Source organism: Pinus tabuliformis, chromosome 1_2 (assembly GCF_031772625.1).
Source record: "Pinus tabuliformis cultivar Carrire ecotype Pingquan chromosome 1_2, CPIR1, whole genome shotgun sequence".
Taxonomy (NCBI): Eukaryota; Viridiplantae; Streptophyta; class Pinopsida; order Pinales; family Pinaceae; genus Pinus; species Pinus tabuliformis.
In genome coordinates this window covers 423,722,293-423,794,381 of record NC_142298.1, presented here as the reverse complement: position 1 = coordinate 423,794,381, position 72,089 = coordinate 423,722,293, and positions in this window count along the sequence as shown.

The following is a 72,089-nucleotide window of genomic DNA, read 5'->3' as shown; positions in this document are numbered from 1 at the left end:
GAAGAGAGAGATGGAGACAGGGAGGGAGGTACAAAGAGATTGATAGATATGGAGTGAGAGAGCGTGTGAGTTTGGGGGGGTGAGATAGAGAGACAAGGAAGGAAAGATGGAGGGAGATATAGATATAGATGGAGGGGAGAGAGAGGGAAGAAGATTTCTTGCACTAGATGCATTAATTTCACTGTAGATGATGATTTCAGTGTAGATGTTGATTTCTAATGATATTTGATTACGTGCACTAAATGCATTGATTTCAATGTAGATAATTTCTAATCATATTTTATTGTTTGCATTAAATACATTGATTTCAGTGTAGATTGTGATTTCTAATCCTATTTGATTGCTTACACTAAATGAATTGATTTCAGTGTAGATGGTGATTTCTAATCCTATTTGATTGCTTTCACTAGTTGCATTGATTTCAGTGTAGAAAAGATGACAAAACTAACAAGGGTAACAATAAGAATAAACAATGTTAGATCTAAGCAATGTTAGATCTAAGACTTTTGTGATCCATAATGTAGACATAAGTCTTCCATATTAATCACAAAAATAGGATTAGGTCGACATTTTGAACCAACTAATGTGGTTCATCCTTAGGACAAGGTGAGAAATCAATCAATCTAAAGGAATAAATAACATGGATGCATCATTGCCCAGGGTAAGCCCTTGAAATATAGCCGTTGGTGAATTAGTTAAAAATATTATTAATAAATAGTGTTATGTAGATATTTAAAAATATAGTTGTTATGGAAAATATATTATTATTAATTTATTAATTAAAAATATAGCTGTCATGGAAAATATATTATTATTAATATATTAATTTATATGATATTATTAGTTATTGGTTTGACTTGTTTTCATATAGTTGAAAACTAGCTGTTGGGAAAAATCAATTCAAAATAAGTTAAAATAATAATAATTTGTTATTCTTAAAAAGAGGTCCTAGTAATATATTCAACTTATATTCATTTAATTAAAATCCTTTAAGTAGAAATCAAGTAAAGAGAGATTTTTAGGTTAATAATTAAAGAAGGTTGATGATATTAGGGGTATTTTAAATATAAAAATAAAAATAATAACAATAATAAATAAATAAAAAGTTTTAGATTCCAAAGGTTCAAAGCGAGAAAGCTAAAAAAGGGGGGGTTTAAAAATTATTATTAAAAGCAAATGGAAAAAGGAGCAAAGGGGAAAGATGATGGAGCTAGGCTAAACATGAAGCAAAATGGAAAGGAGAAAGAATCAGGAAGAGAGAGCTGGAATCCAGCTCTTGCTCAATTTCCAACCATCGTCTCTATTCAGATTTTTGGCATGCCTCTCGATCTCAATCGCTTCCCTAAGTTTCCTATGGTGGAAATGATCGACCCTAGCAATGACCCTAGAATGTTTGATGCAGACATGGTGTTTAGATTTCTCTGCATGTTCGACTAGGGCTGAAGTGGGGGATCGATTGTGTCTAATAGTTCACTGATTCTTCATTTAATAGACCTACATGTTTCTCCAATGTAGGGAATACCGCAGGAGTAGGGAACAAGGTAGACCCCTTTCGTGTCCTTAGGGTCAATAGGGTCTTTTACTGACCTAAGAGAATTTTTAATGGTGTTGAGAGGCTTGAATGACGAGGAGATATTACTCTTTCTAAGGATATGGGCAATCCTATCTATGGTTCATTTTTAATGGTGTTAAGAGGCTTGAATGACGAGGAGATATTACTCTTTCTAAGGATATGGGCAATCCTATCTATGGTTCCTTGGATATACAGTAGATGAACCTTGGAGATAGGATTAGAATGAGTAGGTTTGACTCTTGGTGCTTTGCATGCCTTTTGAATTGACTAAAGAATAAAAAATATTACATTGTTACTTTGCATTCAAATTTTTTATTTCATCATTTTTTATCATTAAAGTTATTAACAATATTTATCTCAACAAACTAAGGTAACTAAGCAAATTTAAAATTAAAATGACTAGATAAATCTTAGACATATTTAGAATATTTAAAATGATTATATTAACATTGGATTTATTTACATATTATTGATAAAATTAATCATAGATTTTCCTTGGCTGCACACAACTGAAACCAGCCTAGATCCATCTTAACTCTAGATCTATCAAGGGCCGAGAGGGATCAAATCTCTTGAGGTACAATCTTTTCCTCTATTTTTCACTCAAAAAAGAGGTTTGCACGATTGTAACCAGCCTAGATTCATCTTAACTCCGAATCTATCAAGCGCAGAGAGGGATCAAATCTCTGAAGGTACAAACCTTTTCTCAAATTTTGCATTCAAAAAAGAGCTTTTCCCCTCCAGAGATTTGATCCCTCTCGACCCTTGATAGATCCAGAGTTAAGATAAATCTACACTGATATCTTCTCATTTAAGATTTCGCACACTTGTAAATCGCAAAACAAACCTAAAGTTCTCCATTAATTAGTTTTGTTAACATCCACACACTAAAACATACTAGATTTTAGTAAATTTTAAGTCGAGTGAATGAATAAATGTAATGCGTTGTATTTGTAGAAATTTTACGAAACAACCTACGTCAAAATAGGCACAAATCACGCAATTTGAATACGTTGGTTTTTATAACCTAGTTTACAGTTATGGTTGTTATAACCTCCTTTACAGTTGTGTTGGACCATATTCGTTAATGCAGCCTTCCACATTGACCAAATTTCTTTTAAAATACTTACCCATTACATACATACATGGGTTTTGTTTGGCCATATGTACAACACCTTCATTCATGTAATATATTTTCTCTTTTATATATATATATTTTATGATTATTATATATATATTTTAATTATTATGGTGGGCTTTCATAATACAAATGTAATGGTGAGTTTGTTTTACAACACGGAAATTATAACACTTTATATAAAACACATTTTATATAATTTATAATATATATATATATATAATAGAATATATTTAATATATACATGTTTTTTCATAAATAGATAATATGATGTATTAATTTTAATATGTAACTTATTTATAATATTTATAATAAATTATTATTATTATTATTATTATTTTTACAATGTTGATTCATTTTTTTTAAGTTTTAAATCAAGACGAGGAGACAAACAACCAATGAGATACAATGTGAAATGTGAAGTGATGTGGCAACTAAAGGTGTCACATCACTTTCTTGTGACCATCAAAAGAGTGTCATCATGAACACGAAAAAGAGCAAAGAAGTGCAAGCAATGTGACAACATGCCGTAAAATGAACGATTGAAAGCCAAGTTGTTCACAAAAAGAATCGCCAACCACCAAAATGCCAAGAAAGAAAGGAGTTCTCTAACATGTCAAATGAAGAGTACCCATATTTCATGCAAAAAAATTATGGGGGGGTTGTGGCCACAACAAATTCATATAGACTTAAGAGGGTTCACCACTGTGTGTGCAACATGCAATGTATTCTCCTTTGGTTGATCAACTACAATTGGAGGGAAGCTAAAATGCACATTCCACTTTTGCTATCTAGGCTACAAGAAATGCTTAGAAAAACAAGGAAAATAAAATAGACTTAATCTAAGTTGTAAATGACAAAAGGTAGCCCCACTATATTTGGAGAAAAGTAGATGACAAAAGGTAACCCCACTATATTTGCATGAAAGTAAATGACAAGAAATAAACCTCGCTAACTGCAAGAAAGTAAATGAAAGGAAGTAAACCTATGCTAATCGCAAGAAAGGAAAGCAAGTCATCAAGAGTTCTAGAGAAAAATAAAGCCTATTCTATGATGCAAGACAAATCAACTTACAACTGAAAGAAGACATTCAAACAATAAACCCTAATTATAGAAAGAGAGCAATTTTTGCTACAACTACTAGGGTAAAGTTTCTAAGGGGTCTCTAAACTTCTAAACTCCATATCAAATGTCTAATGTGCATTGTAATGTGCTAAGGAATGATAAAAAGGATTTGGGTGAAAATTTGGAGGTGTTCTGGTGCAATCTGTATACTGTGCAGGATGCCCCTATTTTGCTACAATAAACAGTTGAGATAGTTTTCTGCATGCTATATGCAGTGTGAGGGGTGAAGAAGGTGAAGGATGGTTGTATAAGGTAAATAAATATTTTCCAAGCTCAGGTACCACTAATGGATTAGTTCATACAACAAATAGACAAATCTAGAGTTTCTTGTAGCTCATCTAGACATAAATCAATTTTTTGACAGATTGCAGAAAAGGGTGATAGTGAGTGAAAAAGTAATGATCTAAGTGAGCCAAGTGCACCAGAATCAACACTAACTATACATAATAAGTACTATTGTCTAACTGAAAAGAAAAAAAAAAAAAAAAATAATGCATGATTGATTGGTAAAATCAAAGTGCATGAATGATTGATAAACTACTAACTACAAAAGGTAAAACAACAAAAAGGATGACTCGATTTAATTTTAAATGAAGAGAATTATTACATGAAAGAAACTATTTATAAATTCATCAGAGAAAGATACATTAACAAAATTAGAGAGAAGCTTATTCATTAACCCTACAAAGACAAATTTGATATGAGATTTGTAGAAATGCATGAATAAATTAAGTGCATGGAATGTAAAGATACAAGAAGAGGGCTTGAGCACCTAGGTTGGGCCCTAAAACAAGGAGATTCAACCCCCTTAGAGGAAAATAAGATTGGAAACCAAAGAGTGCTTTTTATTATGGAAAAACTAAAAATAGCAGGAAAAACCCCTTCTCTACTGTTGAATATCTTCTTCAAAGTTTTGAATTCCTAATGGGCTACTAAGGCCCCTTATTTATATAAAAACTACTTGAGGGGTAGCCTCCTTGAAGAGAGGACTACTTCTGTTCAAAATCCTTAGAAAATAGGATTTGGTTCCTTGATGAATTCGCAACTACAGGGAGGTGATAATGTCCTTGAGCTAGTTGAGTTATGATTATCCTTTAGCAGGGGACAAGCCCTATATTTTTATCTTTCTAGACTCTTGTTTGATTTGCATGAGATATCCCCAGTATCCTACACAATGAATGCCTAGGCACACAAGATATGGAAATAATCTCTTAACCTTACTAAGAACTTGATGTTATGATATGATTTTGGGTCTGTAATTGTAGATATTTATGTGTTTTGGCAAAGGGGAAGGCTCCTACAACTGAGTGCACAGAGACCTTAGTAAGTTTACAGCTGAGTGTGTGTGCCCTTGCAGCTATGTGCGCAGGGTCTGGAAATGTTGTAAAGGAAGATCTGAATTAATAGAAAGATATTTGAAGCAAATATGTGTCTATTTTTATGCATTGTGTATTTTCTATACTTACGTGCAACTGAATGATATTTATCTGTATTTTATCTTAATTACTTTGCAAAGATCTGGTTCAACTGTTAGATATTATTTTATGCATGATTAGATAGTTACGCGAAGCTTATAACTTTCTTTAACTGAAAATAATCTAAGTTTCATGAATAAGGGTTTGCGAAGGTCAGATCTGATCTAAAACTGTAGAAAGTGCCTTAAACCACATCACATAGCCTTTTGGATGCAGAAACCTGGTTCTAGCATCCCCCAATACTGCCTCGGGTGAGACTGCAGCCTGTGCTATGTAAGTTGTTTCCAAAAGGGCTGGTAGTGTAGGGTTTTGTTGGTTAGCAAAATAACTCTAAACCTTGGGTCCAAGCCCCCTCAAGCCAACAAATGGTTTCGTTGTCAGGACCAGGATCTATCTGAGGGATGTGTGATGTGGCACAAGTGAATACTGACTAAGAAGGAAATCAAAAAGTGGATAGATGAAAAGTTGCATGAGTTTGTAGGCCAGGAGAATAGGAATCCACGCTTACCAAAAGAAAAGTGGTTACAATGGTATCTTTACACATAAGTACACAAAGTTTTATTTTCATTGTTCCCTTGCGATTTATATGATTGGTTGTCCAAATTAGTAGATAGCGAACCTACTTGTAACCATGACGATCCCATTGTGTGGACTCCAGAACTCGTCCACACAAAGATCTAATTATAAGGTTGTGAGGGTTGTTGATTATTGGATTGATAGTATCTTGGGTGGTTTCAAAACTAAATTTGCAATAGATACATCTGTGTCTTATAGCGAAGCCAAACATCAATTCTTCAAGGGTCTGAGAGGTAAGTACCTGAAATTGCTAAAAACCTAGATTAAAATGATTTTGTGTGAAAAGAAGGTTATGCCTTTACCTTAATGTTTAAGAGGGGTCCAACTGGATCTACGTGAAGTGAAAAACGGTTTAGGGTAGATCAAGACAATTTTTTTGAAATTGAATAAAGTCCCTTATTAGGAGAGTCTAAAAGTGAAGAAGAGAGAAGTAGCCCTAGTACACCTAGAGGTGCAATGCAGAATATAGATCAGGGTACTTCTGGAATTCAACATCCGACCACTCCACCTCCACCTCATACACCTACACCTCCACCTCCACTATTCAGTATGGCAAATACGATAAAAATGCCTATATTCAAGGTTCAAGGATCATAGGATCCTGAAAAATTTTGGTTTGTCGCAAAAGCTATGTGGAAAGCATAGAAAATCACTGATGATGATATGAAGAAAACACAGCTAGTTACAATGCTACAAGACAGGGTGCTTACCTAGTATATCAAATACAACACAACTCAGCCAGATGTTTCATTGGCTAATACGAAGGGTGCGCTGAACACGGAATTTACGAAGTCGAAGTTGAAAGCTCAGTGTGTGACTAAGATCAAGGAGATTAAGAAAAAGGTTAATGAATTTGTGTGGGATATAGATCAGTGACTGAAGTGTTTACTAAGTCAAGCTAACCTTCAGATCTCAAATGAACAACATAGGGACTGGTATATAGCTTCACTATTACCTCACTTAATATTACCATTATCTCAACAGAAGATTGGGTCTTAGGCCAAAGCATTGGAAATCGCGATGAAACTAGAAGCTTCGTCGATCCAGGATACGAATATAGGAGTTCAACAGATCTAGGCGCAACTAGCAAGCCTGCATATGGAGTTTCAAGACTTGAAGAAGGGAAAGGAGGTTAAGACAGAGACACATTTTGAAGTTTGGTGCACAAAATGCAAGGTTGAAGGTCATCATAAGGATCAATGCCCTATATTATGGGATTATATAGCTACGGGAGGTCCTAACTTGCTAAAACTAGAGTCTTTTGCTGGATCAAGCACTAATGCAAGTACCTGGTGTAGTATTTTCCAAGTTTCAGGACAATATTCAACCAATAATTGCTCCTTATTACAGAAGTTTATACAGTCTCCAAAGAAAATTTTTTGTAACTTTTGTAAATTAGTTGGTCATGACGAGAGGAATTGTCAAAGCTATGAACTAATGATGGACAAAAATCCATTGTATAGGATGCAGGTTGAAAACTATGCGCAAAACGGCCAAAGCTCACTTATAGCTCGTGGAGGATTTCAAGGAAGGGGAAGAAGAGGAGGAGGAGCAGATGGAAGAGGTCGGGGCTAGATAATTTGTTAGAACTGTGGAGAACCGGGACACTTTGCACATGATTGTCAAAATCCAACACACTCTTCATGTCACTACTGCCGTCAATTTGATCATTTTATAGAAGATTTCCCGGTCTTAATAACAAAGATGCAGGAGAAGAAGACTCAACAACTGACACAGAATATTCAAATGATGAGATCCGATTCACGTGAATATGATCCGAGTGTCAATATAGTCACGCAAAGTGGTGTAGCCACTGGTGAAGACAGGGTTGAAGGCAAACAACTAGAATCAGAGTCATGGTTCTAAAAGTTCAGTGAGAAGAATATTGGGTTTGATTTACATAAAGAAAAAGAGACATTAATGGAGGCCAGAAAGAATTTTATGAGTATGGTTGCTTCTACATCTTAGAACTCGATGCTGCTAGCATCGCGGAAGGAGAAACCTAAAGGTTCTACTGCAGCCAAGAGCCAAATCCCTCCGTGTTGAAATCATTTCTGCAAACCTGCATGAAGTTACTATGGGATTAGAAGGCAGTGGAGGGACTGCAAGATTTGATAGATAACTGCACTAGCAAGGATAAGTCATACCCAGAAAAATGTGCAGTCAATAAGGTAAAACAAAGCAAGAAAAAAACCAGTAGAGAGATGTGGTTGACTGCGCAGATCAATGATTTTGAAATGGATCAGGTCATCGTAGACTTGGAAGTTGGGCTCCGATGCTAATGTATTGCCGAAGCAGACTTGGGAACGTATGGGAAATCCTAAGTTACAATGGTTGCCAATTCAACTGTGCATGGCGAATCAACAGAAGATAATTCCAATGGGGCACTTGCATGGAGTAACCATAGATATTGAAGGTGCAAGAGAAGTGGATAATTTCAAAGTTATTGAGATCGTCGATGATAGTAATCCATACCCAGTGTTGCTCAGGATTGATTGGGATTTTGACATGAATGTAATCATCAACTTAAATAAGCAAAGTGTGGTATTTGAGAAGAATTAACTTCGAGTAATTGTCCCATTGGATCCAGGTGAAGGTGTGCGATAAATAGAGCTAAACCATGACTATTATGAAGATGTCAACATTGAGAACATTTATACGTTAACTGCATGGAATGAAGATTGGATCAATCCCACTGTGGATGGAAGGATCAGTTGGGAGAAGGATAGCTCCTGCCAATCAGACTGAGATGAAGAGATAGAAACTTGGCAGAATCAATTGCATGAGGTCTCTATGTTGTGATGCAATCGGCTTACAAAATTGCTACGTTGTGTATCTACTAAGGTACGTAAGTTTCCTTATTATGATGGTTTGGGTGATGTCAATTTATTTCTTGAACATTTTGAAAGAGATGTACCATAGGAACATTGGTTCTAGGCCTTAGATCTAGCGTTAAGAGCTAAGCCTACAAGATAGTGGGCTACGCACCGGGAGAATTTTTCTGACTGGAAAAAATATCGTCGAATGATGAAATTAAGGTTTGGTTACTTGAACACCCGACTCACTAAAGAAAAAATAGGGAAGGATGATCCATGTGAACATCTGGCACAATGGACTAAGGCGTGGGGTGAAATACCTCAACCTGAGCAGGTGCATATTTTTATTCATACCTTGGAAGTTATCCCGAAGAACTGGTATTTAGAAATAGAGTTGCGATATAGAACCACTGACTGGGATGAGATAAAAGAAATTGTATTTCTCACATTTAGTTTTGAAGATGGGTTCGCATGAATTCATGAAGCACTTCAGGAGATTAAAGTAGCAATCTTTCGAACACCCGTTGAACCTATCACGTGGGTACAACCTGATTGGAGTACGCAGCTGCAACATGCTTTAGAATGTTACAATATTACAATAGAAGAAGCTAATGAGGATCCGAGGAATATTAATATCCCTAAATCAGAGGGACAACGCAAAGTTGGGGGACCTAGTGTGGAGATCCCTGAAATTTTGCAACCCATGCACACAAAGAAGGTGAACATTGGCTCAAAGGAAGAACCAAAATTCACGAACATTGCTGATTATTGGGATGAAGATACAATGGATAAGGTAGCTGAATTGCTACATGAATATCAAGGCTTATTTAAAACTAAGTTTTCTGACTTGAAAGGGATAGTAGGAGATTTGGGGGTAATGAAGATCAATTTAAAACTCGATGCAAAGCTGCTTAAACAACACCCATATCGGTTGAACCCAAAATACAAGGAAAAGGTACGAGAGGAACTCGATAAAATGCTCGCAGCTGGAATAATCGAGCCTGTAGAGGAATCTGAGTGGGTCAGTCCTATGGTGGTCCAAGAGAAGAAAACAAAGGGCAATATTAAGATTTGCGTAAATCTGTGGAAGCTAAACGATGCATGTGTCCATGATCCATTCCCTATGTCGTTTACAGATGAAGTTCTCGAGAATGTTGGCAGGCAGGAAGCTTACTCATTTACGGATGGATTCTCAGGATACCACCAAATTAAGATTGAACTGGAGGACAGAAGCAAGAATACTTTCACTACTGAATGGGGGTCGTTCTAGTATACAGTTATGCCCTTCAGACTCAAAAATGTACCTACAGTTTTCTATAGGGTGGTTGTTGCGGCGTTCAAGGAGTTCTTTCATAAGTTTTTGGAAGTCTACTTTGATGATTGAACAATGTTTGGGATGGTCAAGAAGCATGTATCTAGTCTGCACCTGATGTTGGATACCTGTAGAAAGTACTATATCTCTCTGAACTTGAAGAAATGCATTTTTTTGTACCTTATGAAATATTGTTAAGCCATGTTGTCTGTAAGTAGGGATTGATGGTAAACCTTGCTAAGATTGTTGTCATTATCAATATGGAGCCCCCTAGGAATGTGAGGTAGATGCGCATGACATTGGGTCATACTGGATACTATAGGAAGTTTATTAAAGCATATGCCCAGATCACTGTGCCCATGGAGAAGTTGTTAAAGAAGGATTTTACGTTTTGTTGGGATGATGATTGTTACAAGAGGTTGGATACTCTGAAGGAGAAGATGGTTACGACACCCATCCTAGTATTACCAGATTGGAAGAAGGAGTTTCATGTGCATGTGGATGCGTCTTGCATAGCATTGGGAGCCATATTAACAAAACCAGGGGTAAGAGATATCGATCACCCGATTGCCTTCACTAGCCGGAAACTCTCTAAGGCGGAAAGAAACTACTCCACCACAGAGCGAGAAGTGTTGGCCATGGTTTATGCACTCTAGAAGTTCAGGCATTATCTATTAGGTGCACACTTTAAGATGTACACAAACCATTCTACTTTGAAGTACCTGGTCAATAAGCTTGTGTTGGGGGTCGAAATTTGTAGGTGGTTTCTCATTTTCCAAGAATATGATTTTGAGTCATAGTGAAGCTTGGTAGATTGAATGTAGGACCAGACCATCTTTCTCAGATCGAAAATGGCGAAGAGCCTACAAATTTTGAGGATGGATTACCTGATGCGCAACTATTTGTTTTCAAGGTTGCAAACGAGCATTTTGAAGACATCATTGAATTTTTATCTGTTGGCATAGCTCCTAAAGGTTATACGACACAACAAAAGGGAACTAGTTGTCAGGGCTGCCTATTTTTCTATGATTGCAGAAAAACTATATAAGATGGGGTTGGATGAAGTTATATGCTGATATGTACCTAAATATGAAAGACATAGTATTCTAGAAGAAGCATATGGTGGTGTTGCTAGAGGACACTATGCAGGTAAGGCTTGGGCGCAGAAGATCCTACGCAGAGGACTATGGTGGCCAACAGTACATAAAGATTCCAAGGAACATTGTAGTGTGTGTGATGTGTGTTAAAGGATCGAGAGACCATAGCGAATGGATGAAATTCCATTAAATCCACATGTCACATTACAATAATTTGATAAATGGGCAATTGACATTATTGGACCTATTCAGCCACCAAGCAAAAAGATGGGAGTGCGTTGTTGGACTTATTTAGCCACTAGATGGGCCAAAGCACAACCTGTGAAGGATTGCAGCACAGACATTTCTACGAAGTTCATATTTGAGTTTATTCTATCAAGGTTTGGATGCCTAAAAATTTTGACGAGTGACAGAGGGTCACAGTTTCTGAATGAGATAACTTTAGCTTTAACAAAAGAGTTCTAGATGTACCATCAGAAGAGTACACCATATCACCCCTAGGCAAATGGTATTGTTGAAGCTTTGAACAAGATCTTGGAGAATGCCCTCACAAAGGTATGCAATGTTAATAGGAATGATTGGGATGTGCGCATACCAGTGGTTCTATGGGCTTATCAGACTACATGTAAGAAATTGACTGGGAAAACACCCTTTCGACTGGTTTACGACAAGAAGCGATAATACCAATGGAATACATAGTGCCCAACCTAAGAATCTCAATAGTGACTGAGATGGCAGATCGCAACATCATGGAGGAACGCCTCGCGGATTTGCTAGCATTAGAGGAAGATCGATCTTTGGCTGGCTTCCATCAACAATTATAGAAAGCTATAGAAAAGGCATGACACGATCGCCACATCAAGAAGCACACCTTCAAAAATGGTGATTTTTTAATAATGTATGAAAACAAGTTTACTAAGTTTCCGGGGAAGTTTAAGATGCACTAGCTAGGACCATATATCATTAAGGACATTTTAGGTGGTGGCGTAGTCCAGCTCACGAAGCTGAATGGGGAAGTATTTCCGGGGCATGATTAATGGGAATAGGTTGAAGGTTTATAGGGATGATCCCACCCCTGTGTAATGACTACATGGATGCAGTAAAGTCTTAGCGCTTCTAGTAGCTCAAAGAAAGTGTAGGACTATAAACTATGCTGCCAAGGAAAAAAATTGTCGAAGAAGGAAGGTTGCACGATGTGTTGGAAGTGTGTGTAGATGGAAGTTGTGACAAGGTGGCTACGCGACATGGAGGGTCATCAAGAAACCTGCCCAGAAAATGATGGTCGAAACAACTACAGTTTATTTGACATCTATCTTTCCATTAAAAGGAGCAGGGAAGTGTATTTAAGGCACAAATATGGGAGGATCTACTGCCAAAATCACATTTATGAGAAAGATTTACAGGGGAATAGACAATTTGAATTTAAATCGAGTTATAAATATTGCACCATACTCCACACTTGGCCACTTCGCTTCTTGAGAATTTGTTATGTGTTGTTGCACTTAAATAGACGAGTGTATCGTTGTATGTTTGGTTACCTGAGTTGGGCAGAAGTTGAGCAAGATTTCTTGAAGAGAGGGATAGGAAACACCATGAATGAAACACCGCCAACCCCTACTACAACACCCAAATCATCGAGGCCAAAACCTATTGCCTCCGCCGTGGGAGAGAAAAAGTAGAAGAAACCATAATAGGTTCCGATTTGACAATCACCTCAAAAAATCCGAACCGAGCTGAGAAAGAAGGATCATATGTGTTGTTGTTATGTATTTTTGAGTTTGAGGGAGTAAACACATAGGACAACATCAAAACCACTTTGGAAGCTGGGATCTAGCCCTGCCAGCTTTAGAGAGGGATCTCTCGCTAAAATTTAGCTATGTTTGGTGTAAATTTTATGCTAGTTATTGTTGTATTGATTGTTTTTTATTGGATTGTTTGGTTGATTTAATTGTTATAATTCCATTGGGATATGGAGTCTAAATATTAACTCGATCTGAATCAAAATTTGAGGAGTTTCACATGGCAAGCTAGGTTGCACTAGTTGGATATTTCATAATTTTAAATGAATTATGAAACATAAGAAATATAAGATTCAGTAGAAACTAAGGAGCAATGAAGGATTCCTTAATTTGACTTCAGCAGAAAACATATAAATTACTAATAGCCAGAATAGGGTGTTATGTATAACATATCATATTCATCATAGTTTTTGTTATGTAATTGAGCTTTTTAGAAATGACAGAGAAAGAAGACAATGATTGAGCACATAAACAAGAGAAAAACATCACCAATTCGTATACCACATGAATCCTGTGAAGAAATTCCTTGTATTATTGATGCTTCCAGCAACTGGGAAATTACAATTCACAGAGGAAATTATATTCAACAATCAACATCTATTACTTCAAACTATGAAGTATTTATACAAATTCTAAACTAAAATATCTTGAAAAAATATCAAGATTTGTTTACAAATATCTGAAACTATCGTACACAAATAGAACTAAAATATAGGACATTCAAACTAATGAATCTACTTGGCACTATCTTTGTGGATTTTTCGTGAAAAAGAAGAGCAATTCGAATTTGATAGCAACTCTTATTTGATGAGGTGGCATCCAAGTCACTAACTGTCTTTGAGCTTTTCCCTCCCAAAATTCTGAAAAATAGGGTCTTGTAATACCTTTTTATATCCCAAATAATACTAGTTGTTAGAAAAATCAAAGAGAGGTTTTGTAAATTATGATGTTGGCAACAGAAACCTCTTTCAGTTTTTGAAAATTTATTTCTTATTATCCACAATATGATCTGCAAAAAGGTGACTAAAACAGGACATTGTGTAGTCGGAAAAAATAGGCTAAAATGATGAGAGTGACTCTCCCAATCACTGATATTTGTGTGAAAAATGAGATAGGATTTTGTATCTTGGCGTATTAGAAACCAAAACCTCATCCAAGTTTCTAAGATTCATCTTTGAGTATCCACAATATTCTCTGCAAAAAGGTGATTGAAATAGGAAATTTATGGAAAATATGCCTTCAAAGAATCATTAGCATCTCCCAAACCATAACATTTGTTAAAAAACTGAGAGAGGTTGTTGTACAAGAGGATGTTAGCAACAAAAACCTCTTTCAGTATTTGAAAATACGTTCTTAGTTGTTTGTAAACCATGTTTGAAAGTACTGTGTTGTATAGGGAAAAAACATAGTTTTACTTGGCCATGAAACAAACATATGACGTGGAGGTGGGAGGTGAAATGGAGGTGGGGGATAATGTGGAGACACATGGTTGGAGGAAAGATGATTAGGTGGAAGAATAGGAGTGTAGGATGAGGAGGGACATGTCAGGAAAAGGTGAGGAGTTTGGTGATTTTCGGAGGGGGGTCAAAGCGGTAAGCGGGTTGTGAAGGGGTGGGGGGGTCCAAAATAGTGAGGTGATGACACGTAGAGTGGGTTCGACAGGGAGGAGAAAATTTTTTTGGACCCCCCCCCCGACCAATAAAGGTAGGATGGAAAGGGGGGACCGAAAAACCCTGTTGACCATTGATCTGACGCAGTGACGATCAGGTGGTTGGATGGTGCTCAAGACTTAACCACAAGCGAAAAACTCCTTTTGTCATTTGAAACCCTTATGACATGAGCGAAAACTTTTGTTATAATACATAATGCCTCTGAATTTTGGATAGAGATGTAATGAACTCAAATATTTAGTTTTTCATGTAAAATTAACCACATTTCATCTTTTTGACCCCTTGGAATAATTTGGAGGATGAAATATTATTTACAACATTTCAAACATAATAATGATCAACTATAATCAAGCAATCCTATAAAAATTATAGGACCTTAACAGTGGCTCCAGCTAGGGATGGCACTTCCTGGTAAAGTGTCAAGGACACCATAGACTAGTACCCTAATCCATTGGGCCAATCAAAAATATGCCACCTATTATGTTGTAAAAATATATGTGACTGAAAATATTCAAAATGGAACCAAAACCATTCTGCACACTGAAATATATGAAATACACACTGAACTGAAAGTTGTACTGCTATCTGAAACTGAAATTGGCAATAATGCTTGAAAAAGATGCTCAGAGTGCTGAACTTATTTGCACACTACTACCTACTCTACACTGTTGAAAATTACATTGAATCAAATAATACAAAAATGCCAATGAAGCCAGTCAAGTAGCTGCTAAAACAAGTGGGCCACTTGACTATTTGTTAGCACAATCAAAAGGACATCTTGAATTTTTGTCCATAAAATCAAAGTTGTAGAATGCAATCACAATTGCTATTGGATCTAGTCATGAAAACATGATTGAACACTTAAGCTGAAAAGAACCTCCATGTAGTTTGCTATATGATCAGTAAAGACAAGATTAATTAGTTTACCTTGTAGACCTTCATTGACCGATTGAGAATGAAAGATTTCATCAGTTGTATTCTCAAGGTTAAAAGTTGATTCCCACTGTTTAAAACTTCACAAGACAAAGGATTTGCCATATAACCTATCATCTTGATTAGCAAGAAATATGATCAATTTGTAGTGGAGTCACCATGAGTTTTATGCAAATCTGGATTTTTTGATAGTGGAGTCACACTAAAAACTTTGAATGTGGAGTCGTCAGGTGAATGATACAACCTTCTTGTGTCTAATCACTATCCACTATCAGTAATCAGATCTGGAACTTGATACACTTTCTGGGGAATCTGAAAGGTTCTTCCCCAGTATGGTCACCACTATGTTGTCATTCTATATTTTTGAGGTTGAGGGAGTAAACACATAGGACAACATCAAAACCACTTTGGAAGCTGGGATCTAGCCCTGCCAGCTTTAGAGAGGGATCTCTCTGTAAAATTTAGCTATGTTTGGTGTAAATTTTAGGCTAGTTATTACTGTACTGATTGTTTTTTATTGGATTGTTTGGTTGATTTAATTGTTATAATTCCATTGGGCTATGGAGTCTAAAGATTAACTGGATCTGCATCAAACTTTGAAGGAGTTTCACAGGGCAAGCTAGGTTGCACTAGTTGGATCTTTCATAATTTTAAATGAATTATGAAACAAAAGAAATATAAGATTTAGTAGAAACTAAGGAGCAATGAAGGATTCCTTAATTTGACTTCAGCAGAAAACATATAAATTACTAATAGCTAGAATAGGGTGTTTTATATAACATATCCTATTCATCACAGTTTTTGTTATGTAATTAAGCTTTTCAGAAATGAAAGAGAAAGAAGACAATGATTAAACACATAAACAAGAGAAAAACATCACCAATTCGTACACCACATGAATCATATGAAGAAATTCTTTGTATTATTGATGCTTCCAGCAACTGGGAAATTACAATTTGTAGAGGAAATTATATTCAACAATCAACATCTATTACTTCAAACTATGAAGTATTTATACAAATTCTAAACTAAAATATCTTGAAAAAATATCAAGATTTGTTTACAAATATCTCAAACTGTCTTACACAAATATAATTAAAATATAGGACTTTCAAACTAATGAATCTACTTGGCACTATATTTATGTATTTCCGGTGACAAATAAAATCAATTCGAATTTGATAGCAATTCTTATTTGATGAGCATCCAAGTCACTAACTCTCTTTGAGCTTTTTCCTCCCGAAATTCTGAAAAATAGGGTCCTGTAATACCTTTTTATATCCAAAACCATAATAGTTGTTAGAAAACTGAGAGAGGTTTTTGTAAATTACTATGTTGGAAACGAAAATCTCTTTCAGTTTTTGAAAATTCATTTTTTATTATCCACAATATGATCTGAAAAAATGTCGCTAAAATAGGACAAAGCGTAGTCAGAAAAAATAGGCTAAAATGATGAGAGAGAAGCTCCCAATCCCTAATAGTTGTGTAAAAAGTGAGATAGGATTTTGTATCTTGGCATATTAGAAACCAAAACCTCATCCAATTTCCTAAGATTCATCTTTGAGTATCCACAATATTCTCTGCAAAAACGTGATTGAAACAAGAAATTTATGGAAAATATGCCTTCAAAGAATCATTAGCATCTCCCAAACCATAACAAATGTTAGAAAAATGAGAGAGGTTTTTTTACAAAATCATGTTAGAAACAAAAACCTTTTTTAGTATTTGAAAATACGTTCTCAGTTTCTTGTAAACCATGTTTGAAAGTACTGTACTATATAGGGAAAAATCATAGTTTTACTTGGCCATGAAACAAACATATGATGTGGAGGCGGGAGGTGAAATGAAGGTGGGGGGTAATGTGGAAACACATGGTTGGAGGAAAGAGTATTAGGTGGAAGAATAGGAGTGTAGGATGAAGAGGGACATGGCAGGAAAAGGTGAGTAGGTTGGCGGTTTTCGGAGGGGGGTCAAAGCGGTAAGCGGGTTATGATGGGGGTGTGTGGGGGGGTGGGTGGGGGTCCGAAATGTAGGTTTTAACCCTGTATAGAAATTACTTGCATACGAATTATAAAAAACAGAAAATAAACAATGCGAGAGCATAACACATAAAACACATATACACAGAGATTTTCCCCTGGATCCCAAAACTGGGACTACCAGCTTGATTTTTCATTATTATTCCTTTCAATGTTACAATACATATTTATACATGCTGAAGCATCCAATACCATGGACAGAAAACCATCGCCTCCAAAATCATGGACCGAAAACCTTCGCGCCCAAAACCATGTGCAAAAATCATGCACAAAACCATAGGTAGGTCTGCCCAACCTAATATAGGGTCCAAAAACAAAAATTTCGGGGTGCTACCCCGAACCCCATAGAGGGGGGCTACCTGCACCCCTCAAACCCCCTGTGACCCCCCCCCCCCCCCACCCCCCTCTAACCACCCGATTAACTACATGGGATAGTCGTGGAAAGAATATAACACAACCCAACATTCTCCCACTTATTATTTTCTTTCCACAGGGGGCCACAAGGGAGCTTAGTCATTTATCCAGACCTGCAATTCCCATTGTTTCTCTACACCAAGAGAACTTCTTAGAGCTCACATATTTTCTCAATGCACTTGTAGTATTCTTCAAAGTGTCCATATTTACCAGCAACACCTTTTTGTCTTCTATCATATCCCTCACAAAGTGATACTGAACATCAATGTGCTTTTTCTTTGAATGATATGCAGGGTTCTTTGCCAAGAAAATTTCACTTTGGCCGTCGCAGTCTATCCTTATAGTTCCCTGTACTAACCCCATACTTGAACACAATCTTTGCAACCAAACTGCTTCCTTGCTTGCATGAGTGGCTGCCATGTATTCTGCCTCTGTAGTTGATAGTGCCACTACATATTGTTTCTTACTCATCCAACTCACTGCACCTCAAAATAGGCTAAACACATACCCACTTGTAGATCTTCCCTGATCCAGATCTCCAGCCCAGTCTGCATCAATAAAGCCACGAATATCCAACACTCTATCCAATCCTGGTCTTCCTTGGTAGCACAAACCATAATCACTAGTGTCGCGCAAATACATGAAAACCCACTTCACTGCTATCCAATGCTCCTTTCCTGGTTTTAACATAAACCTGCTCAATACTCCCACTGCATGTGCAATGTCTGGTCTAGTACAAACCATTGCATACATCAGGCTACTGACTGCACTTGCATATGGAACACGGGTCATCTCCTCTTCCTATTCTTGTGCCTTGGGACACTATTCAACAAATAACTTTACACCTACAGGAATAGGAACCTTCATCGGCTTACTATCCTGCATATTAAATATCTGCAATATTTTCTCAACATACTTCCTCTGGTTTAACCAGAGCTTCCTCTTTGCTCGATCTATTTTAATTTCCATGCCCAAAATATAGTTTGCAGCACCGAGATCTTTCATGTAGAATTTGGAGGACAATTGGGTCTTCAAATCCTGGATAATTTCTTTGTCATTTCCAACTAGCAACATATCATCCACATACAAGACCAAATAAATAACACGGTCACCAATTAATTTAAAATACACATAGTGATCTGCTTTGCTTCTGGTGAAGCCAAGTCCCCATATAAATGTATCAAAGTTCTGATACCACATCCTTGGTGACTGTTTTAACCCATACAAAGACTTCTTTAACTTGCATACTAGTTCTTTCTTACCCTTCACCACAAAGTCTTCAGGTTGCTTCATGTAGATCTCCTCTTCCAGATCCCCACGAAGAAATTATTTCTTCACATCCATTTGTTCTACCTCAAAATCAAAAAGCAGCAACAATAGATAAAAGTAATCTAATAGAAGCTACCTTGGCAATAGGAGAAAAAATATCACCAAAATCAATTCCCGACACCCAGGAATAACCTTTTGCTACCAACCGAGCTTTGTATTTCTCCACCTTTCCTTCTGCATTTGTCTTCTTCTTGAACACCCATTTGCTGCCAATGGGTTTCCTTCCAGTTGGCAACTCCACTAGATCCCAAGCCTCATTTTTGTGCAAAGATGCCATTTCATCAACCATGGCCTCTTTCCAGAGTTTGCCATCCTCTGAATCTACTGCTTCCTTCACAGTTCTGGGATCATCATCAGTAACAGATAAAGAAAAATTTGAATAGAAAGCAGATGGACTATATCTTTCCGGCTGCCTTTTTTCTCGAACTGATCTTCTCACACCCAGAGTTTGTGGCTCTTCATCTTCTGATTCCTCCTTTGCTGTAGAGTCTGATTCTTCCTCTTTAAGCTCAAACTCTATCTTCTCAGGTTCCTTTGGTTGGACTTCATGTTTAATAACATCTTTCACCTCTCTGAACACCACATCTCGGCTGTACACAACCTTCCTTGGTACTAGGTTCCAAAGCTTATAACCCTTTAAACCATCCTTATACCCAATAAAGATGAACTTTTCAGATTTACCATCCAACTTGGTATTTTCCCCTTTGGAACATCTACATATGCATCACATCCAAATACCTTCAGATGTGAAAAAGAGGGTTTCTTACCAGTCCATACCTCTTGTGGAGTCTTATCCTCCAACGCTGATGAAGGTGATCTATTGACCAGGTAACATGTTGTCTCCACCGCCTCTTCCCAGAATTCCTGTCCTTACCCGGCAACACTGAGCATGCTTCTTGCCATTTCCATCAACGTCTTGTTCATTCTTTTTCCAACTCCATTTTTCTCAGGTGTGTATGGAGTAGTCTTCTGTTGTGTTATACCACACTTCTTACAGAATTCTTCAAATTCCTTGTTGCAAAACTCTCCACCGTTATCTGTTCTCAAAACCTTTATCTTCTTCTTTGTCTGGTTTTCCACCAGAGCCTTAAATTCTTTAAACCTATCAAAGACTTCATATTTCTTCTTAAGGAAATATATCCATGTATTCCTTGAGAAGTCATATTTAAATGATACATAGTACACAGACTTACCCAATGATGGAACCTTCATAGGTCCAAACACATCACTGTGCACAAGTTCTAATATATGTTTCACCCTCTTACCACAAGAGGGAAAACTCACCCGATTTTGCTTCCCATATACACAATTTTCACATAAATCAAAATCTAGAGAGCTATTACTCATACCTTCTACCATACCTTTACCATGAAGTATTCGAAGGCCCTTCTCTCCAATATGTCCAAGCCTTTGATGCCATAGCATGGTCTTCTCTCCAAAGACCACTAGATTTTCTGCTCTACTTTCAAGAACCATAGCACTGTTGCACACATCAACAACAGTGCTACCTTGCAGCTTGTATAGGGTTCCAATCCGAACTCTCTGCATCAATAGCAGTGCTCCCCGAACCATCTTGCAGGTATTCTTCTCGAACAATGTTTTTACACCTACATCATCCAACTTGCTTACAAAAATCAAATTTCTGGCTAATGCAGGAATATGTAGAACACCTGTAACTGTTATAACCCTTCCACCTTGCAGCCTCAACTTTACTTTTCCGCGACCAATGATTATAGCCTTCTTGACATCCCCCAAGAAGACATCACCACCATCATATTTCTCATACTCACATAATCACTCTCTATGGGGAGTGAAGTGAAAGAATGCACCTGAATCAATCAACCATGCCTCATGATCTACATGTGTACTTGAAGAAGCCAAGTACACATCCCCACCTTCATTTGAGGTGGTTTTCGCCTCTGCAGAAGGAGCATCATCAGATCCTTTTCCTTTTTCTGTAGCTTTAGATTTAAAGTCCCTTTTGTAGTGCCCTTCCTTTCCGCATTTCCAACACACCACCTTTACAGGTTTTCCTAGAGATTTAGATCTCCCACTCGATGACTAATTTTTGTTTCTATTCTGGGACCGTCCTTATACAAACAAGGCATCACCATTCTGGCTCTCCATATTTTTCCGTCTCATTTCCTCTGTCAGCAAGGATGAGACTATTTCATCAAACTGCAAGGTAGTTGCATTGCTACCTATTACAATAACCAGACTATCCCACGAATTTGGTAGAGAAAACAACAAACTGATTCACTTATCTTCATCTGAAATTTTAATATCAACAGATAATAACTAACTTACCATAGTATTAAATGCATTCAAATGCTCTGTCACCGAGTCTCCATCTTTCATCCTCAGGTTATAGAGTTTTTTCCGCAGGAATAGTTTATTCACCGGTGACTTAGATTGGTACAAAGTCCCTAACTTGTCGCACAAAGCCTTCACCGTATCTTCCCTTGATACATTCAGAAATACTGAATCTGAGACACACAATCGTATTGTACTCTTTGCCTTCCGATCCAACTTCTTCCATTCTTCATTGAACACTCCCGTTGGTTTAGTACCTAGATCTACCGCAATCCACTGATCTTTATCCACCAACAGATCCTCCATCTTGAGTTTCCACAACTCAAAACTCTGACCATTAAATTTCTCGATCTCTATCTTTCCAGTACTTGCCATCTTCTTTCACCACCAGAATCGATCTCGCAGATCTCCCACTGAACAGGGTCTACCACAGGCCCGAGCAAAACCCCTTAGCAACAAAGGTGTCCCCTTGAAGCCAAAACAGCTCTAATACCAAATGTAGGTTTTAACCCCATACATAAATTACCTGCATACAAATTATAAAACACAGAAAATAAACAATGCGAGAGTATAACACATAAAATACATATACATAAAGATTTTCCCCTGGATCCCAAAACTGGGACTACTAGCTTGATTTTTCATTATTATTCCTTTTAATGTTACAATACATATTTATACATGCCGAAGCATCCAATATCATGGACCGAAAACCATTGCGTCCAAAACCGTGGACCGAAAACCATCGTGCCCAAAACCATGTGCGAAAATCATGCACAAAACCATAGGTAGGTCTGCCCAACCTAATATAGGGTCCAAAAACAAAAAAATTTGCGGCACTGCCCCAGACCCCATAGAGGGGAGCTACCTGCACCCCTTAAACCCCTGTGACCCCCCCTCTAACCCCTCGGTTAACTACATGGGCTAGTCGTGGAAAGAATATAACACAACCCAACACGAAATGGCGAGGTGGTGACACATAGAGTGGGTTCGGTGAGGAGGAGAACAAATTTTTGGACCCCCCTCGCCAATAAATGTAGGATGGCAAGGGGGGCCGGAAAACCCTGTTGACCATTGATCTGATGGAGTGACAATAAGGTGGCTAGATGGTGCATGAGACTTAACCACAAATGACAAAATCCTTTATCATTTTTGACCCTTGTGACATGAGCAAAAAACTTTGGTTATAATGCATAATGCCTCCGAACTTTGGATAAAGACATAATGAACTCAAATATTTAGGATTTCATGTAAAATTAACCACATTTTATCTTTTTGACCCCTTCTTGGAAATAATTTGGAGGATGAAATATTATTTACAACATTTCAAACATAATAATGATCATCTATAATCAAGCAATCCTATAAAAATTATAGGACCCTAACAGCATGGATAAAAATAAGCAACCTATGGAACCCTAGGACTTGGACGAAGAAGAGATGACTATGGGGAATGAGGAGCTAAGCACAGAGCCAATTTCTTGGCTGCCACGTATATAACCCCAAGAAAACCAACTTCCAAAGTTACTAAGGACCCTGACTCATTGAAATTCAAGGTATTCACGCCATTATTGTCGGAGGAAGTACCCATTGAGGGAGACTTGTTGGCGCAGACACTATTTCTAAATATGGAGGATTGGGATTTGGGCGATCATGAGAAATTTCCATAACTAGAACCCAGTAAATAATTGAAATCAATCTACTATGAGGAGATGGGTGTTACAAGGCTTGAACCGATGAAGTGGGCGACTAGTATTGAGCACGCAGAGTTGCTCAATATTTTGTATGTCCCACATTTTAGCTACAATATTATTAATACCATATGTGTGCACTAGTATTTGCGTTGGTTCAAGATGGGTGCCTTTAGCTGGGAGGGCCCATCCCTATTGATGATATGTTGATCCGAAGAATCAGTACACTACCATATCATGGTGCGAACCCTGCAAATGCTTTTGTGGGGAAGTCGCAGGAGAAAAATTTCACTGACTAGATGAAGAGTGACGTCGGGTTGGTGAAGAAGTTGCGGGGGTACGGCATTAGTTCTATCTCAGATGAAGCTGTGTGGTTTGCTGCACAGGTCTTGGCAGGAAAAATTATGACAAAGTGTCGTGCTGATGAAATACCGACACTAGTGGTGACCTTAGCTGCGCAGTGCAGCCAGGGGGTCCAATTCAATTGGGCAAAGTACCTCTACCAATAATTCTTGGATGATTGTCACGAATACCAGGAGGAAGGAAAATACTTTCACTACATGTGGTTGCTATTACTGATCGCATTGATATCTTGGAGGATGCTAAAGGATTCCTAGTTCCCAATGTTAGATCCAAAGTTGTGCGAGGCTACTAAATTTCCCTCACTGTGGGTGATGAAGGACCCTGACCATGTCATTGAAAACAAGATGTTCTGGGTACTGTTTGAATAATAATTGCGTATGGTGATTAACCATAAGCCATGGTTGTCATCCACTTTGTTCAAAGAATATCGTCGCATTGTAGATTTTAAGGCCGATTTCCATCATGTTTACATCCGTGCGAGGCGCGATCTGATGAAGAATTGGACGGCGTTGCCATTTTTGGTCATTGAAGACTCATGGATTTAGTCCTTAACTGGTTGATTGACTGGCTTCTTCCAACGGATGTTATCGAAGGCATCACAGGGACTAGTGTCGTAGGTGCAGCAAGCACCAGTAAAGCATTGCAAAAGGAAAAGAAGAAGGTGACCAATGATCTAGAGAAAAATATTGTGTAGGAACCAGAGGGTGAGCACGACGAAGAGCCGCATACCAAAGAAATAAACCAGGGTATTGAAGACCCCTTTATAGACTTGGAGAACGTTGGTTCTCCTTTTATTCTTAAATGTCGACAAAAGTTAGGTGCTGGAGGCACACGCAAGAAGCACAAGTCTGATAAGATTGCTGGTGCGGAGGCCATGGTCCTCACTGAGGGGGACCTTGATGAGATTAGAGATACTGTTTAGACTACGACAAAAGAAATTTGGGGCCATACTGAAGATCATTATGTAGTGAGCTCCTTGAGCTCCAGATTTAGTCAGAGGCTGCTTCTTAAGACAAAGTGTAGCAGCTAGCAGATCCTTTTAGAGAATCAAAGGCACAGGTGGATAAAGTCTGCTTTGACCTATAACTCCAAATTACTAAGCTTCAATTTAATTTGCAACCACTACACCACCGGCGATCTGCGAGAAACCCGAGTATGCCATCCGAACAGACAGGGCAAAGCTCCATGTTGTAGTCAAGGAGTGTAGCCAATTATTTGAAGAAAATCTAGAATTGTGGGGTTCGTTGTAGGAGGACCCACAGGTGAATAAGATCGAAGTCACTATTTGAGATAAATAGCTATAGTATGATGAAATAAAGGCAATGACGTACACCTTAGCCCCTGTGCAACGGTTTGCCCAATTGAAAGAAGGGACCTCCTTGCAAGGACAGATCAAGGAGCTACAGAAAAAGATGCAAATCATCACTGCATGAATGCAACCATGGGAAGAAGAAGCATGGAACCTCTCACAAACTGTGGAAGGAACTTTTAAGAGTATGAAACGGATGCAATGAACCATCAGTTTAGCAATAGATGAGCCAACAATGAAAAATTTGGTGGAAGAAGTTCGACTGGCAACTGTTCAATGCACGGAGGTGCTTCACCCAGTGAAGTCTTCATTCAATAGCCTGAAAGCAAAGATCGAGAGCGTACTAGTGGAGTGACTCGAGGACGAGTCACATAATTGTGTTAGGGGCCTGTTGGGACGAGGTCCCCTCGGTCAAATTTTGTTAAAATACTATAAGTATCTACGTTTTTAAGAGTGAAGTGCGAGTAGCATAGGTTAAATAGGAGTCAAGGGGTTTTAGTAAGTTCAAAATGCCTTATATTTTGGTATTTTTTTGATATCCACCCATGGTTCGCGAACCATGGTATTATAAGGGTAAAGGGTATATAAAGGGATGTCTTAACAAGTCTAAGGAAATCGATATAGAACTTGATGTTATGATATCATTTTTGGTCTATAATTGTAGATATTTTTGTGTTTTGGTGAAGGGGAAGGCTCTTGCAACTGAGTGCACAAAGACCTTGGTAAGTACGCAGCTGAGGGCGCAGGCCCCTACGACTGTGTGCATAGGGTCAAGAAAAGTTGTAAAGGAAGATCTGAAGAAATGGAAAGATATTTGAAGAAAATCTATGTCTATTTTTATGCACTGTGTATTTTCTGTACTTATGTGCAATTGAATGATATTTATTTGTATTTTATCTTAATTACCCCGCAAAGATCCAGTTCAACTATTAGATATCATTTTATAAATGAATAGATAGTTACATGAAGCTTATAACTCTAGTTAACTGAAAATCATCTAAGTTTCATGAATAAGCGTTCATGAAGGTCAGATTTGATCTAAAAATAAGCACCTTAAACCACATTACACAGCCTTCTGGATGCAAAAACCTGGTTCTAGCATTCCCTAATACTTCCTCGGGTGAGACTGTAGCCTGCGCTACGCGGGTTGTTGCCGAAAGGGCTAATAGTGTAGGGTTTTGTTGGTTAGCGTAGCTAACTCTGAACCTGGGTACAATCCCCCTCAAGGTAACAAATCCCCTTCTTGTATTTTTACTTTCCATGCATTAGTTCAACTATATATATTTCAACAATTTCAATTCCACATATTATTTGCTACAGGATTGAAAAATCAGTTTGTTTATGATTGTTTTCATGCATCTTGACTTAGTGAATTTAGCCATAGTGTTTTCATCCAATTTAGTGTAGCTTATTTTTATTATTTAATTATTTTTCACATATTTCTACATTATGTGTTTCATAAATTCATGTTTTTAAGAGCTATAAGAAATTTCATGTTTGCCTTTTTGTTACCTAAACTAATCCATAATAAGAACCTGAGCTTGAGAAAGACTCCTTCCTTAACTCTCCTTTGACCCTCCTTCACCTTATTCATCCCCCAAACCGCAACTAGAAAACATAAAAAAGGCTCTCAATTGTTTCCTGTAGCAAAACAGGGGCATCTTGTAGCATTCCACAGATTGCATCAAAACACCTCCAGATTTGCACCTAAAGCATGCTCATCCTTCCTTAGCATATTACAACACACATTAGGCCTTGAGGATGGGATTTGGAAGTTCAAATACCCCCTTGAATTCTTGACCTAGAAATTGTAGAAAATTTGTCTTTATTTTATGCAAATTAAGGTTTAGTGTGTGAATGCCTTCCTTTAGTTGCAATATTATTTTCAATGCATAATATAATAGACTTGACTTTATTCGAAATTTCTTGAAATGTTTTTCTTTCCTTTCCTACAATTATGCTAGGTTTATTTGTTGTCCTTTCTTTTTAGCAACTAGAATGTGTTTACTTTATGTTCTTTACCTTTCTACAAATTAGAGTAGGTTTACTTGTTTTCCTTTACTTTCTTGCAACTAGAGTAGGTTGTGACTTGTTTTTGTTTTCTTTTCCGCAATTTCTGAGTATTTACTGTAGCCTAGATAGCCGAAGTGGTATTTGCATAACCTAGTTTCATTCCAGTTGCATCAGATCAAACAAAGAATAATAAATTGCATGTTTCACACAGTTTTGACCCCTCTTAAGTTTGTACTAACCTTGGGTTGACAATTAAAGTTAAACTCCTGAGGATCTCGACTTTAGTTATCAACCTAGAGTTCATACAAACTTAAGAGGGGTCAACATTGTGTGTGTAGCAGACAATGTATTCTCCTTTGGTTGATCTAATGCAAACTGAGGGAACCTAAAATGTACAAACACCACTTCTTATATCTAGGCTATCTAAGTTGTAGGAAAGTGAACAATAGAAAGTAACCAAATTCTATTTGCATAAAATTAAATGGTAGAAGGTAACCCTACTCTATTTGCATAAAAGTAAATGAAAAGAAATAAACCTACTTTATTTCGTGGGAAAGTAAATTATAGGAAATAAGCTTATGCTAACTACGAGAAAGTAAATGTTAGGAAGTAAACTATGCTAACTGAAAGAAATTAAAGCAAGTCAATTCAACAATGTTGGAGAAAGATCAAGTCTATTCTATGATGTGTGACAAAGATATTTACAACTGAAATAATACATTAAAATAATAAACCTAGTGTCTAATGTGAATTTTAATGTGCTAAGGAATGATAATATTTGGGGGCGAATCTAGAGGTGTTCATGTGTAATTTGTGTACTGCTACAACCTTGCCCTTTTTTTGCTACAGGGAACAACCAAGAGAAATTTTATGTGTGTTATATGTATTCAAAGGGGTGAATAAGGTGAAGGAGGGTTGTATAAGGGTAAATAAATGTTTTCCAAGCTCAGGTACTACCAATGGATCAATTCATGCAACAAATAAGCAAATTTAAAGTTTCGTGTAGATCGTCTTAGAGAGAAATCAGGTTGTTGATAGATTGCAGAAATGGGTAACAGTGAGTGAAAAAATGATAATCTAAGTGAGCCTAGTGCACCATAAACAACACAACCTATACCTATTGAGCACAACTATGTAACTTAAAGTAAAATGAACGATTTAATAATAAAATCAAAGTGCATGGATGATTGATAAACCACTAACTGCAAAAAGTAAAACAATAGAAAGGATGAGGTGAATTTTAAATGAAGAGCATCACTACATGAAAGAAACTATTTATAAATTGATTAGAGAAAGATACATAAACAAATGTAGAGATAATCTTATTCATTAAACTTGCAAAGACAATACTTATTCATAGATGACATTTGAAGAAATGCATGACTAAACTAAATGCATGGAAAATAAAGATACAAGAATGGGGCTTGAGCATCTGGGTTGGACCCTAACTCAAGGATGCTCAGGTCCCTTAGAGGAAAATCATACTAGAAACCAAAGAGTTCTTCTCATTAATCAACAAGTGTTCTCATACATGAAGTGTGACAAAACTAAAAATAATAGGAAAAATCCTTTCTCTACTATTGACTATCTTCTCCAAGGTTTATAGTCCCTAATGGGATACGAAGGTCCCTTATTTATACAAAAAATGCTTTAGGAGAAACCTCCTTAAAGAGATGACTGCTTCCTTCCAAAATCCCTAGAAAGCGGGATATAGTTCCTTAACGAATTATGCCAGATGTAACCACCATTATGCCAGATATAACCATTGAGGCCATTTGTTTTGTTTTTCTGTTACAAAATAACGAAGATATGCTTCCAAACATTTATTGACAATTTCAATTTTTCCATCTATTTAGGGGTGGTAGGTTGAGATCATGTTAAGGGATATCCCAATTTGTTTGAAGAAATCCTTCCAAAAGTGTCCCTTAAATTTTGCATCTTGGTCACTAACAATGATCTTTGGAAACCCATGTAATTTTTAAATATTTATGCAAAATATTTCTACAATTTGTTTTGTTGAATCTTAATTTTTTTATGCCCATGAAGTGTGTGTATTTAGTGAGTTGGTCTACAACCACAAGGAATTTTTCCTTCCCATTTGACATGGGTATCCCTTCAATGAATTCCATCACCATTTCTTCCCATTTCTGGTTTAGAATATGTAGAGGGTGGAGCAATCTTGGTGTCAAAAAATTTTCATTTTTGTTTCTCTGAGATTTATCTCATTATGCCACATATTATGAATTTCCTTGTATATCCCTTTCAAAAAAAATGATTGGTGTGTATTATAGTAGGTTTTGAAGAATCCCACATGTCTAGTTGTTGTGATTCATAACACTCCTTAATAACTTTGGTTTTGAATTTAGAAGTGGGACTTAGATAAATTCATCCCTTATACCAAAGGATGTCATTCCTCCATTCAAGTTTTGAATTTTGGATAGGGTTATTGATTAGGCTACATATATCTGTATTCTTTGTGTATTCACTTTGAATTTCATCTAACCAGTATGGGACTATAGTTGAGATTGCAAGTGATGATGGATCTTTGTCTTTTCGAGATAGAGCATCAACAACAACATTGTATTTACCATTCTTATGGAGGACTTACAAATCAAAGGTAGCTGTTTTCCCCAACCATTTTTATTGTCTGTTAAAAGTCTTTTCTATTGCAAAAGGAAGTACAAGCTATTATGATCCATAAGTATGAATATTTTTCTTCCTAGAAGATATTGTCACCATTTGGTTAGGGTGTGCGTGATAGCAAGCATCTCTTTATCATAAGTTGATTTAAAATGTTCCCTATGATTTAAATTTCTTCTCTCGAAAGCTATGGGATCGTCATCTTGCATTAATATGGCTCTTAATCCAAATCTGGAAGCACCACATTCAATTATAAAAGGTTTGGAAAAATCAGGAGTTAATAACAGTGGTGTTGAAGACATGACTTCCTTTAGTATTTTAAAACATTTTCTTCTTGATCGTCCTGCATGAATGAATTTATCTTTAAAATATTTGTCCGAGGAGAGGTTATGTGGACATAATTTTGAATAAATTTTCGGCTAAGTATCTAGTCAGCCCTAAAAAATCCTCTTAAATTGGATATGTTAATAGGTTTAGGACATTATTTTATTTCCATGATCTTGTTGGAATATACCTTTACTCCTTCATTGGATATTACGTGTCCAAGGTACTCTACTTCTTCTTTTCCAAAGGTGCATTTGGACATTTTTGCATAAAATTGATTTTTCTTCTAGTATAGTGAGAACTTGTTCTAAGTGTTGTAGATGCTCCTTCCATGTTTTACTATAGACTAGAATATCATCAAAGAAAACTAGCACAAACTTCCTTAAGTATGGTCAAAATACCTCATTCATGGTAGCCTGGAAGGTTGTTGGAGCATTATTTAACCCAAAAGGCATTACTTTAAACTCGTAATGACCTTCATGAGTTCGAAAGGTAGTTTTTGCAATGTCTTCTAATCTTATTTTGATTTGGTAGTATCTGGATCTCAAGTCCAATTTTGAAAAATATTTGGCTCCATGAAGTTCATCTAACATTTCATCTATGAAGGGTATAGGGAACTTGTTCTTAATTGTTATCTTATTCAATCCTCTATAATCTACACATAGTCTAAATGATCCATCCTTCTTTCGAACTAGAATCACCAGAGTAGCATAAGGGCTTCTACTTTTTGTGATAATACCACATTTTAAGAGATATTGGACTATTCTTTCGATTTTAGTTTTTTGATGATGTGGATATCTATATGGATTTATGTTGACAAGGTTTGATCTCGACTTGACTTCGATTATGTGCTCAATTTCTCTTTTAGGAGGCATCTACAATGGAATATCGTGGAATACTTTCTTGTATTTCTGAATTAACTCCTAAACCTCAAGTGGTTCTTCGCTAATCAATTTCAAAGCCAACATTTCCATCTGATGACATTGCACTATATATGTGGGTGTTCCTTTTCAGATCAACTTCACCATCTGATGGGATGATACAATTTTATTTTTAGGTGGTTGAAAGCTATATAACTTATATTTTTGCCCTATTTCACAATGGAGTTGATGAGAATTAGTCCTTAACTGAGCAATAAGAATTTTGGTTCTCCAAGAGATATTGACCTCTATGTATGCTTTTGTTTGATGACTGAGTGGGATTAAACACTTCAATATAGTATTTTTTCTTTCTGCCTATCTCCTTATCCCAAGTATGCTTGTGGAACTTTTCCATAACAAAAGCTTTTATCTCCTTGTTGTTTATGGGACACGCGTTCAAGCAAATACCCTATTTACTAAACCATTTTTTATTTTGTTGCATCCAAGTTTTTTTTGCTCTTGCACAATCTATCATTAAAGACAACCTTAGTCCATCTACTCTCTTTCATTTGTTCATTTTTTTTTAAAGCAATAATTTTATAATCAAAACGTTGAGTATTATTATTTATTTTGATGATTAGTTAGGATTTGAATTGGTGATCTTTCCCTCAAACTGTCTCATTTTGATTTTCTAATTTTTAAAGTGTTTTAATAATATATCTATTCATTATCTATGAGATTGCCTTAATAGTAGTTATTTTAATAATATATTTATTCATCATTTATGAAGTGTTTTGATGATACACTTATCCATCATCAATTTAAAGCGTTTAAAGTGATATTAAATTTTATTGTTATTGAGTTAATTAAATAATTTAAATCATTTGAAAATGGTAATTTTATATCTTTTGAAATTTTATTTATTATATAATGATTGAATCATGGACATCAATACAGTTAATATTAGTCAATATCACATACAATTATATTAGTAAATATCACATATAATTATATTACTAAATATCACATACAATTATATTGAGTTGTTTAAGCAAGGTAGTTTCTTCACTAAGGTAAATGGCTCACCAAGAGCCGAATTCAATAGAGATCAATATTTCTTAGGGGTAGTGATTGATTCAAGTGGATATTAGTGGACACCAAGCTCTTGGATATTAGTGGACATCAAGTTCTTTCACTGGCTTAATGATTTTCTATCCTTAAAAAATAAAAATTTTATGGTTTTCCTTACACGCGTTCAAGAAAATACCCCATTTACTAAACCATTTGTTATTTTGTTGCATCCAAATTTTTTTTTGCTCTTGCACAATCTATTATTAAAAACAATATTAAGCCATCTACCCTCTTGCATTTGTTCATTTTTTTAAAATAATTTTATAATCAAGATGTTGAGTATTATTATTTATTTTGATGATTAATTAGGATTTGAATTGGTGATCTTTCCCTCAAATGGTCTTAATAGCAAACTTATTTTGATTTTCTATTTTTTAAAATGTTTTAACAAATATCTATTCATTATCTATGAAGTTGCCTTAATAGTAGTTATTTTAATAATATATTTATTCATCATTTATGAAGTGTTTTGATGATACACTTATCCATCATCAATTTAAAGCGTTTAAAGTGATATTAAATTTTATTGTTATTGAGTTAATTAAATAATTTAAATCATTAATTTTATATCTTTTGAAATTTTAATTATTATATAATGATTGAATCATGGACATCAATACAATGAATATTAGTCAATATCACATCTAATTATAAATTAGTAAATATCATATACAATTATATTGAGTTGTTTAAGCAAGATAGTTTCTTTAATAAGGTAAGTGGCTCACCAAGAGCTGAATTCAATAAAGATCAATATTTCTTAAGGGGTAGTGATTGATTCAAGTGAATATTAGTGGACACCAAGCTCTTGGATATTAGTGGACATCAAGCTCTTTCACTGGCTTAATGATTTTCTATCCTTAAAAAATAAAAATTCTATGGTTTTCCTTGGACCCAAACTTTTGGGGCCATTTTGAGGCTATAAATAATATTTTTTGGCAAGTCGGGGGGCTAGGGATTTCCATGACATGCGTGGACCCAAACAAAAGTTGTAATCCTTAGATAGTTCTTTCCAATGAGTTATTGTGTGGCCCAAATAGAGATTGTATGCAAAAGGTGACCCCTGGGAAGAAAGTTGTAATCCTTGGATAGTTCTTTCCTATGAGTTATTATGTGCCCCAAATGCAGATTGTATGCAAAAGGTGACCCCTGGGAAGTTGATGTATCGACTAACCACCTAAAAGCCTGCAAATTTTTGGTGATTCCTCTTCTAGAATTAGGGTTTTAGACCTATATAGCTCGTTCTTTAAAAGGACGTTCTTTTGGCCTCCTTTAATAGCTTTTTGTGAATGTGTGTAATTTCCATCTCTCTCCATAGATATCTACCATTGTTCTAACCAATTTATGTCCTACAATATTTTGTTATTTTATTTATTAATAAAAGTTGGATTTTTACTAGAAGTTGTATCCGAGGCCAAGAAACTAAGGAGGCAAACTTGAGGACATGCAGCTAGGGTTACAGAGGGGCTCTAAGTTTTCTCCCTATGGAATGTCGTAGAGGAGGGAGCTCCACTCCCTCCTACAAGGAAGCGGTTGCCAGCAGAGGCAAGTCACCACTGGGTAATGTCACAGGTTCTAGTGAAGAGGGGGAGAAAAATAATGAAAAGGAGTCAGATGGGGCTAGGTCCAAGGAAAACAGCAGCACAAAGGACAAAGAGGAAGAAGACAAAAGCCAAGGAACAAGGGACAAATATCTTAAGGGACCGTGTAGACCCAAAACGGAGATTACTCCTAGAGTAGTGTTGAATGATCCTACTCTGCAGGAGTACAGGGAACATATGGGGACTTACGCCATAATTTGCAAATTCATGGGAATTTGGCCCTCGAAAAAGGCATTACAGACATGGATCAAATACCACTGGAAACTGAAAGGTAGTATTGATCTCCATCTGGGGTCAAAGGGTTTTTTTACCGTGGTATTTACTAACATTGAAGATAAAGATAGAATATTCGAAGGAGGACCCTACTTTTTTGCAGCAGCAGGCCTCTATATGTGGCCATGGAAGATGAACTTCATTTCAGAAAGTGAGACATTCACCTCGGTACCTGTTTGGGTAAGGCTCTATTCCCTACCTCTCAATTACTGGAAAAATGTTTCGCTAGTTTCCATTGGCAATAAACTAGGTCGGTTTGTTAAAGGTTCGGAAGCCACAAGACGGGGTAAATATACTTCCTATGCTAGGATTTGCGTAGAAATGGATCTATCAGGTGCTCTTCTGGATGAAATAATCCTGGAAGTTTTTGATGAGGAATGGGTCCAAACGGTGGATTATGATCATATCCTGTTCAGATGTCATAGATGCCATGAACACGGTCACTTGATTAGAGACTGTCCTCTTAGTAAAGTAGACAACAAAGGAAAACCTAATACAGTGAAGGATACTGAAAACTTTCAGAAAGTGGTAAGTAAAGGAAAAGGTGGCAGAAAGGTATCAAAGCAACAACACAGCGAGGGGCAAAAGATCAACCTGAACAGGTTTCAAGTACTGGAAGAAAATGAAGAAATGACAAGTGTAGATCAAACAATGGAGGAAGGCCCTAAGGAAAAGGAGAAGGAGGAAAACTACAACATAACACAAGAGATTTGTAATAGGAAAGAAACTATGATTAGTGAGACTGAACCAGAAATGGATATGGAAATGACCCAAAGTGAAACAGATCTGGAGGACCATGAACTGCAGGAAATTGTAGAAAAGGAACACTTAGATCTGGAAGGATTCTTGATGTAGGGAACCACGAGAGGGATAGATTCACTACCTCAAGAGGATTGCAACAGAATACAACAGTTGTTTTTATGGAAGACTCAGGAAAGAGGGTTAGAAATAGGAATAACCACAGACAAGCTAGAAAATAAAGGAGTGAAAACAATGAAACCAACCCCAGGACTAGCTCCTAGAAATGCTGGTAAGAAGAGAGGCCGGAAAAAGCAGAAGGAACTCTTGATGGAGTGTGGAAAGCTAATGATAGATTCGGTAAGATGAAAGACCTAACTAGCTACTCATTTACAAGTCTTTAAATATGAAATTTACATCTTGGAATATCAGAGGTCTAGGAAGTAAAAGAAAACAAAGATTGCTTAGTTGTAGAATGAAACAAGATATGCCAGATATGATTGTCATCTAGGAAACGAAATGTTCCATTAAGAAAATAAGACTCATACACAACAAATGGCTCGGTAGATATGAGTTTCTAGAGGTTAAAGCTGAGAACACAGCGGGGGGTATTCTTACATGCAGAGGCATCAAGAAATTATCTATCAGTGGTCATTCAACCTGTTGGGGTTTCGGAAACATTCCTAGTCACAAATGTTTACGGTCCTCAAAAATTAGAGGATAAACTCAAATTGTTAGAAGCCCTTATTAACCTCAGGAGCAGACAGGCTGGAATGCCTTGGATCATGGGAGGAGATTTTAACATGATCAAATCTCTCTCAGAAAAAAAAGGAGGTACTAGAGTGCTCAACAAAGACTCCTTAGCGTTTCAATCATTTACAGACAATATGAATTTGGTGGAGTCAGATTCAAGCAATGGCTTTTTTACATGGAACAATAAAAGAGGAGGTGAGGCACTAGTAGCGTCTAAGTTAGACAGGTTCATGATATCAGAGGAACTGATGCTTCTAAATAGAGAAATAACAGATCGAGTGCTTCCTTTTGGAGTTTCAGATCACTGGCCGATTCAGTTGGAAATCAAGGGTATAGATTCTCCCAGGTCAGATTCGAAAATATCTGGCTTTCCCACCCGGATTTCATTAGTAACATTGAAAAATGGTGATCTTAAGACTTGCAAATCCAAGGATCTAAGATGTACCTCCTTCATAAAAGACTAAAACACATTAAGTTCAAACTTAAGGAATGGAATCAGAAGGATTTCGGTAACATTTTTGAGGAAAAACAATCAGTGGAAAGCAAAATTCTAGAACTCAACCAGGCTCTGATAAAAGATGGATTTGACAAAGCCAAAAGTGAGCAGGCTAATAAATACCATCTAGTTTGGGAAAATTTATGCAAACAAGAGGAAATATTTTGGAGACAAAAATCCAGAATTCAATGGCTCAAGGAAGGAGAGTGAAACACCATATTTTTTCACAGATCCACAATGGCTAACAGAGCTCACAACAGAATCTCCATGATTAAGGATGAGGAAGGGGAAATTTAGACCGCTCATAAATATATTGAAGCTGTGCTTGTCCAACATTTCCAGAACATCACTTGGGAAAGCACTCCAGACAGGGATCAATCCATCAGGGGAATCACAAGGCATATCCCTAAACTGGTGTCCAGAGAGGACAATTTTAACCTCAATAGACTAGTTGAGGAAGATGAGGTCAGCGAGGTTCTCAAAGACATGCAAAATGGCAAAGCACCAGGCCCAGACGGTTTTAATGTGTATTTTTTTAAAGCTTGTTGGCATATTGTCAAAGAGGACATTTTGGATGTGGTAGAGGATTCCAGGAGCAGCAAAATTATCCTGAAATCTCTCAACACCTCCTTCATTTCCCTTATTCCCAAACAGGACTCAGCTCAAACTGCAGACAAGTACAGACCTATTGCCTTATGTAATGTGGTTTACAAGATAATATCCAAAGTAGTGGCTAATAGACTCAAACCTCTCCTTCCCTTGCTAGTTTTTGAAGAACAATCAGGTTTTGTGGAGGGAAGACAGATTCTAGACAACATCATTCAAGCACATGAGGTGGTGCACACGCTAACCAGCAAAAAACAAGCGGGGATGATCATGCAATTGGATATTGCCAAAGCGTATGACAAGGTGAATTGGAATTACATCAAGAAGGTTCTCACTGCCTTTGGGTTCGACCACAACTGGGTCAGATGGGTCATGGTGCTGGTGACCTCCTCCAGCTTTTCCATTCTAGTAAATGGATCTCCCTCATAAATCTTCAATCCTTCTAGAGGTCTCAGGCAGGGAGATCCTCTCTCTCCCTTCCTCTTTATTCTCATGATGGAAGGGCTCAGGTGTTCCATTAAGCACGCCAAGGCTATGGGTAAAATCAAGGATCTTCAAGTTTCTGAGAATGGTTCTGTGCTGACTCATCAGCAATTTGTTGATGATACCTCACTGCAAGGAATTCCAACAGTCAAAGAGACTTTGGCCTACAAGCAATTACTTAAAGATTTTGCCCCGGCTACAGGGATGGAAGTCAATCTCTCTAAATCAAAAATCTTCTTCTTTAACACTAACATTGCTATCCAAAGAAATATTTCAAGAATTCTTGGCTTCCAAAGAGATTCCCTCCCCTCTAAATATTTAGGAATACCTCTTACTGCCAGATCCATGCATAAGATCATTTGGGAACCGATGCTTAATAAGTTGCAAGACAGAGTCAAAAATTGGACCTTCCGTGCCCTGAACCTGGCCGGCAGGTTAGTTCTGACAAAGGTTGTTCTGCAATCCATCCCGGTTTTCATGTTATCAGCTCTCCGAGCTCCCAAAGGGGTCTTAGAGAAAATCAGAGATATACAAAGATATTTCTTGTGGGGAAAGGAGGAAACTAGAAAGAAATGGGCCCTGGTTTCCTAGGAAAAAATATGCAAACCCAAAATTCATGGGGGTCTTGGCTTGGACGATCAAGAGATTCTTTGTAAAGCTCCAGGAGCCAAACTCTGGTGGAGATGGGTGCAGGAACCAAAAGATCAGTGGGCCAGGATATGGAAAGAGAAATATGCCAGCTCTTGGCACACTAATGATCTCATAAGAATGTCTGGAATTATAAGAGGCTCCTATATATGGAACAGAGCCTGGGAAAACAGAAGCATAGTTCAAAAGAACAGTTTCTGGGAAATTAGAGCAAGAGATCTTTCTCTTTTTTGGGAGGACAAATGGCAGCAAGAACTTACACTGTTAACAGATACTTTTGTAAGCCTCAAGCAAGAAACAGATGCCCAAGGGTTATTCAGAGTTAAGGATTTTTGGGATCTTTCTCATACCTCCGAAAAGTGGAGAAGATGTAGAAACATTGAATGCAGAGAGGACAACACCCTAAAAATCAAAGCAGAGGCTCTTGGGGACTTGCTCAAGCAAAGAATGATCTTAATAATAGAGGGGCAGGATCAATTGAGATGGGGTAATAACAAGAGAGGAGCCTTTAATCTCAAGGAAGCAAAAGGTTTTCTACTTGGGCTGGGTTCTAGAGTTCCAGACAAGACTTGGATGCATCTCTGGAGGCAGCAAGATTGGATGAAGATCAAGCTTTTTATGTGGTTGGTTCATCACAAGAAAATATTGACTTGGGACAATATTAGGAGAAGGGGAATTATAGGGCCTTCTAGGTGCCAGCTTTGTGAGGAGCAAGAGGAGACAATGGAACATATTCTCAATAGCTGCTCATACACAACCTGGCTATGGATTCATTCTCTTCAATTTTCCACCAATTTGATAGGGACAGAGGAAGTATCACAAATACCCTGAATCGTTGGAGAAGAAAATTCACTAAGAATGAATTCCTAAATTTGGCCTGGGCCTTCACACCCTGCTTTATTATCTGGAACGTTTGGAAAGAAAGAAATAAAAGAATTTTCAAGAATGGAAAGTCTTCAACACAACATCTTCTTGATATTATCTTGAAACAACTCAGAGAGATATTCAGCGCTACTGTTAGTAATATCCCCACGAATCCCCCTTCAGATGAAGAGTAGAGAATTCTCAGGCAACTGGGATTGCAAGGGATAACTCCTCAAGGTATAAACAGAAAGGATAGAACCATGGTTGTAGAGAAGGACCACTGGCAACCTCCACGGAAAGGCTTTCTAAAATATAATATTGATGGTGCCTCCAAAGGTAATCCGGGAACTGCTAGTTATGGAGGAGTTTTAAGGGATGATGAGGGCAATATTATCATTATTTTCCACTGTCATTTAGGTAGAGCTACCAATAACATGGCGGAAGTGATGGCTCTGGAGCAGTGTCTAGAGTTTCTAGCATAGAACCATCGCTCTAATATCATTATAGAAGAGGACTCTGAGATAACCATCAATGCTGTGAAAAGAACCAGCGGTGGTTCTCGGCCTGAAAGAGTCTCGAATCATTGGAAACTTATCTAGGTTTATCAAAGAATCCAACTGCATCTACAGGGCCTTCGAACCATAAGTTTCAACCATGTTCGACGTAATGCCAATAAGCTTGCCGACTTACTGGCCAATCAAGGTGTGTGCAGTGCAGAATGTGGAATGGCTAAAAAGTGGCAAGACATTCCTCCAAATCGTCTAAAGGTTATCTGCAAGGATCAAGCTGCTGAGGAAAGGGAGGTTTTCCGCTTTCAGGCTAGGTTGAATAGCACGAATTGATGCCGCCGAGGTGTACAACCTCAGCCCAGCAGGATGGGCCAGGAAGGCTGGAGAGTCAAGTTAGGTCTCACCGTCTCCCGGAGCATTTCGACTGGTATCCCCAGGTTTCTGGTTAGTACTCTACGGATTCAACTTTTGAATAAAATCGGGATCGGATTCTGGTTTCACGGTTCGAATAGGCAGAACGGGTAGTTAATGGTGTACAGCAGTTGGTTTCCTCTTTCCGCTTTCGGGCTAGAAATCCTGGAAATAGATGGGTTTCCAGTGATCGCACGTCTGCAAAGCGGAAAGCGGTTTTGTATTTTTGGGAGCGATCCCATAGGGCTCACGACATGTGGCATGGTGGCAGTTACGGATACCGCCCTTCATCGCTCGTTAAAGTTTGGTTGGGTTCGGTGCAGCGATATCGCTCCTGGCCATAGGATCTGGCATCTTGGTTGGACGTTTGGGATGGTCTACGCAGTGTAAGTGGGGCCCGTCAGGCCATCTCCCCGTTTACCGATGGCACGTCCTGTCCTTTCCTTCCTTTATGTTCATTGGGAGGTCGGGTTTGACCGTTGACATTGGTAGGCTCCGGGGGGAGTTTTGACCGGTTTGTTGTTGCCCTTCTAGGTGTTGTCCTTGAGTTATTGGGCTTTTGAGAGTCAGTGGGAGGGTCCTTGTTCTTGGCAGGATTACCTGTTCTCTTGTGATCTAAATTGACAGGTTTTTGTATACTTTGTATCTTATCTTTTGAATTATTGAAATAGAAGATTCGACTCTTGCTTTAGCAAAAAAAAAAGTTAGATTTTTACTATATTATTGTGCCCTCTATTATATTTATTTGTGTATGTTTCATTTATTTATTATCTTTTCATTTTATTCTTTGTACAACTCATAACAAAATTTTATTCTCCTCTTCCCCCTTTAAATTATATTTCTATGCTTAAATCATGAAAGATCCTCCAACCAACTCCCTTCTCCTTCGCTAAGGTCTACTCCTAATCTACAACCAAATCAGATTTATTTGTCTTATGTTGTGTTTCTCATGGATGTGAGAATTAGCCTCAAGTTTACTCTTGTTTAGATGCATCACATGTGGGTGCCAACGAACTGTCAAGAGGGCTAAAATAAACTTAGCCAACCTAAACTTCTCTTGATTAGGGATTAGTTGGGTTAATTGTTTGGGAGGTTTCAGGATTTCACGCACTTGTAAATCTCAAAAACAAAGATAAACCCTCGTCATCTTTTTTTTCTTTTATTCCCTCATCGTTTGGATTTTTTTTATTTTTTTTTTTTCCCTGATTATATTAATCTCTTTTTTCTTATAAGGTTTCGAATAAGAGGATTAATTTTCCTTTATTATTTTTACTTCCGTAGTTTAAGTTCTAATAATTTAGAAAAAATCTGCTTAATTTAAAAGAAAAATAAATTAGTATTATAATCATTTATATTTAGAAAAACAAATAAACTTTTTAATTGATTAATAAATAAACATTTAATTTCATCTTTATTTATCCCATCATATATTTCTTCCATTTAAATGAAACAAAATAATTTTAACCAACTATTAAATAATTAATTTATTAACTAATAAACTTTTATTTATAATTTTATCCCAGTTTATCCCATAATACCTTACTTATAATACCTTAGTTATAAGTATTAATATAATTTTATATATTTTTAGTTTTTAAAAGAAAATAATATATATGTGGTTATATAGATATAATTTTACTAATAAAAAATTAATTAATTAATTAGTTATTTAATACTAATTAATAAGATTTTATCCTATAATATTATAAGTTTATTTAATTTTAAATTATAAATAAAAAGATGATATTAAATTTAATAGTTCTTAGTTGGAAATTTCTTAATTAATTATTAATAGATATATTTAGTTACATGGAAATACATATATCTAACAAATTAACTAATTATTTAATTAATTAACTAGATTTTACTTGTCCCTTAGTCGAATCAAATATCACTATTGGGTTGTAGTCATGTCAAATGTAGTTGTTCCTTTCTCACTATTTGACTGATCGATCTCTCTATTTAACTTGATGCCTTGATCTGGTTCTTCATCTTACCTTGACGATAGACCACACTTGCTAGTTCAAAATGCGTTAGTAAATAAATTTTGATATGATTATTACGGAAAACCTTTCTTAAAAATAAAGATAATGTTTTCCATTAATTAATTTTGTTGACATCCGCCTATTAAAACATAGTATATTTTAGTAAATTTTAAATCGAGTGAATGAATAATGTAATGCGTGATATTTGTACAAATTTACGAAACAACCTACATCAAAATAGTTCACAAATCACGCAATTTGAATACGTTGGTTGTAATAACCTCCTTTACAGTTATGTTGGACCATATTCGTTAATGCAGCCTTCCACGTTGATCAATTTTCTTTTAAAATACTTATCCATTACATACATAGGTAGGTTTTGTTTGGGCATATGTACAACACATTCATTTAAGTATGTAGCTGGGATATTTTCTTCCATATATATATATTTATTTTATTATTATTATGGTTATTAATAAAAAAATTTGTATTATGGTGGGCTTTTATAATACAAATGTAATGGTGAGTTTTTTTTTACAACACAAAAATTATAATGTTATATTTTAAATAGCACAAACTTTATAAAAACCATATTTTATATAGTTTATAATATATACAAAATAGAATATATTTAATATATACATATTTTTGTATAAATCCATAATATGATGTATTTATTTTAATATGTATTTTATTTATAATATTTATAATAAATTATTTTCTTTGTTTATTTACAATGTTAAGTGATCTTTTCTTTTTTACAATAGGTTTCAAACCAAGTTGAGTAGACAAATAACCAATGAGACACAATGTGAAAGGTGAAGTGATGTGGTAACCAAAGGCCTCATATCACCTTCTCATGACCATCAAAAGAGTGTCGTCAAGAACGCCAAAAAGAGAAAGAAGTGGAAGCAAAGTGACAACATGTCGTAAAATGAATGACCAAAAGCCAAGCAGTTCACAAAAGGAATTGTTAGCCACCAAAATGTCAAGAAAGAAAGGAGTTCTCTAACATGTCAAATGAAGGGTAACCATATTTCGTGTAAAAAAATTATGGGGGGTTTGTGGCCACAACAGGTACGTATAAACTTAAGAGGGGTCACCTGATCTGAAATTGGATTAGGTGATTTCTTCCTCTTTTCCAAAATCAAATAAAACAAAAAATAGGACCGTGTCGATGCTTTGCAAGGTTAAAAATGGGTCTTGAAACAACAGGTTCTTCCAATGTCTCTTCAAATCATGAATTAGTCTTCATATATAACCTAACATAGTGAACATACATCACATAATCCATGCTGGCATAATGAAGAGCAAGACAAAAGGTTTGTTGATGGAGTTCACCCCTCCTAGGCTACATCTCTGGGCCTGTCAACATGATTAAATCAATCATATATTCAATATCAAATGAAGTACATAAACATTTGCTACAGGTAAAGATGTGGCTATTACCCCCACGAGGTAAAGTTCTCCTACAAATAACTCTCACAAACAACAACAAATCAAAGCATCTCCTACAAAGATGACACACTCCAACTGAAATGAGCTAAAAAGAGCATGTGAACACTTCAATTCCACATTGAATCATATAAACAAAACTTCATGTTAAGAGAAGTTGAACTTGAGTTGAACCCTGCAAGTTACAGCTATTATAGTAGACTTTTGAAGATGAGAATACCCCAACAAGGTCTTCTCCATACCCAAATACCTTCTAGAAGTGCTTCCAAACCCTAATTGATCCATATAACTTTAGTCTCAAACCTGCATTAAGACTTTATAGATGAGCTCAAATCAGAAATTAGAGGTTACCAATGGACTTAGAACATCCAAAAATCCCTAAGTGCACTCTTTCTGAGCTCAATTTGGTTAAAAAATAAAAAAGATATGAGCTCCTAAGCTCCCTCATGAACTTGACTATTAACCATCCTACAAATTCGACCTTCTGCCTATCAGTCCAACAAATCCGCCCCAAAATTCCCTAATGAAGCGACAATTTTTCTACCCGTCGATGCATTTTGTTGGATAGTTAATTCAACCTCAGACCCCTTAATCTGAAAAATAAGGCAACATGTGCCACATAGGGCCGAGGGCTAGGCCTCAACGCCTGCCCCCATCGGTTAAGCCCTTAATTTTTAATATGTGGTCACATGGTGCCCCACGGGGTGAGGGTTGGGCCAACGACCCACCCTAACCGTCAGAGACCTTAACTATTGGTGCGTGGTCACATTAAAGGCCATATGGCCTATGTTGGGGCCTAATCTTCGCGCTTGTCGTAAACCTCCGCTGAGCCCCTTAAACTTTAGCACGCGGTCATGTTGGGGTCGCATATGACCTGGGCTAGTCCCTAGCCTTCGTGCCCTCAAATGTTAGCGCTCTGCCAAGGTTCTATGCATTGGTCATATGACCTAGACCTGGAGCTACTCCCGAGCCCTTACTCTGGTGGCATTTAAGCACTCAGACCTCGGTCCTGTGGTGTCCATGCGACCCTAGGGTTGGCCCCCTTCTGTAGCACCTTCCGCCTTAGCACCTAACTCTTCACCATAGGCATATGGAATGCGTGTGTTCGAGGGCCCGAGGCTTAGCCCCGACCCCTTCTTCCAAAAGGCACTATGGTAATAAATTGCATTTTGGTTTATATTTAATAAGAACCAATGCGTAGTCCAACCGTAGAGCATTGGAATTGTGAACATGAGGTTGTGGGTTTGAATCCCTGGAGATTTGTTCGACCCATTACCAATTTTTTTACCTCTGTTAGGGTGTCATGTGGTGGCCCATGACTGGTCCACATGGCACCACTTCATTGGTCCACATAAACTACAGTACCAACTAATCAAATGTGCCCAACTACCAACGAATCAGGAGATGACACTTGGAAACCTGTGAATGGTTTGTACCCTCCACAGTAACCCTTGCTAACTCAGTTGTACAGACCACCTAGTTAGCGTACTTGCATCCAATTTGCAAAAAAATTGCTTGTTTGGGAAAACAATCAGAACGCAATATCAGGATCATACAATATCGGTTTTGAGTGATTCAAGTTGCATTGGATTCAGATCGAAAAGCTCTTCAATTTTGGATTAGTTTCAAGACTTTTTGGGAACTTTTATTTTTGAGCTTAAAATTGATCACCTGATCACACCTCCCCACTAGGAACTTTTAGACTCCAAAAGTTTACTTCCCTATTCAATATAAAGAGACTAGAACTCAAAAATACCCAAAAACTCAATCCAAAATTCAAAATTTTCAATTGGTGCCCTTCAAGCCCCAATCAAGGCACTTCACTTATCATCTTCATGAAGACCTGTTGTCCTGTTAAGAATTGAGCCATCATTCTTATCATTGTTGCAGGAACAAAATATTGATGAGTGGAATCTGAACATTCTCTTTACTCTCATATTTGCACGGCTCCAAAAACACTTCATCTTGAAGTTTAAACTATTGAAGACAAACTTGACTCCATCTTGGAAATCAGAAACAACATAAATTTGCTTTAACGTCTTCAAGTTGAATTTGTACATGAAAAGTACACTGCTACAAAATTTTCCATGATATGATTGGCCTTGCCTACAATACATAGTCATCTTATACAATCTTGAAAACAAATATTCTATTCACACAAGTTTCAAATCAAATACTTGTATCAGTGAACATATGACAAACTTGTAGACAACTTTGAACGACAATCTTGTACATTCACAAAAGTCCTTAAACATGTGGACTATAACAAGCCAATACATACATCAATGAAAAACATCTACTTGTTGAACATAGTGACAATGAATGTTCACTTTACAAAAGTACCTAAACAGGTAATGACAACAAGTATTTACAAAATTTACAAAACAAATTTACAATAAGTCTACCCAAACTTTGCCTCTCTTAGGCTTATGGGTTCTCTTCTTGCATCATCTTTGTCTTGAAGGTCGCTAAGGATTACTACTTGTACTCTTTGCCACCTCTTTTTTCCTTTGCATTATGTAGCATAGTCACTTTACCTTTCTTTGAACGAAGATCTGGATGCAACTTCCAACATCGTTCAGTTTCATGTCCATGCAACTTGCAATGAGTACAGAAGAACTTCCTCTTGTTTGCTGACATAGAAGTTCTCTCATGGGAAGAAAAGTCATTAAACTTGATGCCTAAATTTTGGTTCATTCTTTTAACCATTATCATACGTTACTCACATATAGCGACACAATGGTCAAGTGCATCACAAAATGTATAGGGATATTGATTCCACAAGTATTTAAAATTTCCATGCATTGGAAAACACTCTTGCAAGTTATACCTGTCTCTAGAGCTACAACTTCAACGGTTGTCACAAGGTGGTGACATCTCATTCTCAGATGGTTGAGTACCTCAAGCCTTTTGGATAATTCTCCAAAATCCCTTCGACTATATACCAATCCCATATACTTTAGTCTTTCCTCAACCATAATTGGATTTGTAATACCTTGGACATTTATGCTAAGGTCTCCACCTTCATATCCCATCTTGGAAAGAAATTCATACCCATGCCCTCGGTATGTTGCTCAAACGCTGCAAAAGAGTTGTTATGCATATAAATGTAAGGGGTGGTACTTGAGATGCTAATTACCTCCTTAAACTTGTCATTCATCTTTTCAGCTTTTGATGATGACGATGATGGCCAACTTGTAGATGACTGTAGCCACCCACTCTTATCCACTGGCATATGGTGAGGCTTCTTGAAGATGTTTGAAAAATTAACATGCAATGTCTTCCACATATGGTCCAAAACCACTATTTGAACCATGACCACATACCGACTTCATTATGGAGGTTTCTCTTGCTAGTACAAGAGTATAACTTTTTGCAACTTTCTCATCAAGCACTTGTTGCAATACAAAGAGCATGTGCCCCTTCTCCTCTTCAATTATCTCTAACATCCTTCTCAATTATATGTTTTCCATTCTAAGAGCCAAATTCTACTCTAGCTCTTGAAGACTCTTTTTGTTGCTCATTCTTGCAACTTCGACAACCTGGCTCTTATACCAAACTGATCTGAAATTGGATTAGTTGATTTCTTCCTTTTCTCCAAAATCAAATAAAACAAAAATTAGGACTGTGTCGATGCTTTGTAAGGTTAAAAATGGGTCTCGAAACAATAGGTTTTTCCAATGTCTCTTCAAATCATGAATTAGTCTTCATATATAACTTAACATAGTGAACATACACCACATAATCCATGCAAGCATAATGAAGAGCAAGATAAAAGGTTTGTTGATAGAGTTCGCCCCTCTTGGGCTACATCTCCGAGGCTGTCAACATGACTAGACCATTCATATATTCAATATCAAATGAAGTACATAAACATTTGCTATAGGTAAATATGTGGCTATTACCCATACAAGGTAAAGTTCTCCTACAAATAATCTCACAAGTAATAGCAACTCAAAGCATTGCCTACCAAGACGACATAATCCAACTGAAACGTGCTAAAAAGGGCATGTGAACACTTCAATTACACATTGAAGCATATAAATAAAAATTCATGTTAAGAGAAGTTAAACTTGAACTAAAACTATAAGTGACAACTATTGTAGTACACTTCTAAAGATGTGAATACCCCTACAAGATCTTCTCCATGCCCAAATACCTTCCGGAAGTGCTTCCAAACCCTGATTGATCCATACACATTTAGTCTCAAACTTGCATAAAGACTCTATAGATGTGCTCAAATCAGAAATTAGAGGTTACCAATGGATTTAGAACATCCAAAAACCCCTAAGTGCACTCTTTTTGAGCTCAATTTGGTTAAAAACTCAAAAAGATATGAGCTCCTAAGCTCTCCCTTGAACTTGACCGTTAACCATCCTACAAATTCGACCTTCTGTCTATCGGTCCTACAAATCCACCTCGAAATTTTTTAACGGAGTGAAAAACAAGGCCACATGGGCCATGTAGGGTCGAGGGCTAGGCCTTAACGCTTGCCCTCGCCGATTAAGCCCTTAATTTTTGAGACGTGGTCATGTGGTGCTCCACGGGGCTGATCGCTGGTCCAATGGCCCACCCTAACTGTTAGAGCCCTTAATTATTACTGAACGCTCACGTTAAAGGCCATATGGCGTAGCTTGGGGCCTAGTCTTCGCGCACGCCGCAAACCTCCATCGAGCCCCTTAAACTTCAGTATGTGGTCATGTTGGGATCGCATATGACCCAGGCTAGTTGATAGCCTTCGTGCCCTTAACTTTTAGTGATTCACCAAGGTTCTATGCATTGGTCATATGACTTGGACCTGACATTACCACTGAGCCCCTACTCTGCTGGCACTTAAGCACTCGGGCCTCGGGCCTGTGGTGTCCATGCGACCTTGGGGCTGGCCCCCTTCCTTAGAACCTTCTGCCTTGACACCTAACTCTTTTCTGTGGGCATATGGAATGCGTGTGTCCGAGGGCTAGGGGCTTAGCCCTGAACCCTTCCTCCAAAAGGCGCCATGGTAATGTTTAAATTTCATTTTGGTTCTATGGTTAATATGAACCAATCCATAGTCCAACGGTAGAGCTCTAGACTTGTGAACATGAGGTTGCAGGTTCAAATCCCTGGAGGTTTATTTGGCCCATTTCCAAATTTTTGACCTTTGTTGGGGCTCCATGTGGCATCACTTAATTGGTCTGCATAAACCACAATACCAACCAATCAAATGCACCCAACTACCAACGAATCAAGAGACAACACTTGGCGAACTGTGAATGGTAGTACCCTTCACAATCAACCTTGCTAACTCAGTTGTACGGACTACCCAGTTAGTTTACTTGCATCCAATCTACAAAAAATTTGCTTGTTTGGGAAAACGATTGGAACGCGATATCGGGAGCATATGATATTAATTTTGATTGATTCAAGTTGCATTGGATTCAAATCAGTGAGCTCTTAGATTTGGTGTTAGTTTCAAGACTTTTTGAGAACATTCATTTTTTAGCTTAAAATTGATCACCTGATCATCACCACTATGTGTGCAACATGAAATGCATTCTACTTTGGTTGATCATCTACAAATGAAGGGAAGCTAAAATTTCCATTCCACTTTTTCTATATAGGTTACAAGAAATGCTTAGAGAAACAAGGAAAATAAAATGTACTTACTCTAAGATGTAAATGACAAAAGGTAACCCTACTACATTTGCAGAAAATTAAATGACAAAAGGTAACCCTACTATATTTGTAGAAAAGTAAATGAAAAAATGTAACCCCACTATATTTGCATGAATGTAAATGACAAGAAATCAACCTTGCTAACTATAGGAAAGTAAATGAAAGGAATTAAACCTATGCTAATAGCAAGAAAGGAAAGCAAGCCATTTTAAGAATGCTGGAGAAAAATCAAGCCTATTTTATGATGCATGACAAATTAACTTACAACTGAAAGAAGACATTCAAAAAATAAACTCTAATTAGAGAAAGAAAGTAGTTTTTGCTACAACTACTAGGGTAAATTTTCTAAGGGGTCTCTAAACTTCTAAACTCCATATCGAGGGTCTAATGTGAATTGTAATGTGCTAAGGAATTATAAAAATGATTTCTGTGCAAATTTGGAGGTGTTATGTTGCAATCTATATACTGTGCAGGATGCCCCTATTTTGCTACAGGAAACAATCGAGATAGTTTTATGCGTGCTATATGCTGTTTGAGGGATGAAGAAGGTGAAGGATAGTTGTATAAGGGTAAATAGATATTTTCCAATCTCAAGTACCACCAATGGATTAGTTCATACAACAAATAGGAAACTTTGGAGTTTCCTGTAGCTCATCCAAACATAAATCAGTTTGTTGACAGATTGTAGGAAATGGTAATAATGAGTAAAAAATGATGATCTAAGTGAGCCAAGTGCACCAAAATCAACACTAGCTATACGTTCTAAGTACTATTGTTTAACTTAAAACAAAATGCATGATTGATTAGTAAAATCAAAGTGCATGAATGGTTGAGAAACTACTAACTTCAAAAAGTAAAACAATAGAAAGGATGACTTAGTTGAATTTTAAATGAAGAGAATTATTACATGAAAGAAACTATTTCTAAATTCATGAGAGAAAGATACATAAACAAAATTAGAGAGAAGCTTATTCATTAACTGATTTGAAAATGGGGCACTTAGGCTTCTTGTCTAACTTACAAGAACCTCTCCCACTTCCAAAGCTTAAATTATTCCCAAGTCTTTATGATTAACCAAATGTGGAATTAATAATGCTTGAAAATAGGTGTATGCTAGTGTTTGTTTTAAAACTGTTTATGTGTTTTAAAATCTGTTGTTTATGTTGATATAACATACATATAACAGTAAATAATACAACAATACAACAAACACACAGAACATCAATTTAATTAGGATTTCACCTAGAACTCTTGGGCTATGTCTCTGTGAGCTCTAGTCAACTCGACTAGGCCCTCTAGGATTATGGCAAAGTCCTTTTTACAAGCTCTTGGCTAAACTCCATTATTTTACATAGAAACAATGGATTTAGACACCATTCTATCCCTCTCTCTTGAAGCTCTCGGCTCTCACTTTGGCTCTGGCTCTGGCTCTCGGCTTTGGCTCTCGGCTCTGGCTCTGGCTCTTGGTTCTGGCTCTTGGCTCTTGGCTTTGGCTCTGGCTCTTCGGCTCTGGCTTCTTTGGCTCTCTACAACTTACAACACTCTGGCTTTTCACTTGACCTCCAAGTGACTCCCTCGGCTGCTGTGTGCATTCGCTTTTTTGCTCTCTCTGCCTCTTTTTGCTTCCGCCTTTTGCTTTCTACATTACCTTTGCTCAATTGAGCTCTCTACCTCCTTTGAGGTACTTTTCTGGCTTTTTGGCTTCCCTGTCCATTTCTTTGCGATTCATGATCCCTTTGTGGCTCTGCGGCTTCTCTGTTCCCTGTCAGTTAGACTGGCCATCTGTCTCTATGGCTCTATGGCTTCAAAATGCATCATTTCCTGTAAAAATGCATGTTGCAGCGTGAAATGATGATCAAGAGCGATTACAAAAGGAATCGGGGTCGTTTCTTAGGCAAAAACCTAAAAACTGAGAAAAATCCATTACACATAGTTTTCTGCAAAATACACTATCAGGCGGGACTTTCGGACTTGAAATCTCATTCAATCACCCCTAAATCCCTATCAGGTCTGCCATTATGCAGTATATTGCATTGCATATGTGTTTTGGTAAAAGCCCAAATACACAGGAAATACGTGAAAATTCGAATTCCTGGAGTTGAAACATTATGGAATCGGCCCTATAAACCTATCTGGTCTGCCTTTTTGTTGCAAATCACTATTGCATGGTGTATTGGCCAAAAAAACCCATTTACATGGGAAATACATTGAAAATCCCAATTTTTGGATTTCAAATTTTATACACTCGGGCTTTGAAATCTCATCGGGTCCAACATTTTTATCGGTATCGGGGATCACCGATTGCCGATTTATTCTTGGCCTTCGATCCGATCCCACCATCCGATGGTCCAAATCGCTCACATTGCTTCGGGGCATTTTCCTTTGTATTTTGGTTTGTATGGCAAAAAACGTTAATACACAGAAAAGTCCCTTTTTCCGGAACTCAAATATTATCGAACCACACCTATAAAGTCCATCGGGTCCGGCATTATCACCCCTTTTACATCATTGCAACACGACGTTGCAATGCGATATATTGCAATCGCAAGTCGCATTGGCCTGGGGGTCCGTCCCTTGTCTCATGCCATTGTCGATGCCATTTTGCCGATTTCTACGATCGCAATATCGTATCGGCCTGGGGTCTTTGCCTTATGTCATATGCATGTGCCTGCCTCTGACCCGATATGTCGGGGACCGGCAATTGGGGGTTTCTCCCCTTTACGCTTAAGTCCGCTCTTGGAACCTTCTCCGATTCTATTTCCCTTTATAAGGGTTTTTTTGCCATTTTTAGGGGATTTTGCCTCTTTTTCCAGTGAACAAAGGGAATCTTCTTCCTGTGATAACTTCTGCATCCTAAGTCCATTTTTTCCATTCAAGTTGCAGTAGATTCAGAATGAGACAATCTATGCAATGGGGCTAGTTCCAGGAACTTCCTTAGACTTTCATTGAGGAACACTTAGACTTAGGAGTTTATCCAAAATCCATTTTGGATCATGCCTTCCTACTAAAGAACTTTTGGTCTCCAAAAGACTGATATACTGATCTGAACACTAAAGGAGAGTGACTCACCCTCTTCTTTCAGCCTCCATACACTTTCCTTTGCATAGTGACTCTAAACCAAAGTCTCTGACCATTTTCCTTCCTGGATGTGCTGGTCCTTTTGGGAAGAACTGCCTTCCTCCTTGCCTTCTTGCAGAACTCCTGTTGAAATGGTCATAGAAGGTAGTTTGAACTTCTCTGCCTTGATCATTGATCCAGGTGGCTCAAATCAATGTGAAGTACATCTGCTCCACAAAACTTTCATTTGTACCTATTTGAAAAGTTGTCAACAACAACAGAAATACAGACAAAAACTGGATGGCCTAAACTCCTGCTCCAACAAAAGAAACAGATTTCACATCTTGTGAACACCTCCATGCCTTACATTTGCATACAAATTATGGACTAGGTAACAAGCCCACAAAACATGCCTTTAAAACAAATGACCCTTCAAGTCAAGCATGTAGAAAAAGACCATTTGGACTCATTTTCAAAAGATGAAACACTTCATCATTATCCCCATCTAGGAGACCAAGTTAACTTCTCCTAAGTCAACATTGCATCACATGCATGTCAAAGCAATCAACCCTACAAGTTAATTACACATACATGTTCAAATATAAGGAAATCATCAGTATCCTTGTGTTCATGCACATCAAGCTCATGCATGCATTTCATCTTTCAACTTTCGCTTAAGCAAACTGTACTTTCGAAGATGAAATGAAATATAATGTTGCAGCAACAAAGTGAGTCTCTTGCTCAACTTCTTCATTCACCTACTTGGTAAAATCTTGCAACTTGCAACTCATAAATAAAGAAATGCAAATAGATGCATCAATAGACATGCAATCTTAATTGGATAAGAACTCTAAACATTTCTTACCAATCTATTTCAAAGGTATTTCCTTTGTCTGCACATTAGCATCAACATGTGAATCATCTTAAAACACATCATTCATGGAAACTTCCTTTCCATTTTTGCCATCTTCTCTTTCCACTTTCTTCAACTTTTGTGGAAGCGTTGCTGGATTCAGAGTCCAACACTTTTCAGCAAGATGCCCTTTCTTATGGCAATAAGTGCAACACATGTGCATCCTCTTGACAACATGATTTGCCTTATCCAATGGACCTTTGGCTTCTTGTTTCTTTTCCTTCAAAAGTTTCTTGTATGTGGCCATTCTCTTCCAACATCTAGAAACATTATGGTTATCCAAACCACAAGGAACATGCAACTATTTTCCCATATCTATGTGGAAATTTATCATGCTTTGCAAAATCAAAAGGAATGTGTTTAGAACCAGATTTATACTTGCCTCTTTCACCTTTATTTCCTTCATGAGGAGGTGAAGCAAATGAAGAAGTGGCTCCCTTTGGAACACCATCACTCTCTTCAAGGCTGTTAGAGTTTCCACAACTCTCTGGTTCAAGGGTGTGCTTCTGAACACCTGCATCCTGTAAATGATGTTTCAAGCCATTGCATTCCTCTTGAATACAATCTTCACGCTTTTGAGGTAGAGGACATGAAATGAAACCCCTTCTTGGGACTGTTTCAATGGCCTTCATGGCAGCTTTGGAACTCTCTCCATAAGATTGTCCATAGCCAATACCAAAATATTTAGGCCTTTCCTCAACCATTATTGGTTCAACAATACCTTGTGCATGCTTACCGAAGCCTTTTCCTTCATAGCCCATCTTGGAAATTAGCTTGGAACCTATGCCTCTAGTATGTTTTTCAAAAGAACCAATACAAGCATTCTTAGAAGAATTTGAAGACAAACTGGAATGGTTTACCTCTTCTTCAAGCTGATACTTGACCAAGGCTTCTTTGGCAACAAAGAGCTGTGACTCCAACTCATGCATCCTTTTCAGGTTCATATTTGCAATATGAAGTTGCCTCTCCATTTCCTGCAATTTGTCAGAAAGCAACTGCTTCTCTTCCTTCATGGAATTCAATTGCTCTCTAAGTATGCTGCTCTTCCTTCCATCCTCATACATTTCTCTCACCATGTCCATCATGATGAACAATTCTTGCTTCATGTCTTCATCAAAGAATCTTGTGAAGAAGGGAGAATTTGAGGACTCACTTGTAGAAGTTGTCATTATGCCAATGAACAAAAGAACTTCAAACAAGAATAACAAAGAGCTTTATTCAAGCGACCTTTTGCAACAAACCTCTTGTGCTTCAAGGATTGCCTTAAGGTCCTTTGGGATAGAAGAATGCCTTCAGCCCATCTTCCTTCTTGTCCTTTCTAGACTGAGCTATCAATAGCTTTCCCTTTACCTCTTCAAACTCAGAAAATAGTCAGTCTGCAAACAAGCATACAATCAACCTTTGACTGTTTAAATACCTTTTAGACAAGCAATATTTGCTCTGCCAATCAAGCATTCTGATATAACCTTCTTGAAGGTGGGGTTAAGCAATCATAAGCTCTGATACCACCTGATCTGAAAATGGGGCACTTAGGCTTCTTGTCTAACTTACAAGAACCTTCCACTTCCAAAGCTTAAATTATTCCCAAGTCTTTATGATTAACCAAATGCGGAATTAATAATTCTTGAAAATAGGTGTATGCTGGTGTTTGTTTTAAAACTATTCATGTGTTTTAAAATCTATTGTTTATGCTGATATAACATACATATAAAAGTAAATAATGCAGCAATACAACAAACATTCAAAACAACAATTTAGTTAGGAGTTCACCCAAAACTCTTGGGCTATGTCTTTGTGAGCTCTAGTCAACTTGACTAGGCTCTCCAGGATTATGGAAAAGTCCTTTTTACAAGTTCTTGGCTCAACTCCATTGTTTTACATAGAAACAATGGGTTTAGACACCATTTTATCCCTGGCTATTGAAGCTCTCAGCTTTCTGGCTCTCGACTCTAGCTCTGGCTCTGACTCTTGGCTTTGGTTCTTGGCTCTGGCTCTTGGCTCTTTGGCTCTGGCTTTGGCTTTGGCTCTTCGGCTCTGGCTTCTTTAGCTCTCTGCAACTTACAACACTCTGGATTTTCGCTTGACCTCCAAGTGAATCCCTCGGCTACTCTGTGCATTCGCTTTTTTGCTCTCTCTGCCTCTTTTTGCTTCCACCTTTTGCTTTCTGCGCTACCTTTGCTCAATTGAGTTCTTTGCCTCCTTTGAGGTACTTTTCTGGCTTTTTGGCTTCCCTAGCCATTTCTCTGTGATTCATGATCCCTCTTTGGCTCTACGGCTTCTCTGCTTCCTTTTAGTTAGACTGGTCATCTAGATCTATGGCTCTGTGGCTTCAAAATCCATCATTGCCTATAAAAACGCCTGCTACAATGTGGCATGATGATGAGGAGCGGTTACAGAAGGAATCAGGGCCGTTTCATAGGCAAAAACCCGAAAACTGAGAAAAATCCATTACACAAAGTTTTCTGCAACATACACTATTAGGCGGGACTTTCAGACTTGAAATCCCATTCAATCGCCCCTAAATCCCTATCGAGTCTGCCATTAGGCGGTATATCGCATCGCATATGTGTTTTGGGTAAAATCGCAAACACACGGGAAATACGTGAAAATTTGAATTCTCGAACTTGAAACATTATGGAATCGGCTGTATAAACCTATTGGGTCTGCCTTTTTATCACAAATCACTATCGCATGGCGTATTGGTCAAAAAAACCCATTTACATGGGAAATACATTGAAAATCTGAATTTCCGGATTTCAAATTTTACACAATCGGGCTTTGAAATCTCATCAGGTTTGGCCTTTTTATCGATATCGGGGATCGTCAATCACTGATCACCTATCGATTTGATCCTGCGATCTGATGGTCCAAATCACATAGCATCGCTTCGGTGCATTTTCCTTTGTCGGTTTTTAAATTGAAAAACGTTAATACACAGAAAAGTCCCTTTTTCCAGAACTCAAATATTATTGAACCACACCTATAAAGTCCATTGGGTCTGACATTATCATCCCTTTTACATCACTGACATGCGACGTTGCGATGCGATATATCACAATCACAAGTTGCATTGGCCTGGGGGTCTGTCCCTTGTCTCATGCCATCACGATGTCGATCTGCCGATTTCAGTGATTGAAATATCACATCGGCCTGGGGTATTTGCCTTATGTCATGTGAATGTGCCTGCCTCTGACCCGATATGTTGAGGATCAACAATCAGGTGTTTCTCCCCTTTCCGCTTAAGTCTACTCTTGGACCCTTCTCTTTCTAGACTCTTGTTTGATTAGCATGAGATATCCTAGGTATCCTACAAAATGGATTCCTAGGCACATAAGATATGGAAATAATCTCTTAAACTTCCTAAGAACATATTAAAGTTCAAAAATACATTATTAAGTACTGAAGTAAATGTTAAATATGCTTAAGGATGGTTATATGGGCCTTAAGTTGTACCTCTTTGGGAGGCCCACATACCCCCTACTGAAAATGCTTCTCATCCTTTGAAAAACCTATTCATCTTGTTGCTTTTCATTCATTATCCCAGGTTGTTTCAGATGTGGTAGTAGGCTCTTCTGGATTGAACCATGCATTCTCCCCAATAATTGTACATTCTCTATTTTCCTCTTCCTGATCCTTATGCTCCTATAGGCCCAATAGCAAGGGAGGACTAAACTTGAGTCGAATCCAGTGGAATCCAAGCCTCTGGATGATTATTTTGTACATATTGGTTTTGGTAAATGGAATCCTTAGCCTTTTAGGTGAATGGCATGATCTTATCCTTAAATCATGAAACAATGTATGTCATCTTCTTTGGCTTGCATGTAGGATTTCCTCACCTAATAACTTGAAGGTATCCTCAAAGTGAAGGATTTCATGTTCTTTCCTTCCCTTATCGAGTGTTTCCATGTTAGGATTTTCTATTATGAGCTTGAGATTGGCAATGATGAGATGTGGGTTTGGCATGTTTTCCCTAACCCATTTTGGTTCTTCTACTTCCTTGGCTAGAATTATTTTTATCTCCTCTACCCTGATTTCTTCATGGTTCAGCCATGAAGCTAGAGCCATTAATTGTACATCACCCAATTGATAATTTGGGTCTCAGATATTCATGTTAGGTAGTACTATATTATGCATGTAAAATTATGCAATTTTGGCTCTATCCTCAATGTTACATTGGAGACAAAAATCAATGAATTTTCTTACATCTTATAGGGGAAGGGAACCTTTTTGTGCCAATGTACTGATTTGAAACTGAAACCACTGATATTTTAGAAATAGAGAATAAGTTTTTAAAGGGTATCTGTAATGTATAGCCTCCATGGAGAGACTAGCCATAGTGAAAATTTAATCTTCTTTCTCCTAAAGCAACCTTTCTATTTGTTGCAGCTGGGATTTGAACTTCTTGTTTTCCTTCTGTATATGGTCTCTTATGTTTTCTTATAGGAATCTAAACTTGACCATTTCTTCTCCAATCTTATTCATTTTTTCCTCCATAATGCCAACATCAACAACCCCTTTGGATTTTGCAATCTTCGTCTATTTAGAGGTTATGCATCTCTTTTCCCGTAGTTCAAAGAATAGGACTAGTGCAAGGTGGATAGGAACCACCTTCCCTACCTCAATCCAAGAGTAATAAGATAAGAGGTATGGTTGAGGATCTAGTTCTTGTAGCTCTGTATTTTTCCCCTATGGTTCTGTAATCTTTTCCTGTCGATCTGTATTATGTTCCTGTGGCACTGTGGTTTGTTCTAGAAGCAATGTGCCTTGAGTGCTTGGCCCTTCTGGCTAAGCCTATGGCTCTTTTCCTTTGAGTGATGTGGAGCTTATCTCAATTTTGGTTTCTTCTTCCTTTTGAGGATCTTTCCCATCATGGCTAAGTGACTCCTCAATGGTGATCAAAGTGGGAGAGGGTGGTTGAGGTTTTCCAGTGGGATCGATTCTGTTGCTCTTAATTCTCTTGAAGTAAAAAGGAGTTTCCCTTGGTTTTCTCAATTTGTACTTTATTGGGGTGCTTAAGGCTGCTAAAGCAGCAATAAATTTTTCTTATTCTAAGTTCTCTTCTGGAGGGCTCTCCATTTTCCCCATTTTCCTTGTCTTTGTTTGCCTTGATGATGTCCTAATGGACTTCTAGGTATTTTGAACCTCTAGTTCTATTAAATTTAGCTTAGATAGTAAAACCTATATTGGAACTATAGGGGGTTGAAACAGAGGATGAAATTGATGTAGAGGCAAAAGAAGAAGTTGAGATAGAAGGGGAGGAATCAAATGAAAAATCAAAAGAAGATATAGAAAAAAGAGGGAGAAGAGGTTGATAAAGGGATGGTTAAGCTAAATTTCATAGAATCAGAGACTTGAAAACCCTAGGAGGCTATTGAGACATCATACAAGCTAGAAAAGAAGAGGAAAATGGGGGGAAAGGAAAGAACTCTAGAAGAGAATTTAGAAGAATAATTTGTTGCTACCTTAGTAGCCTTGAGCACCGCAATAAAGTCCAAAGTGAGGAAACCAAAGGAAATTCCTCTTTACTTCAGGAGAAGGAAGAGAAACATAATCATGGCCATCTAACCTTTCCTATGCCTATCTAACCATTCTTGGCATATTTAACCTTTTATTCTGCACCTAATAATGTATTTTTAAACTTTAGTATATTCTTAAGAAGGCTCAGAGATGATTAACATATCTTATGTGCGTAATGTGTTTATTGTGCAAAATATTGAGAATATTTGGTACATGTCACGAGGAATATAGGAAAGAGAAAAATATAGGACATGTCCCTTATTGAAGGATGATAAAAACTCAATTGGCTTAGAGAAATTACTACCCTTCCCTATAGTTTCGAGGTCACAAGGAACCAAATCCTATTTTCTAGTATTTTTTGTGGGAAGTAAACCTCTCTTCAAGGAGGTTTCCGCTCAACTATTTTTGTATAAATAAAAGGCTTCAATAACCTGTTGGAGGGAGAAATTTTGGGATGTTAGAGTTAACATTGGTGAAGGCTTGAAGCCTGAAATTTCAGTTCTGTAATATTTCCTATATGAGCATATTTTTTTATTAATGAGAAGCACTCTTTAGTTTCTAGTTTAATTTTCTCTTAGAGAACTAAGTCTCCTTGGGTTAGGGCCCAACCCAGGTGCTCAAGCCCCTTCTTGTATTTTTACTTTGCATGCATTAGTTCAACTATATATATTTCAAAAATTTCGATTCCTAATATTGTCTTCTACATGATTGATAAATTAGTTTGTTTATGAGTTTTTTTTTTTGCATCATGACTTAGTGAATTTAGCCATAGATTTTTCATGCAATTTAGTGTAGCCTATTTTTGTTATTTAATTATTTTTCAAATATTTCTACATTATGTGTTACATAAATTCATGTTTTTAAGAGCTACAGGAAACTCCATATTTTCCTTTTTGTTTCATAATTTGATCCATAATGAGCACCTGACCTTGGGAAATACTCCTTGACTCTTCTTTGACCCTCCTTCACCTTATTCATTCCCCAAACCGCAAGTAGAAAACATAAAAAATGCTCTCAATTGTTTCTTGCAGCAAAACAGGGGCATCCTATAGCAGTCCAAGATTGCATCAAAACACCTCCAGAATTGCACCTAAAGCATGTTCATCCTTCCTTAGCATATTACAACGCACATTAGGCCTCGACGATGGAATTTGGAAGTTCGAATACCCCCTTGAATTCTTGACCTAGAAGTTGTAGAAAAATTGTCTTTATTTTCTGCAAATTAGGGTTTAGTGTGTGAATTCCTTCTTTCAGTTGCAAGATTATTTTCAATGCATAATAGAATAGACTTGATTTTATTCCAACTTTCTTGAAATTTTTTTATTTCCTTTCCTACAATTATACTAGGTTGATTTGTTTTCCTTTCTTTTCTGCAACTAGAATAAGTCTACTTTCTGTCTTTTACCTTTCTGCAAATTAGAGTAGGGTTACTAGTTTTCCTTTACTTTCTTGCAACTAGAGTAGGTTGTGACTTGTTGTTCTTTGCTTTTCTGCAATTTTTGAGTATTTCTTGTAGTCTAGATAATCAAAGTGGTCTTTGTATAAGCTAGTTTCCCTCCAGTTGCATCAGATCAAGCAAAGAATAATAAATTGCATGTTTCACATAGTGTTGACCCCTCTTAAATTTGCACTAACCTCGGGTTGACAATAAAAGCTAAACTCTTGAGGGTCTCAACTTTAGTTATCAACCTAGAGTTCATACAAAATTAAGAGGGGTCAACATTGTGTGTGTAGAAGATAATGTATTCCCATTTGGTTGATCTAATGCAAACTGAGAGAACCTAAAATGTAAAAAGACCACTTTTTCTATCTAGGCTTTAGGAAATTCTTAGAAAAAGAAGGAACAAAAAATAGACTTAATCTTAGTTGTAGGAAAGTAAACAATAGAAAGTAACTCAATTCTATTTGCATAAAAGTAAATGATAAAAGGTAACCCTGCTGTATTTGCATAAAAGTAAATGAAAATAAATAAGCCTACTTTATTTTGAGGGAAAGTAAATGAAAATAAATAAGCCTACTTTATTTTGAGGGAAAGTAAATGACAGGAAATAATCCTATGCTGACTATGGGAAAGTAGATGACAGGATGTAAACCTATGTTAACTGTAAGAAAGGAAAGCAAGGTATTTCAAGAATGTTGGAGAAAAATCAAGTCTATTCTATGATATGTGAAAAATAAATTTACAATTGAAATAATACATTAAAATAATAAACCCAGTGTCTAATGTGCTAAGGAATGATAAACAAGATTTGGGGGTGAATCTGGAGGTTCTCATGTGTAATTTGTGTACTACTACAACCTTGCCCTTGTTTTGCTACAGGAAACAACCAAGAGCAATTTTATGTGTGCTATATGAAGTTAGAGGGGTGAATAAGGTGAAGGAGGTTTGTATAAGGGTAAATAAATATTTTCCAAGCTCAGGTACCACCAATGGATCAATTCATGCAACAAACAAGCAAATTTAGAGTTTTGTGTAGATCGTTTAGACAGAAATCAGGTTGTTGACATATTGCAGAAATGGGTAACAGTGAGTGGAAAAATGATGATCTAAGTGATTCTAGTGCACCAGAAACAACACTACGTGTACCTATTAAGCACTACTATCTAACTAAAAAAACAAAACAGATGATTTACTAATAAAATAAAAGTGTATCAATGATTCATAAACCATTAACTACAAAATTAAAACAATAGAAAGGATGAGTTTAATTTTAAATGAAGAGTATCACTACATGAAAGAAAATATTTCTAAATTAATTAGAGCAAGGTACATAAAAAAACTTAGATATAAGCTTATTCATTAGCCCTGCAAAGGAAATACTTTTTTAGAGATGAAATTTGCATAAATGTACGACTAAACTAAATCCATGGAAAGTAAAGATAAGAGAAGGGGGCTTAAGCACCTGGGTTGGGACCTAACCCAAGGATACTCATGTCCCTTAGAGGAAAATCAGACTAGAAACCAAAGAGTTCTTCTCAATAATCAACAAATGTGCTCATACATGAAGTGTGACAAAACTAAATATAACAGGAAAAATCCTTTCTCTAATATTGACTATCTTCTCAAGGGTTTCTAGTCCCTTATGGGATATGAAGGCACCTTATTTATATAAAAAATGATTGAGGAGTGGCCTCCTTAAAGAGATGATTGCTTCCTTCCAAAATCCCTATAAAGTAGGATATGGTTCCTTGATGACTTTGTAGCTAGAAGGGGGTGATAATGTCCTTAAGTTAGTCGAGTTCTGATTACCCTTCAGTAGGGGACAAGCCCCCTATTCTTCTCTTGTTGGAATCTTGTGTGATTTGCATAATATATCCTCAATATCTTGCACAATAAATGCATTAGGCACAAAATATATGGCAATCATCTCTTAACCTTTCTAAGAACATATTAAAGTTGGAAAATACATTAGTAAGTACGGAAGGAAAGGTTAAATATGCTTAACAATGGTTAGATGGGCCTTAAGTTATACCTATTTGGGAGGCTCATCAAGTGCAAAGGTACCCCCATGAGTGAGGAGAATATGTCTATGTACTCTTCTATAATCTTATCCACATTCCTTTGTTGTGCAAAGGATCCTTATGTGGGGGCCATGGGCATGGCCACAATCTTCTCCTTACATTGAGAGTGATTTAAGAAGAAGATAAATTTCCCAGTCTTGGAATGATCATATTGCATTTCTTATTAGATATACAAGAAATGGAAGTGGGTAGGAATACCTCTGGTATCCTATATAGTTTTTTTCCCAAAGTAATAAAACACTATGAGGTCTAGACTCATACATAGTATGATGCTTCCACAATTATGGTTTTCTTAATAGAACATAACAAACCTCAAGGGTAGTAGCATCACGCAATACCTCATCATTGAAAGGCTCGATGTTGTAGGGCAATTGGCATTGTTATCTAACACAAAGATCTCACCGTTGGTGGAGTCACTTAATGGTGTATGGCTATGGGTGTGGTCACTAGTGTTGTCGGAAGGTCCAAATGCTTAATGACCTATTTTTAGATGAGGTTATTTTGACTCTTGTTATTGAAAATGAAACATAGTGGAGCACCATTCACCCACATTTGTGAGTGAAAGAGATGCTCACATTCCACCAAATATTCGAGCTCACCTTTTATACCTTGGTGGTGGCAACAATGGCACTGGTGTTACAGAGAAAACGATATTTTTATTGTGCCCCTTCTTCCTAAATTAATCATAATTAGGATACATTTAATTTTTATTTATAACATTTCCATCCCCTCATGAAACACACTGTCCTCAAAGCATAGGTAATAAGGGATGTTGTTTACAAAAATATTCTATTTCCTAGGAAGCATCTTCTTTCAGTAGGTTCTTCCACTTGATGAGGTATTCTTTAATTACTCAAGAAGATAATCACTTTTCTCTTGTGGCAATGATAGCTTCTACTTCTACTATAGTTCTCCTCCATTATTCAATGTAGGAAGTGTTGTTTGATGTTTTCCCAACATATTTCTTAAACATGAAACATGGAAAACATCATGATGTGATTTGGTTTAGGTAATTTCAAACCATAAGCTACTTTATTGATTTTTGTAATTATTTGATATGGTCCATAGAACTTAGGGGATAGCTTGGTTTCTCCTTCTTGGTTTAATGATATTTATTTGTAAGATTGGAGTTTGACATATACCCAATCTCCTTTGCTAAATTCTCTTTCTAATTTATGTTGGTCAACTTCTTGTTTCATATGGTTCCTTGCAATATTTAGGTTATCCTTTAGTGTTTGAATGAATTTTTGGTTCTCCTCTAGTTGATCTTTTATCGTTGGAATTTTGACATCATTTATGGCTAACTCCTTCCATTTAGGAGGTTCATAACCATAGAGAGCTTGAAATGGTATCATTTTTTCTTAAATGTGATAAGTGGAGTTGTACCACCATTATGTTAGATTTAACCAATGAGGCCATTTGTTTTGTTTTTCTGTTACAAAATAATGAAGATATTCTTCCAAACATTTATTGACGATTTTAGTTTTTCCATCTGTTTAGGGGTGGTAGGTTGATATCATGTTGAGGGATATCCCAATTTGTTTGAAGAAATCCTTCCAAAAGTTTCCCTTAAAATTTTCATCTTCGTCACTAACAATGATCTTTGGAAACCCATGTAATTTGTAAATATTTTTGCAAAATATTTCAGCAATTTGTTTTGATGAATCTTAACTTTTTATGCCCATGAAGTGTGTGTATTTAGTGAGTCGGTCTACAACCACAAGGATTTTATCCTTCCTGTTTGACATGGGTATCCCATTAATGAATTCCATCACAATTTCTTCCCATTTCTGGTTTAGAATATGTAGGGGGTGGAGAAATCTTGGTTTCAAACTCTTTTCATTTTTGTTTCTTTGAGATTTATAGCATTCTACCACATATTTTTGAATTTCCTTGTACATCTCTTTCCAAAAAAAGCGATTGGTGTGTATTATAGTAGGTTTTGAAGAATCCCACATGTCTAGTTGTTGGCGAGTCATAACACTCCTTAAGAACTTTGATTTGGAATGTGGAAGTGGGACTTAGATAAATATATCCCTTATACCAAAGGATGTCATTATTCCATTAGAGTTTTGAATTTTGAATAGGGTTATTGATTAGGTTACATATATTTGGATTCTTCATGTATTGACTTTGAATTTCATCTAACCAGTATGAGACTATAGTTGATATTACAACTGATGATGGGTCTTCATATTTTCGAGATAGAGCATCAACAACAACATTGTCTTTACCATTATTATGGAGGACTTATAAATCAAAGGTAGTTATTTCCCCAATCATTTTTGTTGTTCTTTTAAAAGTGTTTTCTATTGCAAAAGGTACTACGGGCTATTGTTATCCATACGTATCAATATTTTTCTTCCTAGTAGATATTGTCACAATTTGGTTAGGGAATGCATGATAGCAAGCATATATTTATCATATGTTGATTTCAAATGTTCCCTCTTATTTAAATTTCTTCTCTAAAAAGCTATGGTTTAGCCATCTTGCATCAAATGATGACTCCTTATCCAAATCTGAAAGCACCATATTCAATTATAAAAGGTTTGGAAAAATCAGGAGTTGATAACATTGGTGTTGAAGACATGCCTTCCTTTAATATTTCAAAACATTGTTCTTCTTGATCGCCCTACATGAATGAATTTATCTTTAAAATATTGTTCAGAGGAGAGGTTATGTGGACATAATTTTGAATGAATTTTTGGTAGTATCTAGTCAACCCTAAAAAATCCTCTTAAATTGGATATGTTAATAGGTTTAGGAAATTCTTTTATTTCCTTGATCTTGTTGGAATATACCTTTACTCCTTCATTGGATATTACGTGTCCAAGGTACTCTAATTCTTATTTTCCAAAGGTGCATTTTGATGTTTTTCCATAAAAATGATTTTCTTCTAGTATAGTGAGAACTTGTTCTAGGTGTTGTCACTGCCCCTTCCATGTTTTACTATAGACTAGAATATTATCAAAGAAAAATAGCACAAAATTACTTAAGTATGTTCAGGATACCTCATTCATGGTAGCCTCGAAGGTTGTTGGAGTATTATTTAATCCAAAAGGCATTAATTTAAACTCGTAATGGCCTTCATGAGTTCGAAAGGTAGTCTTTGAAATGTCATCTAATCTTATTTTGATTTGGTAGTATATGGATCTCAAGTCTAACTTTGAAAAATATTTGGCTCCATGAATTTCATCTAAAATTTCATCTATGAAGGGTATAGGGAAATTGTTCTTAATTGTCATCTTATTCAATCCTCTATAATCTACACATAGTCTAAATGATCCATCCTTCTTTCGAACTAGAACCATGAGAGTAGCATAAGGGCTTCCACTTTTTGTGATAATACCACATTTGAAGAGATCTTGGACTATTCTTTCGATTTTTTTTTTATTTTTTATTTTTCTGATGTGGATATCTATATGGATTGATGTTGACAGGGTTTGATCCTGACTTGGCTTCGATTATGTGCTCAATTTCTCTTTTAGGAGGCATCTACAGTGGAATATCTTGGAATACTTTCTTGTGCTTTTGAATTAAATCCTAAACCTCAAGTGGTTCTTCGCTAATCAATTTCAAAGCCAACATTTCCATCTGATAACATTGTACTATATATTTGGGTGCTCCTTTTCAGAACAACTTCACCATCTGATTGGATGATACAATTTGATTTTGAGGTGGTTGAAAACCATATAACTTATATTTTTGTCCTTCCCATCTAAACTTTATAAATTTCTTTTGATGGTTGGTGGAGTGAGTGCCTAAGTTTTGTAGCCATTGGACACTCAGGATGGCATCCACCCCTCCAAGTGGTAAAATGTACAATGGGGATTTTTAATTATAGTCCTCAATATGCAATTTAACCTTGTGGCATTTTCCTGCTACTTCGATTTTCTTTCCATCTGCTACCATCACTTTCATATTAGGTATTGGATATGTGAAAATTTTGAGCCTTTTTGCAAGATTTGAATAGAAAGAAAATTAAATGCTTCATGTATCTATTACAACCATTACATTGTTCTTTTTTATATGTCCTTTTAACTTTAAGGTCTGGGGATGAGCTATTCCTATCATGGGTTATATTGATACTTGTGGAACATTTTCGCCATTTGATTCTGGGAAAATTGTTGAGGATCCTCAATTTCTTCTATGTCTGATGCATCACTATCTGAATCATTTGTTTCTTCACATTTATATAAGTTCCTGGTATCATTTCCCTTAAAGCATTTGTTTTTGGGGTCCCATTTTTCACCACAACATTTACATTTCTTTCAATCTTTGCACCTCTAGATTAGATTTTCCTCCTTCTCATAGATGTGGTGGAATATACTTTGTATTCTCCATATTAGATGCTTGAGGAAACCTTCACCTTGAATATACTCTTTCAACTTTTGGAAATAATATTCTTTCACATTGATTTTATATAGCTTTTTCTTTCCATCTTGCTTCTTCTATAGATGTAACATCATGAAGCTTAAGTTGAATTTGGAGATATGGTTTAAGCCCAGTGATGTATGATTGAATAAGGTGTTTTTCTGATAATTTGAATACTCGTGTATCTAGTGTTTCACTTTCTATAACATAATCATCCACACTTAAATTTTTGTCATAGTCTTGTGAGTTCTATGAAGAACTCTTCTTCCTTGACACCCTAAAACTATTTAAAGAAAGCATCTCTGAATTTACTCCAACTGGTCACATATGTTGATTTCTTCCACCACATGTACAGGTTATATGCATCACCTTCATGCCGCATGGACACAAGATTGATCTTTTCATCATCATTGTTAATATTGTAAATCTCAAAATAGTCCTCTACCTTATTGAAGCATGATACACCGTGTTTCTCATTACCATAAAATTTCGACAACTCGAGTTTTTCTCTTCATTGCTATGTGATAATCAGTGGATTAAAAGAGGGCATTTGGTTTGAAATCAACATATGTTGGAGATTCAACATATCGTTTTGTTGAGTGTGTATGGTATATGAATATGATGATTCAAGAGTGTGATGTGAATTTGATGGTTTTAACATATTTGAAGAGTCTTGTTGTTGAGTGGTTGCATTATTATTTGATTAAAATATCATGTTCAACATACTCATCACTTGATTGTGATCATGATCAACCTGATTTTTCATGTCTTCGTGGTCCTTTTGAATGACATTATAATTTTGTTGGAGATGACTCTCTAAACTCTCTATTTTCTCCTAGATATTTGCAATTTTCACATCATTCTAGTTGCACCTCTTCTCAAAATCTACTAGGTTTTTTACTTAATTCACTCATCATCATTGTTCGAGTCACTAGTGGGGTATTCCATTCAAATTTGACTTGCTTCCTTATAGATATATATATCTATATATATATATATATATATATATATATATATATATATATATATATATATATATATATATATATATATATATATATATATATATAGATATATATATATAAAATGGATTTATTAAATTAAATTAACTTTTGTTATGAATGATGAACGAAGAATATGGATGATGATTGGGGTGAGACTATTATGAAACAGAAATTATGAATCGATGGGGGGCTGGATGTTGACCATGGTGTGACGGTAATGGCTACGAGAACAATTGTGGATTCAACACTTACAGAGTTGGGTTTTTGCGACACAAAGGATTTGTGGCACAACAAGGACGACTAAGAAGGGTGATAGATAGGTGAACTAGGCGGTCGAGTCTATGACGAAATAGGGGATGAGACGCGATTGGAGGTGGCATGGAATATGCTAGAATTGAAAGAATTAAAATAATTTTCGCATCGATTGAATGTTAGAGTGACATGGGGTGGAAAAACCAACTAACAATTCGGGTGGATAAACTATAGAAAAAAGTGGAAATAACTAGTTTAGTGAAAAGGAAGTTGTGGGCAATGGATAACTATGATATCCAATGTTACAAAGACAATTGATATTATAAAATAATAACTTTTTATATATATTTATTATATCAAAAATTGAATGATGATGTTTATAATGAGGGTCCCTGGTTTAAATATAGTGTCGGGTGCCATTTCTAGGCTTGAATATAGGACTGGGTCCCTTTGCTACTGTAATGTGGTCTATCCCATGTACTAGTCTTTGTAGCTTACAATAGGGTAATATTTTTCCTTAATAGAATCCTTAAAAGAGTTCCAAGTGGGTGTGACTAAAAAGAGTGTGTATTCCTCTGTGGTTATTTTCTCATAGTAAGTTCCCCACTAGTGCTTCACATGGGGGTGGCCTTAAGGAGTGTAAAAGTAATATTTTCTCTATCGGAAAATTATATGGTTGAAAAATATGCTTCTAGAAAATTTAACCATTTTTCTAGAGCATCTGCAGCTATCCATGATTCAAATATAAGAATATAAAAATTAACTTGTATCTTAAAGGGGGTGACACCACCAAAGTTCCCATTGGATGAAGGTGAGTCACTTATTGGTATACACCAAAGGATCTAGGAAATATTATCCATCATCTTGTTCCTTTGTCGCTTAAGGGATCCTTCGACCAACACTTTGGTAGCATCTCCTACTCCCTCTTCTTTCTTTTCTTCCACCATGATAGGTCATTGGGGTCGAAGATCCCCCATATTGTTATTGTTGTCACCCATAGAATCCCACTATTGTTATTGATGAGCCCTTACATTATTATTGTTATGTAGGCCCTTATTACATTGTGACCCTTTAGGATCCTATATATACCAAGGAGGTCTTGTCATTTGTATCATTCAATAATTGCTCATTTATGTGATGTATTTCATAGCTCGTTTTCATTCTGTTCAAATATAAAAAAAGAAAAAATCGTATATGCCAACAAAAAAAAAATGCAAAGAAAAGTAAAAAAGGTCATTGGAATTGTTTTGTGCAATTTATATTTTAAAAAAGGGAGAAATAAAGGAAATTAATTTGGGTCCATGGTGGCGCAAGTTCATTTTATGAAGTTATTTAATATTTTAAGTTGGTGGTCCACTTTCCTACAACAAAGGAGCTAAAGTTAAAGAAGGCGCATTTTACATGTGTGATGTCGTTAGTGGCATTAGAACCCACACACATAGAGAAGCCGACACCAAAACATGCTCAACTAATATGCTAAGAGGGTCCCACGTAGGCAGTCTTGTGATAAACCATCTTCAAGAGATCAACGGTCGGGATCTCGCCTAACATCACTCTAGGGTGATACCATTTACCACTGTGGGTGCCCTTGTGAGTGGTAAATGAGTTTCTCTTTGGTCTATGGCAAGCGAGTGCGAATTTCAAGCGAGTACGAAAATCACTCCCACATCATCATGCGCCATATTTTTGTACATTTTCTCCTTATTCATTTACTTTGTTTTCCCTCTTTTACCCTATAAAGCCCTGTTTTCTTCGCCTGATTCATTTCTACTTCTGATGGTGCCTAAGCTCATTGAAGCCCACTTTCAATTTCCAACTCGCAATCTCATATCCAACATCAACCATTAATTTTCAGGTATTTATTCAAGCATACAACTTTGTCAAGTTTTTCACAATGTCAAAGAAAACTGCCCTGGTGGGTTTTGTAACTCATATCATGCTGATGGACATGGAAAGAGATATTTTTGACCCCATATTCCAAATAAACCTAATGGAGCTTCTTCAAAATGTTTTGGTTGGTCAATTGGAGTCATAAATGTTTTCTAGGGTCTTTAAATCTTGTTTGTTTGATGCAATTGTCCCTCAGACGTACCCTTTTCCTAAATTTATTACTTGGCTAACTTCATCCCTATATCCTCAAAGATGTTATGTGATGAATTCATTAGGAGAAAATATTTTTCAAGTATCTGCATTATTAATTCAACAAGCCCTATATTTTCCCAGTCTGACTAGTACACTTCGTTTTCTGAAGAAACCCTCATGGTCACCTTTCAAAACTTGTCTGCAAAGGATTGTGTCAAATTGTCTTCTTACATTATGCCACTAGGTGAGATTGTCTTTGGAGTCAACCCAGTTCCCTATAGCCACTTTTTCTGAGGGATTCAAACCAATTTTATAGATAATTATGAGGGTTTTGGGAAAAGACAACACCTCTATTGTTGATCGACCAACCATAACAATGTTTCATTTAGTAATGCAGCCTAATGTAATTCTAAACATACCAGGAGGTCTCTGTCAATACTCAATTATTAAATTTCAGTCTCATCGGGTGTTTTAGATTCCCCTCACTATTAATTTACCTATTCTTATATGTTCATGTGGAGAAATTCATGCACCTGGGCTTAAACATAATGGATCCCAACAAGAAGAAACAATCAATAGTCAATTGGACTGATGTTCTAAGAAGCCATTCCAGTTATGAAGGCTTTTCTTATTTTGTTTCCTCTTTCATGTTAGTAGTTTGCACCATCTTTAATAATTTTGTTCCACTTAGTATCTTGCCCAAAGATCAATGATTCTTATAGTTGAGTAGAGATTTGAAAGTGGGAGATTGGTTTTCATTCGGATACTACACAAAGATCAAATTGTATGGAGTGGAAGTTTCCCCTTACAAACTTCCATATTTTGTGCCCATGAGGTTGCTTGCACTAGAGTTTATCATACATAGTCTAAACTTGGACCAAGTACATTTTATGCTAGCCAAGAAAGGATATGTTTTCAAGTTTCCTAGGACTGTTGGGCCTTTTATTGTCAACAACAAGTAGGTTGTAGAAGAGGTAGAGAAAATTCTTTAGGAAATGTAGTTTCAACAAGGGGAGAAGTGGTATTATGATCCTTACCAAATTATTTCAGGGAGAAGGGTAGGAAACTCTTATGCACCCTATATTCATGAACCAAGGCCTGAAATTGAAAGACTTGCAAATCATCTCCCTACTGAGAAGGGATTAAAAAGAGGAGTAGAATATGTTATTGATTTGGATGTTGAAACTTCTAAAAGTTCAAAGAATTCAAAGCTACATAGAGAGGAAATATAACTTGAGCCTTTGATGGAAAGGCCTTTTGTTGAAACTGGTTTCCAATTGCAACTTGGAGAGGTAATATGTGCACCTTCCTCTGCTATTCCTAAAGAAGGTGAGAAGAATTATTTTTCCATTTTGAAAGGATATTGTGAACATACTGAGGAAAGAAACAAGAAGGTCAAATACAACATTATTACTCAGTTGGAAGCTCACTAAATTCCCAAATATCAAACAATATTGTTGTCAGCCATGGACTTGGAGAGGAATCAACTGAAGTTTTCCTTTACACATCCTTTTACATTGGAATTTTCTTCTGTAGTTGGATTCAAAACTGTAAATTTGACTGTGAATGCAAAAGATATTTCATTACCTGATAAAGTAAATATGCATAGGCAGACTGGAGAATTGATTTACATTAACTTAAGAAAAACTTCATTAGCAACAAATAAGGCAAAGGCCTTGTTGGGGAAATTAATTGGTCAGTTGAAGTTAGAAAAAGGCTAACTCACGAGATCTGCACACTCAAAATGAATAATTGAAGAAGTTAATCATCAAGCTTGGAGTGAATCCTGAAGATAAGATAGTTGTCCAAAAGATTTTACAAGGAGAAGAATCTGAGATTCAATTGTTAAGAAGAAAGCTGAAGTTTCCTACTACCGAGCATGTCTTGGTTCTAGAATTAGCTAAAATTGAAAAGGAGAAAAAACTTATAACTCATGAACTCCTAGAAAGAAATAAAGAGGTGGCAACTTTGAAGGAACTTAATTCAAGGCTTCAACAAAATATAGATGCACATGTTTGCATAATTGTAGTGCAACCGGACTTTGAGGACCCTACTGACAACCTCACTAGGGTGATGGCTGGGTTGAAGATATCAGAGGATGAGATAAGAAAAATATAGAAGAATTTGGATGATACTAAAGAGGAATCAAAGCATAAGGAGAGAAAATCAAACATGGCTAAAGAAAATGAATCACAGTATCATAAAAATTTTCTAACAACTTGTGATGAAATTAAGGAATTAAAAGACAAAGTAAAAACTAACATATCTCTCATTTAAGCAAGGGAAATCATTTGGAATGATATCATCCAACATGTAAAGGAAATTTGGGATCATATGTTGGTCATGCCAAAAGAGAAAACAATGGTAAGAGATTTAGAAATGGTTGTTTGTTTCACTAAAGAGAAGTCACAACAAAGTGCGCAACTGGAAAAAAGGATGATTGATTTTCTGAATGCTAAGTCTTCTCTGGAGTTGAGGGCAATGGAGATTGAAGACAGAACATCCATTGTTTTAGAAAAAAATAAGATGGTGCAAAAGAATATTTATAGGAAAAATGCAAAAACCAAATTGGGAGAGATCAAAAAATCAGTGTTGGCATTTAATTCAAACTTTGACAAAAGAGTCTAAGTAGGATTACCCTCATGTTGGGATCAACAAGGAAATATTCTTCCATGGGAGATATATGAAACTTTATTAGTGGAAGAAAAAAGTAAAATCAATGCTTCCCATGAAAAGAAAAAGAAATTTTGAAAGGTTAAACAATTTTAAATCACTTGCAGAGGGATTTTCAATTATTATGGTTAGTTAAGACTCTTTTCACAAAAAATCCAACCTACAATAGGATAAAAAAAATTAAGATGGTTTATGACAGATTGACCAAGTGTCTAAATTTTGACTTGGTAGTGTGGAAGAAATGTTGGGATTTAATATCATCAACAAAAGTAGGGGAA